Source organism: Melanotaenia boesemani, chromosome 10 (genome assembly GCF_017639745.1).
Source record: "Melanotaenia boesemani isolate fMelBoe1 chromosome 10, fMelBoe1.pri, whole genome shotgun sequence".
Lineage (NCBI taxonomy): Eukaryota > Metazoa > Chordata > Actinopteri > Atheriniformes > Melanotaeniidae > Melanotaenia > Melanotaenia boesemani.
In genome coordinates, this window is record NC_055691.1 from 25,198,453 (window position 1) to 25,260,829 (window position 62,377).

The 62,377-nt window shown below is 40.6% G+C and overlaps 1 protein-coding gene across 1 annotated transcript; it reads right to left on the reverse strand.

Annotated features, from left to right (window-relative positions):
• Positions 1–12,951: 12,951 nt before the first annotated feature.
• Positions 12,952–34,316, reverse strand: smad6b (SMAD family member 6b). The gene is made up of 4 exons (XM_041996740.1): positions 32,810–34,316; positions 30,196–30,252; positions 26,950–27,027; positions 12,952–13,919 (listed from the first exon to the last, which is right to left on the reverse strand). The coding sequence occupies exons 1-4, from the start codon at positions 33,591–33,593 to the stop codon at positions 13,378–13,380; spliced, it is 1,461 nt and encodes a 486-aa protein (XP_041852674.1). The 5' UTR covers positions 33,594–34,316; the 3' UTR covers positions 12,952–13,377.
• Positions 34,317–62,377: the final 28,061 nt, after the last annotated feature.

Consider the following 62,377-nt stretch of genomic DNA (forward strand, 5'->3'; position numbering starts at 1 on the left):
TAACATGGTGTAGGATCAGTAGCATTTTGGGATAAAAACAGCTTATTTTGATTACTGGTCACCTTACTGGTCATTTAACTGGTCAGCTATAGAAAAGATATGTGTAAAATGTGACAAGAAAGAATAATCACTGCCAAAATGGGGGGAAAAAAAGCTTAAAAACCTTGTATTTTTCTGTTATTTAAGGCCAAAAAGAGTGATTTTAAAATATTCTTATTTAAGGTGGGTTTTTTTTCTTGTTAGAAAACAAAGCATTTCTACACTAATTATTGTAGCTGCAGCAAACTAATTCATATTGCTTTAGGCAATGCAAAAATTCATGATGCCACAGTAGCAACATTTTAAAGTTTGCTACAAATTTGGAAGTCACAATTAGATTAAAATTTGTTTGTTGAAAACAAGATAAAAGCTGACTCATCAATGGGCCAAACAAGTATCATGCAGACTGGTTTGGTGTCACAGTGCTAAGAACTGTCAACAGGTTTGCATCTTTTAATAAGATGACATGTTAGAAACCTGTTGAGCTGCATGAAACTGACCTATCTAGATAGCCTTTTAATGCCTGTCCAAGTACACAGTATTAATAATGGGGAAATTAAAGGGTAAATTGTCCTGGCAGAATGACAGTCCTATCCATCCGACCTATCAAATGTGACAAAGGAAAAAAATCTCCTAACACGAAAGCAAATTAGTAGAGAACCTGATTTGATAATGGATTTCACCTGATGAATTTGTTAGTTTGACATGATATATTTGATAGTCAAACAGAAGACATTATTGTTTGTGCATGTGTCTTCTTGTTGCTGTAAAAAGGGTTTATTTTCCCTAATGTTTTCTTGTACTGAATGCTCTTTAGCCCAGCAGTTTATGTACAGTAGTAACAGAGTCATCTGCTGTCCAGATTCCTTTGTGTGTGTCCAGTTGCAGGCTCTACACTACACACCTTCAACACAGAACAAGGCCCAAACAGCAGTGCACATCTGGGGCCTGAGCTGGCTCCCAGCCACAACTCCCCCTGTGTACATTGTAGCTCACTGTAATTGTACATTTTCATACCAGCAGCCTGAGCTTGACGACTCATGCAGACATTCTTTGTTGAGTAAGGTCAAACAAGCTTACATGGAGCAAGTTTATATCTTGCCTCAGTGCAAATGCTGGATTGTGCAAAACTCATCTCCATCTTATCACTGTTATTTCTAATATGAACACATTTATACTAAATTGTATCTTATCTTGGTGTTGGTTGCGCTATTTCCCAGTTAAAGCATAAGAAAATTTGTAAATGCACAAACACTACAAGGGTTGTTAAAGGTCTATTGATCCCTCTGTCAGTTGTGAATTTTCTTAGCCTTTACAACTGTGGGAAGAAACTGCATATCAGGCCTCAGATCAGCATGATTATCTTTGTCGAGTGACTCGGCAAAGCTGTAATCATAAACAGAAGAATCAAAGTGCTGTGGTATGTCACAAGTGATGACGGAATGTCTATTTTTTTTATTTATTTATTTTTTCCCCAGGATAAGAGCACTCACAAACACAAGATGTTTTCCAGTTAACCCAACATCCTTTATCAGCCTGTACAACATAAACAACATTGGCTGCTTCATTACTGAGGATGTTTACCTGCACAATATACACATATGATAACACTCATTATGAAGAGTCGCCGTTTCCTTTTTTATGGCATGTGTCTGAGGGAAACATCATTGCTTAAAAGATAAATTATTTATATAAATATTAAATTATTCTGATAGGAAAATGCTGCATGGATCCTCTAGATGTATGAGGATTGTAGTATAGTGACATCTGCTGAGCTGATGTTAAGCTTCTATGACAAAAAATAGAAAAAAAAAACAAAAACAAAAACAGAGAGAAAAGCATCTCCATGGCCTGATCAACCACGTGTAAATTATTGGGTAACTATTACATCTGTAGTAACATGTTGTGTTAAAAATATTTTACATGTTAAAAGCCTCATAATTTTCCCCTTTATAACAAGATAATAAAACTCTCATGTGTTGCCTGAATGTGTCTTTCATGTTTCAGTTTTAAATAGCACAGAGGACCCTCGTGTTACTACTCCTTTTTAAGCCCTCGTTTTGGAGCTTCTCCATATTATAGGGGTATTTCCCTATCTTTAATCAAAAGTGTAATTGTTTGATTTGAGAGCAGGATTTCTTGTTTTTACGCTCAAATATCTTGCTCTCTCTCAAAACTCTGCTCTCACACACAATAAGTCCCTATTGCGCTCAAATATATCATTCTTCCTTTCAAAACTCTGCTCCTCTTTTCAAGTTTAGTGTTGCAGTTTCAGATCTCCTGCGCTCAAGCTTTCCCTCACACTCAGATGCATTCTCTGCTCTCTCAAAACTTATGCTCTTGGATATTTTTCCCGATTGCAGATTTACTCCATATCCAGATCAAAGCCATTTATCTTTGTAAACTCAAGGTTGCACTACTATCTGTAGCCAATAAAATGACAACAGGTAAGTACTACACATAACCTTTAAGCTTGACACTAACTTAGAACAGTCTTGAAGACACAAATAACTGAACCTTCGGTTAGTAGAATAATATATTAAAAGGCTGAATTTTATGCATTCCTAGCTGCTGACTCTTTGTTATGTAGCTATGATTTAGAAACTGGTTAAAATCTTTACTTGCCTGAAAACTAAGAGGCAAGTTAATGTAATGCGGGCAAGAGTAATGACAGTAATGCCCTTCAGGTCTTAGACAAAATAAAATCACAATGCTATTTTAAATGTTTTTTAAAGGTCAAATGTCGATTAAACGAATAGGAAAAAATAGAGAAAGAAAGTATCTAAAAAGTATGAGTAAATGCTTGAGTTCCTCCCCAGCAAAGCTTGAAAAACAGTCTACCTGCAGACAAGGCATCCAGTAAATACCAGTCAAACTGTAAGCATATTATATTTTCCTCGGCTGTGGTTATGTTCTGCTTTCTGGCAAAGTCACAGCAGTCTTCCCCCTCTCCCACAGACACAGAAGACACTGTGTCCCTATTATATGTAATTATATTAAATATATGGGGAATCTGAAAAATGAAGTGTTTTCATATCTACAGTATGTCTGCTCCTTAATAAGCTGCAATTAAGTTATTCAGTTTCATACCCACTGCCAGACACCTAAATAATCTCTTTTGTGCCCTGTAGAAGAGCCAATTCTGTCCCAGAGCCCACCCCCTTCATCTTCCTTTCTAACTGAACAAGGGTTGACAAGTTCTTGTCGTTCCTGGCCAGTTGGAGGGAGCCCCAACAAAAGAGCCCTTGTTTGAGACTTACCCCTGTCAGACTGCGCACTTTGATATTAAAAACTCTGCTGAGGGGGGTTGAAGGGCGAGGGGAGAGTTAGAGTAGGGAGGGTGGGTGGGAGCGGCCAGGGGAAAGATGAAAAGGATGAAAACAAACTCCTACTGTCTCCTAAGCCCATGTCTGTAGGTGTAACCTCATAATAGATTCACAAATATTTGTCCAGTCATAACAAAATAAAACAGCTCTTTGACTCCTCGTGTAGTACAGTAAGTCTGATCAGCCTCCACCAACATGTCTCCAGCTTGTCCTGCTATAACAACCACCTGCCTATTCCCTTGTATTCTCACACAGTGATCACACAGGGGGCCTCTCTTTAGATGTGAACTGGGCTCTCAAGCTGGAATGGAGCCATTGCCAGAGGGAAGAAATCCCCTGATACTGTACCTCACTGACTGAGGCCTTGCCAGTGAAATACTAGCAGATGCCTGGTTGTGCCCAAAAATGTGCACGTGCCAGCAAAAATAAACCAACACTGAGGACCAAATTTGCCCTCAGTTTAAACCTACACTTGAGAGTGAAAACTTGGCTTGTGTATTCAGAACTGTAGCTTGATTTCCTGGAGCACTCTGTTCACACCAGGGCATGATGGGACATAAAATACATTATATAGAAATATGAACTTCATTACATCCTTCTCAAACACATAACACAGACAGAGTCATGCTTCCTCCTTTGATTTGAAGCCCATTCAGGAATGAGAGGTAGCAGCATAGATGAATATATACACTTTGCAAGCAAATTTGACAAGCTACAGCATGTCAGCCATTCAGAAAGAATGCAGAAGCAAGTGTAATGAGGACTTTCTATTTCGTTCTGCTTGCACGCCGTCTGCTATTATCACAATTTTGAGTTGCCCTGAGGGCAGTGATTATAGTGTTTATATTAATTCCCTTGGATTGTTTCATTTTGTTCATACAGGCCAAAGGGGGGGGGAACCCTCGAGATATTAGAGGGATGCCAGGGGAGAAAGGAGACAGTACACAGATTAAACTGATCAGCCTAACAATCACTGGTTATTGAATCTCTGATGCACAAGGTCCTGCTATAGTGCTGATCTGGTTCCTGTGGCTGGGGGCTCATTCCTATTAGCATCTGCATGCCATGTTAATGGCTGTAAGAACATCATCAAACCTGTAGGCTTTGACAGGCTGCCGCCACTCATACCTGCAGCCACAGGCAAGGGGATGGGCGTTCACATAAATCTTCTGAGGAATCTGTGAGAACCACACCATTGTGCACAAGAGCAAGCTGCCAAGAGCAGCTAAAGATAACATACCTGTACCTGGCTTGAATACCCATATGTTTTTTGCTTTAACAGATAACAGCCAGAGAGATTATGGTGTAGAGGGAGGAATTACCAGAAAATACACTCTGGTATTTGATTTTTATGATCAATTACAAGACAGTTTGCTTGTTGCTGTGCTGATCCCGCAGAAAATGTGTAAATCCTGGAATATAAATTATAGATATTTGAATTTTTCTTCCATTGTTTTCTACGATATTCTTCTACTTTACTACAGTTGAAGTCTTTAACTGTAGTGAAGTAGTAATTTAACTAGTGTTTTATTTGTGTACAGTTTTTGTTTTATTTATTCCCATGTATTCATCTTCCCTGCTTGGAGAAGCAGTTTTTTATGCACAGTTTTATGCTTTTATCATTAGTCTTAATTGTCTCTTTTTATGTATGTTTGCTCCTGATTGATTTTTTTAAGCATTTTGAGTTACTTTTGTCTGAAAAGTGCAATAAAAATAAAGTTTGATTTGATTTGGATTTACCGTTAAAATTGAAATTTACCACTTTTTACATCATTTTATTGATTTGACAGCTATAGTTACTTTCTGCTATTGCATATTGGAAAATACATTAAAAATGGACTTGCATTCTATTCAAATATAGCTAGTGGTTTCCACTCAAAAACTGCAACCTGGTAAAAGGAAAATGTCCAAAATTCAAATTTATCTACTTTTAATGTGTATTTGTATATTTTATGTTTATTGTAATGACCTAGGAAGTTTCTTGTTGATGCCTACAGTTAAAGGTTTAATACATTTTCCTTCCACTCATATATTTACATTTGTTTATTTAAAAGTTTAAGAAGCCTTGAAGTAAGTTCTACTGAAATATTGAAAGATATAACACATCAGTGGTTGGGTATCATCCCTGACTCATCTAACCTCCAAATGCAGACTTTGTCACTTCTTTAACTTGACGTAATTGTCAAATCCTGAATACGCCATAAAATGTGGTGATTCTGTGTTCCTCCATGGAGTTATTTAAGTCCGACAGCAAAAGACAAACAACAACATAGATCGTGGATGACATTTTTGGGATTTTGTGAGGAGTAATGCATGCTCTGCAAATGACTGCAGCATCTTCAACAACATATATATATATTTATATATAACTTACTATAACTACTATATAACTTATAACTAATTAACTTACTGTACTTATAACATAACAGACGTAAGGATGATGTACTAGGAAACACATTTACTGATAAACCAAGAGCAAGATATCTGCCCTCTTTCATCATAGTTACCTGTTTCTCCATATCTCTCTCTTTTCTTCATTCGAAGCATTCAGTTAGGACTTAACCCTAACCCTGTGCTACAGTTCTTCTACTTCTTAAAAATTTTTGGCGGTTGGCAACAACGAATTGGTGCATTACTGCCACCAAGTGGTCTGGAGTGTGTACCAGAATGTTGGCTACATTTTCCCAATCCCATGCACTGACCTGTCATGTTGCCACACGCCCCATTTTAATAACCACTGGTCTAGAAGGTAGGCTCACTGAATCAGCTGTGTGCTGCATACTTCATGCTAGACTGTGTTTTGCTACTTGGTCAGCGATCTAATATTATTCAACGGCCACCAAGTCTCACAGTTTTGACCTTGTTTTCTATCTCGTGGATTTGTTCTTCAGCCTTGCACCTTGGTTATGTAATCTTTACCTTACCATTGACAACCTTTGCCTGCCTGTTTGACCCGACTCTCTTGCCTTGCCCTCAACCAAGTGATTGTTGGCCATCCTATCCTCAGCCATTCAAGCAGCTTATCTCAAACTTACTTCCACTTCTGTTGGATTGCTCCTCTTGTTAATTATTTTATGCCTCAACTGCAGAGTTGTTTTGACCAGACCCAGGAATCCAGTCTACACATTCTTCATTGTTGTAAAATACAACTCTTTAATCCTTTCAGGCTTTTGTGGTGAGTCCAAGATTCTCAGGCCATCACAGTTCATGCACAGAACCATGTAGCTTTTTAATTCTTAACATTTAGCATCTTTTTCACACACAAGAGATACATTGGGGGCTTTCATGGCTTCAGTGTCTCAGGAAACCTCAGTTGTCTCAAGAAATGTTTAGATTCAGCTTGTGGCTTGATTGGGATTAGTAGACCAGTTTCTTATGTAGTCGGCACAACTGGATACAACAGTGAATTCAATTACCACAGGGGTGGCCAACGTTGGTCCTCAATAGCCACAATCCTGCATGTTTTCCATGCATCCCTGCACCAACACACCTGACTCAAATTAAATGGATCCAACAGCCTATAAGGATCTGCACAATGACTCATTAGTTTAAGTCAGGTGTGTCGGTGCAGGGATGCATGTAAAACCTGCAGGATTGTGGCTCTCGAGGACCGACGTTGGCCACCCCTGAATTAGTACATCAATCTAGTCATGGAATAAGCACCAATAAGGGCCAATGTTTTTGTGAAATGAATGCTTTCACTTTCACTCATTTTATACTTTGGTATAAATATTCTAAGGAGTAAGAATGCAAAACTCAGCTTCCTTAAATGTTCTCTGTCTCTTCTGCCTGCTTCTCCACCTCTCCCCACTCTCTTACAGCGAGGTGCCGACAGAAGTTAGCATTCACAATCTTTCTTTTAAGGCTTTAACAGGAGCCAGATGAAAGACAGCAGCAGATTAAGATGTTAAACAGCTTCATATGGGATGGCATTGGATGAGTGAAGCAGATGGGGCTGGAGCACATTGGAAATGGAGATAAACAAAAGCCCAGGAATGTCAGATGGAGATCATGTTGCACAGCCCTCGAGGAATAAGACATGTTATTAACACTAGCTGCTTTCGTTTGGTTGGGAAGCCTCCAGGGAACACTTATGTTCTCAAGGGACCTCAGAAAACACAGAGCCAACTGAACATCCAATTCTCTGGCTAAGATTCTGTCTTTTGATAAGTTCTTATTTAAAATGTCTTAAAATCTTTTAAAAAATCAGTAAAAAATGAAAAAACAAAACAAAAAACTTCTGATGAATAGCTGCTGAAAGATGATGTGTTGCTGATCCATTGTATGGAGGAGATGAGCCAACAATTTCTGGCCAGAGGCCGCCTCATTTACTGCAGCTGTACTGGCAGGGTGATGAGTATTGAATGTAAAGTTACACTGTGATGGAGTTGCCAAGTCGGATATATATTTAAAGCAGCATAGTCATTATCAGTACTTCTTTTAAGATCCAAGACGATGTCAAAGCCTATAAAACGTTCACGCAGGGTAAATATTGATTAATTTTACTAATTTAATCTCTGACAAAAAGTGTCCAGCCAAAAGTCATAAAATGAAGAAACAATCCAGACAGCTCTGAACTTTAAACTGAATTTGTCTTATGACTTTATTTGCAGCAAAGAGAGCATCACTAAAATTTAATTAGTGATCAGCTTCTTCCTCAAGTTCCTCAAACAGGTCCAGTTCAAAGACAGTGAAATAAACACTATTGTTAAAATAATGGAAACCATTGTGTGTGACTGCACTGGTACTCATATCCCGCCTTCCATGAAAATCACAACAAAATGACTGAATAATCATAGAGGGGTTAGTATTGTTTAGCAAGGCTTTAACATTTAGATAAAATGTTGCAGCACAGCAGCCCAGTGGGCATAACAAGCAGCTAAGAACTGCAGTGGTTTCAATTCTCTGGAGTTACAAGAGTGCCAAATGAGACTGGAAAGAATCCTACTTTTTGTTTTCTTTGCTCCTTTGGATAACCAAGCTGATTATGAGTGCTGTGTAGGGAGCAGTTTCAGCTTAAACTCCTATTTTTTTCTGTCTGTGTGTGTTTTTTCTGTGTCAGTACTTGTGAATGATCTGTATAATATGTTCATTTTGACATAATAGTCTGAATGAACACATACACTCACACATTCCTGGCCCCTTGTTGGCACTCATACACTCTGCAGGTATGTCAGTGGGGAGACAGGCGGTGGTGTGTGCCCCAGGAATGTGAAACCTGACCTCTAGGCTGGAATTTGAGCTTCCTCACTCATCCTTACTCTTCTAGGTGATATACGCTCTCAGAGCTGGCCTCATGCTGCCCAGCAGACTGAAACTGCTACAGCAGGTCAAACAGTGGAAGAATAAGCTGAAACTCTGGCCTCAGCTTAATGAAAACATTAGATTGTTTTAAACTGACCAGCAAGATGAAGTGTTGTTGTTTGGAGTATAAGAGGGAAAGAAAGAATTTTTTTATTTGTCAGAATATCTCTCATGAAATACACCAAAATGAGTCCTCTGCTTTTAACCTGTCACTAGTTACACTAGGAGCAGAGGGCTGCTGTTTTTCCGACACCTGGCCTTGTTCAGAGGCCCACAGTGGTTCACCTCTGTCGCTAGCCTGGGAACTCATGCAACAAGTCGTGCAGGCCCAGCATCATCCGCTTCTCTTCTACTTCGCTGTTAAATCTCTAATAAGTCTCTTACAAAAAGCTCAGTCTATAAGATGTGACTTCTATGAAAAGCAAAACAGCAAAACAGAATCAGGTATCAGTGACATGGACATCTCAGATCCTGAGGAGAGTAAGAAGAAAAGCCCACATGGCCGAGGCTAACTGCCTCAGCAGCTCCAGCCACCCATTCAGCCCCAGTTCGCACAACCACAATTACTTCAAGCCAAACCTCAGGCTGAAAGCTTGGAAGGTAAAACAGTGTGACTGCATTTCCTGAGTCCACCCCATTTAAACTCACAATATGGAACATATTAGGAGGCCTGCAAAAAATGGGGATCGGGGGGGGGGTGTTGCAGTGTTCCTAGATTTTCTTCTTTTTTACGGCCACTTGGGAAAAAAAGAGAGAAACAATTTTCTAACAGGACAAACCAGGTCTGTGGAAAGAAGTTTTGTTGAGCTCTTGGTGAGATCAATGAGCATGGCATGCTTCAATATATAGGATTACCTTTCTTACCATGTGAGGCTGCTCAGTGAATGCATTTTGCATTACTTAGCAGAAAGTGTAAAGCTATTTGTGATTGGCTGTCCTATACAGTCACATTTCCAAAAACCCACAGGGAAGCACAGCCACAACCATAAAGGCATTGAAATATAAATCTGAGAATGGCTGCAGTGCTCGGCATTCATGTGCTGTTGCCTAATAGCTGAGGTAGAGGGCTTGGGAGGGATTTGATTATAACCCGTAAAGCAACTTTATTAGAGCCTAAATTATAGAAATTTCTGAGATTATATCACATAGAACACAGCAATCATTTTTTTTCTTCTCATCAGCCAAGCTCCTCTTGCAAAGACAAAACTGCCTCTAAAAGAAAAATGAAATATTAAAGATTGCGATTCAAGCAGTTTCTGCAGTGAACGAGGCCTTGTCTCTTGGCAAGGGTTTAAATGAAAGAGGAATTCTGATTTTAAGGGGGGGGGCATCCTAGTTTAGGTTAGAGAAAGCATGCAGTGTCACGCCTGTGTGCACTTAAGAAAGAAATGCTTGTTTTCAGTCAGGTTGAATGTGTTGCAGTAAAGATAGAGTGTGACTTCATTCTGTTTGACTTAGCCTATAAGTTCTCAGAGGCAGAATACAAACAAATGACGACTGACAACATCATTTAAAGTAAACCTTTAGATGTTACATTCACCAGCTAATATGCTGAACATGCTAATGCAGAGTTTAAAACACTTTAGGATACTTGCAACAATGAGGACCACAGTGTTCTGATGATTGAAGTTGGAAGGGCAGCAACAGGCGGGTGATAAATGCTGTCAGAACTGAGCCTAGGGGTGTGTGTTAGTGTGTGCATGCACTCACACTGTGGCATTCTTTTAACCTCTGTGGAAACTCACTAAAATAAATCCTTTTCGTACGTCAGAGAGGCCCCTGCGCACCCTGTAATTACCAAAGGGAGGGTGGGATCTGCAGAGAAGCATCAGGATGGGGCTGCTTTTGGCTTTTGAAAAACCACCTAAACGCTTACTCAATGGCCTATTCCAGGCTGGGTTAGAGGCCCACAGCACAGAAGCAGACTCACTGTTTGTCATTCAGGAGGTACAAACAAATATGTCCCTTTGAAAGCCAGATTTAGCAACAACTTTGAGTGTGAAATATATGGCCTGTGATGGCTATTTAGGTACAACACACCTGTGAGCCTATCCTAAAGCACAGACACATCAGTCACATTACATTTTGTCTGCTGTCTTAAATTTAGCCCAATAAAAATGGAAAAGTACCCAAAAGAATAAGCTTACCTTTCCCCATCTTGCACTGTGTGTTATCCCATAATCCCTTCTGAGAGCGTAGATCCCCTGTGCACTTGCATGAGCCAGCACGCCCAATAAGTGGCGAGCATGGCAGCTGCAAGGAGCCGTAATTAACACCCTCAGCCAAGGTGAGAGGACTTCCGTAGGCTGCCGTTCATGAGAGACAGAGAACAGGAAGAGTCTCGGGCACCCTGTGTAATCTCTCTTCTTTTCAAAAAGGTGCTATTACCTCACTGTGCTTTTACTGAGGCCAGATGTGCAGGATGGGTCATCAGTAGTAGCTGCAAGCTGTGTTGCTTCCACATCTGCCTGGCTCAGATGACCTACTAACTCTGTTTTGACTCAACTAGAGATTATTACTTCTCACATCTTGGTAGGTGATATCCTTGCAGATGTATTAAACAATCTTACTTATCAGACCTGCTTTGTTTCAAACTGTGAACATGAAGAATGAGAGCTGGAGGGAGGCTTTCAGGGAAGAACCTACAGTCTAAAGAATGTACTGAGGCTTTGGCAGGACAGAAGGCATAATAACAGGGTTTCAAAATTCGGGGCTTTAAAAAGCAGTTGCCCACACGCTGAATGAGCAGCGAAACACAAACATACGGAAACCCATACGAATCATACACAGAGCGATAAGTGTTCTTGGGAAAGGTAGTAACAGTTTAGCCCTCCCTTCGACATCCGTTTGCAATCAACACTACATCTACAGCTAAGTGTATCGTTAAGAGTGGAATAAAATGGAGGGAGTTTTTTGTATCCCGAGGGCAGCACACACTTAAACAAAACAAACCCAAAACAGTTGCTAATCAATACCATTCTTACACTTATGAAGCACACAAAGCTGCTTATATGGCTTTTCTACCTCTCTCCATCTTGACGAACGCTACAGTCGTCCTGCCACAAATATTCCAGCTCTGGAGCGGAGCAAAGTCGGCGCCTTCCCTGAGACGCAGCCACAGTGGATGTTGAATTGCCGCTTGGCCTTTCCCCAGCCCTCTCTAATTAAACCCCCCTCTCATACGCTCTGTGGTGGCTTGTGTAATCTGCTCACTATGAGTCTTAACTCCTCACAACCCCATATAATTGTGTGTCAGTTCCTCTCCAGTGGTGATGTGGCCCTTTTCCCATAACACAGACACAAAGGAGCTGGATAATGGCCCCCAATTGTAAGGAAGAGAGTGGAGGCAGAGACAGAGGCGGAGTGGAGCCACTCCTCTCCGCTGTTTGAACACTTCATAGTCTTGTCTCCAGACAGACAGTGGGCCTGAAGGAGGCTGTCTGAGCTTTTATGGAGGAGGTGAAAGACACAATCTAAGTGAAGTGTTTTTTGACTAAAAGTATAACAAACTGTCATTTAAAAAGAGAAGATTCTTTTCCTTCTGTCATTCACAAACTAAAAATCTAGCTCTGATGTCTGAAAGAGTTCTCTTAAAACACACACAGACATTTGTTCTTACAACTGCACAGTTCAGCAATCATCGGAATCAGAGTGTCACTGAAAGCCTCTATTGCTCAGTGCTGGCAGAGCTCTGTGCACCCCTCCTCTCACTACCATCACCGCCAACCTGACAACCCAACACCAGCAATTATGAAGGAAGCCAGCGAAACCACATCCAGTTTGGCTGCAGTTTTTAAGATTCCAGCGGGCTTATAAAACTTCCTGGTTTCTCTGCACACATTCCAGGATCACTGTGGCGGTTTCAGGGCACTGTATCCCTTCACAATTAGAACAAAGTCCATTGTGAGAAAAGCTGATCAATGATAATGTGCTGAACTAGGAACGCTTAAACGAGCAAGGCCTAACTGCTGAGACTGAGTAGTTTCCTAATTTCCTCCTATGCTGTCCTCTACCACCCTCCTCCTCTAGGCTCATTACTGGGGTTCCTCGGGACCTAAAGGACATCTGGATCAGCTAAGCTAGCTTTTTCTTTAAAATATAATAGTGAACTTGATTCTGAAAATTTCCTAAACATTAACGTCATCAGTCATCTGCAGGGTCTTTTAATTAACTCCTCAATGTCCACAGCCAATGCAGATATTACATCACACTTCACTTTGACCATTTGCTGCTGCTAAAAAACAATGGGATGCACAGAGCTAATAACACACACCAAACAGAATTATTATGCGAATACTTTATTATCAATGTGTGAATGGTGTTAGCTTTTTGTCTGGATATTAATAGTATATGAAAACTATACACCAAATCCAGGCCCACCCTAATTTTGCTGTATAATTTCTCAAGTTGGTATTGAAAGATCCTTATTATATATATATATATATATATATATATATATATATATATATATATATATATATATACATATATATACATATATATATATATATATATATATATATATATAAGCCAAAGTGCATTTTCCGTTATTTTTCCTCTCCATATACACATTGCACCATACATAAATAATTACATTGTAAAAATGACTCCGTATTTACAAGTATAATATATATTTTATATAATATATAAAACTTTATATTAAATCTAGGTAGATGATATTTGGGATATTTTATGGGGTCCATTTGTGTTATCTATGGTTGTTGAGGAGAATCTCCAGCCAGCAGGGGCAGGAGGTGATGAACTGTCTTGAATAACAGGGGCCCCAGCCCTTAGCAAAGCTGATGCGCACACTGTTGGGGTCATAGGGTCCATCCAGGAAGTCAGCCTCTGTGGTGTGCCTCAGGAGGCATGAGCGCTCATAGTCAAACACCTTGATAGAGTATCCTGGCATCACCTTACGCACAACCAGAGTTCTGCTGTTAGGCACATCCAGCGTTGGCGAGTTGACAAATATAGGGTGTTCGCTCCGGTTGTACGCCCAAACGCCATCCGGTTCTTTGCTGAGGAGAATCCCGTAGCCAATCTTTCCACGTGTGCGCTGAACGGTGCTGCTACGGTGATCCAGATTGAGCTGGCCCAGGCAGAATCCTGTGCCCTGAGGTAGATCATAGAAGATGCTGACAGAGTGCTCATACACTGTGTAGAGGCGACCCACACGGGTGCGGTGCTCCCAGTATGCCACATTACACCAGTGGATCTGCTTAGGGGCATCAGGTGACATGCTGGCATCTAGAAGAGACAGAGAAACAGCCATTAAATAAAACATAAACAAAAGTAAGCAGGGCTGGTAAAAAGGAAGGGTTGAGTTTTAAGGGATTAACTATGTCTTTTTATTGTTCAGAGCAGATGGCCATCCTATAAATACTAAAGGAGGCACTGTATTGAAATTTAAGCCTTGTATAAATACCACTGCATGCTCATCTGTCCAACACACACACACGCACACACACACACACAACTATACATATCCTGAGGGTGTAGTGAGGTCAATCCATCTAAAGACCTGCATTTCCTCTTTCTGTCTCAAGGGGGCACTGTAATGATTAAACAATGACCACCCATCAGAGCCGTTCACTGCTGCTCACTCATGCACATTAAAAACAGATCATGTTTACAAAAAAGAAATTAAAATTACACTCAGTGCTCCCACTGAACACTGAAACCAAACACTTTGTGGGTATAGCATGTAGGGGCTGGACTGAAAACTTAATTACAACTTTTTGAAAATTCTATTTTCAGCACATGCACATTTTTCATCAGTTCTTTTCTACCAGTGGAACAAAGCTGGCATCTTGTTTCCAAACATTTCTGCCCTGTAAATCAGCTTCTTAATTCCGTTTTCATGCCTGCAGTCTGTGAACTCTTCTCAGTGACAGCCCTCAGCACTCCAAAGTGAGTTACTACTCCCTAGGTACACTTCGATCTTCACCATACTGAAGACACACACACACACACACACACACACACACACACACACACACACACACACGCACACACACACATACAAACACACACACACAGTTGACTGTTCTCAGAAGCTCTTTCAGTCCACACTGCATAGATGTCCTACATTTGTGTTACACATAAACTCTGTGGTGAGAGGATAGAGGCTGGTGGATGAGGAAGAAAAAAAATTAAAAGCTCCATGATCTTACATCCGTCTCCTCACCCTGTACTTTTGGAGACTGAGGGAGCCCCTTTCTCCTCTTCCCTCGTCTTCCTCACATTCCACAGGAGTGGGGGTGACAGGACAAGGCTAGGCAGGGGGTCCTGCCCCCCCCATCTCCATCCAGCTCTTCCCCCTGCTGTGGGCCCAGGGACGGCATTCAGCTCCCTGACAACTTAGCACAAGCCCGTGACCCGCTGACCCCCCAGCCTTCATGCTATCAGCTCCCATTAACTCACACACAGAGTGATGCCATTATTTTGCTTCAGAGAGTCTATTGGCACAGAGAATTTAAAGCCTGGGCCTGTGGCCCCATTCCTTTCAGTCTCTCTGCTCTCAGGGCTTAATGACCGCCCGCCCCATTAACAAACGCCTTTAAGGTGGAGCATCATGGATCCACACACCAACAAAATGCCTTGCTCACCCTCCCACCCAACTAAACCTTTCTGCTGAGTGACCCACACTAGTAAAGTTTATACAAAGATTAGCAAAAACGTTGACCAGACTTGCACAGACAACGCGCCTGCTGGTTCAAGGCACTGTTAAGGAGGGGGAGGAAAGAATGACTGAGTGAGTTGGGATGTGTGGTGGTGGGGGAAGCTGCAGACAGGCTCTCTGTGTGTTTGCGCACACACTGATGGCTGAAATGACCCCCTCTCTACAGGGGCCCCAACATGCATGTGCCATTAGTGAATTCCACACTCCAGCTCCTCCAATCTGAGCTCAGTTTTTACTGCAGATCGGCTCAGCCACACAAAGGACTCAGCCCCAACTCGTTTATGGCCCTCTATTGTCTCAAATCAAATGGAGCCCACACATAAAGGTAAACTCACTTTGAAACTGCACACAGAAACACAAAAGACCAAACGTCTTATCCATTCTGAGTGAAAAGAATAAAGGGAAAAGCAATTTGGTCAACTGTATCTAGTTTTCACACATAGCCTAAAACAAAGATAGGCGGTAAGACAGCAAGGACCAGGAAGAGGAATAACCAGGACAAAGGTTAGAAATGTAATTTATGTTAAGCTTAATGGAAGACAATGACCACATCGAGAGCCAGGCCTTTTCCTGTTGCTCTGTTGTGTTTAGTGTCTACGTGTGCTCTCGTTGACATGGGTCTGTTTGGTCTTGTATGAAAATCAACCAGCATGTTTGTTATTTTTCCTGACTTTGTGCATTTTGACTTGGTAGGGGTGATGAATCAATGGCTCTGCGGACATATCTACATTTAACAGACTAAATTTAAAAAAGCAGCTCTAGAGCAATCATGCATCCTCTGAAGGTGCTTCACCTCATTTTACTCAGTAGCTCACATTACTACCACCATCAGGTTTGCCATTATCATGACCTTTTTTCTACAAAGTAGTGCAGTCTCATACACCAAGGCACTGTGTTCAGAAGTGCAGGCTTCGGAGCCATGTCTGGATCCTCTGAAAATCTAATCTAATTCAAGTGGGTAAAAGGCTTTAATTAGTAGTATTGGACCACAAAGTGAAGCACAAATTGGCCAGAGCAAAGCTCGGAGCAAACCTTAAAGTTCAGACATGAAACAGTGCAGTGAAGGCGTGCCTTCCTCACTCTGACCACAACATGGACACCCACCTCTCTTGACTCCATGTCAGACTTAAAGAGGGTCTGCTCAGGGCGGAGCAATGATGGCTGGGAGCAATTACTGGTGCTCTGCATCCATTTAACCCTGCCACCTTTTAACAGCTCCGTTTACCCATTAGAATAGTAGCGCATGTTATTATTGTTATTTTATTCTCAAAAGCCTCTCCTCTTAGTGTCAGTCTCACAGGCAGCTGACTCAATATGGATGCTACACTTCCTGTTCATGTGACCAGAGGCAATGATCTGAACTTAAGGGGGAGTTAATCAATCTGAATACCTTATGTAACCAAACTTGCTGTGCAAAAGATATAGAAATCTGCAGCTGGGATTTGATACATTAGGTAGAAGGTAAACAGGAAAAGCATGGCTTAAAGTAGCTAGTAGTGGTGTGCCAATATGAAAAGGCCATGCTCTGTCAAGCCAAAAAACAAGTACACTCATTCATTTCAGCGAGTAGAAAAAAAAATTGTGAACACCTGCATCAGCATCATAAAATCACATGAAAAACAAAGATTTAACAAACACTGAAATTTTGGAGTGCAAAGTCTAATTACAACAACATGCTAGCTACATGGATACAATTAGAACTTGTTGATTTTTCTCTTTCCTCATCACCTAATTGGAACAACTTTGGGTATCAAAAACAGGACATCAGATCTGTCAACAAACACAGATTGAACTTTGTTGAGCAGCAAAAACAGAGTAAAATATACACGCTTAATGTAAGTTATTATTTTTTGAGAAACATGAAAGAACGTGAAGACATGCAATAGTAAAAGAAGATAAACCGAAGCATAAAATTCTTGAGTTACAAGTAGAAGCTTGGAATGAAAATGCAACTGATGTCAATGATCAAAAGTATCAATAACAAAATATACCTACAAATACAAATGATTTGACATATGATTTCACAGAGAATATCTACATTATCTCACAGAAGTGAGTACACCATCGCATTTTTGCAAATATTTCATTATATCTGTTCATGGGACAACACTATAGAAATGAAACTTTGATATACAGGACACCAAACTATAAAAACTAAACTTTGATATTTTGTATGTCAAAGTTTAATTTCTATAGTGTTGTCCCATGAAAAGGTATAATAAATATTAGCAAAAATGTGAAGGGTGTACCCAATCCGTTTGAATGTCTTTTACAGCTTCAAATGTGACCAAAAAAAGAAGATCGCTGCAATGAGTTTTAGTACTTGAGGGGGAAGATGGATAATAACTGTTTAGAACACAAAAATGAGGGCTTAAAAGTGTCAGTGGCAATCCTTGATGATCATCCAGTAATGCTATAAAAGACATGAAAGCATGAAAAGCGGGGTTGCAGAAAAGAGCTGCCCCGGGGTAAACACAGCTCCGCAGCCTTGGAGTGAGATGAATGGGAGGCCGAGTGTCAGGGACAGGCAGACAAACAACAGCTTCCCCTCTGTGCTAACATCTCCCCACCGAGCTCCAGGGCCACCCCTATTACATTTCATCTTTCCTAATCCAGAGCTGGAAGAAGAGATGCACCCATTCCTTTAAAACTTCACTGAAGAGAGAGAGGGAGAGAAAATGTTGTTAGTCTTTTTACATGGAGCAGTTGACAAGAGGAGAGCAGCAGTCTCTCATCCTGTGCCAGGGATTAGAGTCTCCTCCAGCTATTAGACTCTACCAACTCAGTGAGAGGCTCTAGGCTTGGGGGTTGGCAGTGAGGTAGGGAGTTTGAGAACGATGTGCATGTGTAAAATATACTCATGTGGGTGTGAAAAGATTTCTTCATCCCTGGACTTGTTTTTCCATCCCTGCCCCCTCACACTCAACTCTACAACTTGTTGGATATAACTTTCTTTTCACCTTAACTAAGCATGAGGAGCTGAAGAAAAGCCTCAATCCTGTTCAGAGGATGGTATAGATTTAACTCAGAAGACAATGGCTCCCACACGCTGACTGTAACCCCTGAGCAGGCCACATTTAGGCTGGCGTCTGGACTATCACTGCCATCAAAGTCGACTTTATCAGACATGCTAACTGGAGCTGCTGTTACATGTCTATGGATTTTTCTCCCTGAGGTCTGGCCTTTCTCTTCTGAGAAAGAGCAAGAGATACAGAGACAGAGATACAGGCTAGGAGAAAACTCTGTGGGAGCCCAAGAAACTGAATCCATTCACCAAGGCTTTCTGATCACAATGGGAATGCTTTACATTGTCGGCCACTTCCTCCTCACTTTCCCTCTGTTTCTGTTTTGGGATGACCCCATGAGGGAGGAAAAGTGCTGTGCCCTAGATAGCAGATAACTAACAGAATCCATAAATTAAATCAATAAACAACAGAGGGTGTAAAAAGCACAGGAAGCTAAGGAAGCTAATATGGCGGAGCAGTCTGGGCGCATGAGTGAGGCTCTTGGTTTTAAGGAGAAGGCTATGTTTTTTTTATTTCAGTGAAGAAAATGTGCTCCTTATTTCCTCCTACGTTCCTCCAAAGCTCTGCAGTGTGTCAGAGACATAGAGCACAAGTGATAGTGGAGATCCAAGTGAGGCCTTCAAGAGTCTTTCAGGGCATGTAAAAGTTCTGTGAAAACTGTGTGGGTTATTTGTGAGTTTGTCATATCTACAGGCAGCCTCAAAAGCCAGGGGAGACTAATTGAGCATCGAATGCAAAACACTCAGTGAAAATCTTCCTGGGTAACTGTGCGCTTTCACCCCCTCATATAACCTATTTTTTTAGTGTATTTTGTGTGTATAAGTGTGTCTGTTTGCTAGTGTGTGAAGAAGGTTTGAGCCAAGTAGGCTGGAGCGTTTTTGGGTAGAGGAGACCCTGCACATTCCTGAACCCCTCCCCCTGCTGTGCCTCCTAACTTCCTACTCGTGTTGGGACTGAAGGGGGCGGGGGTGCAGCAAGTACGGTGCTTCATGTCTTGTCCATTTTTAACTTTTATCTGGTCAAAAAGCACAAGATACCAGTTTTGGCTGTAAAACGTACACATAAACTTTAAGCTTATTGGATCAGTTTTATTTTTCCTCATAGCAGATGTGATTTTCTTGGAGGAAAAGCAAGAACTGCTGCTTAAGAAAGGAACTGACTTTAGCTAGCCAATACGCACAGGCTGCACTGAAGGTTTGGTTTCAAATGAACAATAACAAGGAACTCTATTATTACGAGTTATATTAGTCTGACTAATTTAAGGCGAAAGGTAGGTATTTGGTTTCCACTGAGCTGGGAGGTGGTGCAGCTATGATGGACAGAGTTGCAGTTCAAACAATGGTTTTCTATTGATTGGCCCAGTAGATCAGAGTCTGTGAGAAGAATGTGTTCTGTCAGGATAATGTGGCACCAGAGTTTCTGTTTCAATCACAACACTTGCTTGACTGTAACCCACACTGCTCCACCGCGGGCACCCAGACACCAGCTCCCCAAACAAAGACAACTGTTTCCCCCCTTCTTCGACAAGTCAGCCTGTTTGCAACAAGCAAGACATTCATTAAAAATGCAGGAGTGAACATTTCCAATAATTCACAAAGTCCTTCCCTGTCAACATCTGCTAAAAATCTTGAAGCTAAAGGGAATGGCAGGATTTCATTAAGTAAATTATGTGTTGGCAGTCACAGACAGGGGAAGAGAGGGAAGCTACAGCCAGACCTCTAATCTAAACCGTACCCTGAAATGCGACAGCCTGACTGCACGTACTGAGCCACATCGCCAAGACTTTAGAAATGCACACAAATAACAGATAAGCAAAGCACAGATGACAAAAATGGATATAATTTCCCCTGGGGAACGCAATCAATGAGAGTTTTAACATAAACATGTTTACAACTTGTAACAACTGCTACTTGCAAAAACCTGATCGTAGAACACAATTTTCTTTCTGAAGTTGTATTTGAACACAAGTTTTAAAGTCAGATTTGAAAGGTTTTATCTGTCAGGAACAGGATCAAAGGCACCAAACTATGTCTATCTTACTTGGCCCCATGTTAGGACAAGGGAATGGAATGAAGTTAAGTTCCAGGAGATCACGTTTAAGATAAGGAAAGGGCCAAAAGAAATCAAATCCTTGGATCTCAACATACACGTGTAAAAAACTTAACCATGCCTTGACACACTGGGAGTTTATTGTTTACCAATCAACAGTAAGCTTCTATCCTTTCATCTAGCTGTAAAAGGCGAGCGTAGAGATGTCGAATGACATGGGCTTCTACAGTTGATCCATACACAGCAATCTGCAGGCTCAAAGAATGCACTGGCTATTCAGAGTTTTAAAAATACTGACAGCCATAGGTTCAGGCACAACTGTCAACGCTCCTCTAGGGAGGAAGGGAAAAAATCTTAAGTCTATTTTTGCCAACAATCAGACCACAGGCCTAAATCATAGCTGACCTAAATCATAGCTAGCCAAGGCCACTGGATTCATAATTGTGGATGAAACGCTTAGAAAATAAAAACTGCATCTCCTTCATTTGTCAATGCCAGGCGAAGCAATGTTAACACATTTACAGAGACCAGCTCAAATGGAGCATTGTTCTGTCTCTCAGCTTTGAGGGGAGGCACATGAAAATGCTAAACTAACACTTGGACATTCCATACATATTTAATGGCATTGCATGCTCTTTATTTGTTGCTGTAACCCTGTGCCCTGAGCTAAATGAATGGCTCTTTTGGTGGAGGAGGGTGCTGCTCTGTGGTGTGAGGGGAGTGAAGATGGCAACAGAAGCCCGCCCTGAACACACACCAAGATTAGCCAACTCAGGTTGTTTGCTGAGATAGAATATAGGGCACAAATTATAGCACACCTGAGCACACCTCCTGTTATTTCTACCAAATGCACTTTCTTTCTGTGTGGCAAGCCTGAAAATGAAACACAGCCCACCTTTTTTTTTAACTGGGCACAGTATTTCTGTAAATCAAATGACAAGTACAGCACTGTGAGGTAGGACTCACAGTCATGTATGAGGAATTATCTCTATCTGTGAGCCCTTCAGAAGTTAGTAAAACACCCAGCAGCACTGGCACCACACTGGCTTGCCAAGTGGAGATAGATAAATACTAAACTCAGCAGGCCAGTTTCTGTTGACATGTTAGGGGTTTTAGGCCTCTCCAAGGACTGCTTTAGATTAGCATGGCTTTCATTCTGCACATAGAGGTCACATTACCTCACCAGATCCAGGACCCGTCTTAATAGATTTGACTACAAAACGAATCAACATAAAAAAAAAAGAAAAAACGAAAAAACTGATCCTGCTCAATCTCTGAGACAACAACAAAAAAAAGTAAAAAATAAACAATCAAATGAAAAAAACATAAGAAGGCTATATTTGAAAAAAAAAACTTCATATAAATCTAAGGCTAAATATTAGCTTTGAGCATGTTCTGTAGCCCTCCTATCTCAAAACATTGGAAATTGTAAGATATTAATGTAATAGGAAGAAAATATAATTTCCCACAGAAGATAAATAACATGCACTGCAATCATATTGACAACAAATATTCAACAGTCCTCCATTAAAAGTAAAAAACAATGCTAACAAGTCCTTTGAGGATCCTCTGTGTCCCAACTCAAGCCAGAATAACTTGTAGCAGATTTGTGACACACAACAGTCTAACAATGCTGAGAAAGGGAAAATTAAAAATGGCCTTATCGCTCTTATCAATGGCTCTTTTTTTCTATGTGTATGTGTATTACGTAAGGGGAAACGGAAGTCAGCCTCCCAGGACAGGAACGGATACTTGAGACGAGGACTGTGGGTACGAGCCCTACGCCACCACAGAGAGAATAGAACACAAGACCCTTCAGGATGTGCAGTTTCAACCCTCTGCCCCCAGTTTAGAGTGGACTCTGCAAACTGGACATGACAAACGGGTGAGGAGAGCCCCTTCACATCCCCTGAGATGCTGACCTTCTCTTCAACATTCTTCAGTCTCCCCCCGCTGTCAAAGGGGCAATTCACTGCCCTTGCGCTGCTACAAAACCCAGGCAGCTTTTTAAAACAGGATGTTTGTCTGAGGCCTCCTTCCCCTCAAATAAACAATCCGCAAAACCTGATTTCGGGAGGCAGAGTGGAAGCACTCGAGTCACATTATTTCCACATCCCATATCCTGGAGCATTCGGGCTCCTGAGGGAGTGTGGGCGGCCAGGCGCTGGGAAGACTGGGCTGCGGTAGAAACCTGAGGCCGTACGCCAGGTTTCAGGGGGAGATGAGTTTCGGGCTATATCACTCAAAGGTCTGTAGGATGGAGGAAGGGGCTCAAAGGAGGTGAGGAGGGAGGTGTGCGTGGCTGACATAATGATGTAGCTGCAATAAACCGAGGCTCTGTCTGTGCATTGCATTGTCAGGGTACTTTTTGATTTATGCACTGCTGGAATTACAGACTGTGTACACTCAATATTCTGACAGAGCTGAAGGCTGAAAGTTATTTGTATTATTTGGATGAAAATGCCAACAATATGCCACTCAGGATTATACTTGAGCTCAGAAAAGAAAAAAGAAAATAACATCAATAAAATATTGAGGATGATCTAATATGAAGAATATAACATTTCACATAAAATAGGAGGTGCAATATATTCCATATCTTTTTACATTTGATGTGGAGAGTGGATAGGCTATTCAGTTAGATCGTAGTTTACGAGGAATCACAAGCTTTCAAAGTCAGATCAACAAGTGTGGGTCCAGTCTAATCTGCTTTAATAAAGAGAAGCATTACATGCTTTAATTGGACTGTCTAATTATTCCATGCATGTCTATTGTGTCTGACAGACACAGGGAATGGTTAGATGCTTAGTGATCACCTCTTCCTGACACAGACAGGCAAGTGTGATTAGTATTGACTGCACAACTTAATTTGCTTAACTCCAGCGTGTAAATGCATGCATCTCGATTTATATGAACACTGAGGATGAAAAATAGTCTCAAAGACTATAAACAAAAGCATTAAAGATGCTTATTCGCAGTCTCAGCCCCTGTGCAGTGTAGTACACCGTAAATTCTCAGAGCAATTTATTGTGTGACTCATCTGAAGCCCTTCCCATTTATCTACTGACTGTCACTTTCTGCCTGGAAGAATTAGTCAATACCTGAGTGGACCTGACACAGAGACCGCCTGCAGACGAGACATCCAGAGAAACAACGGTTTTCCACTGAAATCATGCAGCAACAGTAAAGCAATGCTTCACTACTGTGAGAGAACCCCATCTAGTTGCCGATGCCCTCTTTCCTCCAGTAAGTGCAACAGCACTGTGTTTTATCCATGTGTACAGACTTTAAATCTTTCCACTTCTCCTTTCCAACTTCCCATCATTCACAGGAAGGGGAAGTAAGGAGGAAAATGAAAAAAAAAAACAAAAAAACAGTGAGTCATATAACCCTGAATGTCCTTTGGTCACTTGACCCAACAAATCTGAGGGAGCCCATCCATTCACACCTGTGATCTCAGCTCACACCAGCATGATCGTGTACACAAAGTGTTACACTGACAAATTCCACTGGGTTGATTGAGGACACAGCCTCTAGTGGCTGATAAATGTAAGCTGACTGCAGCTATGGTGTCACAACTAGGGGGAAGTTCAGCATCACTGCACATGAATATTGGAAAGCTGGTAGCCACTACATGGAGAGTTGCTTACCTTGACAACACATATGACTGAACACTTTATGTAACAGTGCAAAACATCTCAGCTTGCATCCTTTTAGTCACTGTGACAGCTGGACAGCAGCAGTGACAATCATAAGGAGACCCTGATGTCAGGGACAATGTAACTGACATTGAGCCAGTGTGTAGAAACACCCCCTCAGACAGTCATACAGGAAGCAATGAGACTTGCTTCAAAGAGCTTCATTCTGATGTCTGCAAGTCATGGCCCGGGCTGTGAGGAAAGGGCCGTGCAGGCAGACTGGGAGGGTGGCACCCGCAAAACCACATTCCCTCACACACTACAGTATACTATATCTAGGGTACAGAGCTGAAAGCTGGGCCCACTCATGATATCAAGTGACATCAGAGAGAGCCTGGTGGGGTTAACATTGTGACACAGCCACGCTTTAAATAAATCACTGGAAATTATCCAAATGTCTGTGACCCTACAGGATCTGGGAATGATTAATATTACACAAGACAAACAGTAGTGTGCATATGAGGAAGCTTTTAAAGAATGCCCAACTAAGAAACTTTTGGCTTGTTCAATAACTGGGATCAAATAAATATATCTACACTACAACCAGCTGACATCACCTTCAAATAGTATACTAATTCAATGGCAGATTGCATATTAACAAAGTACTCAGAAGCTTATATTTAAATTCCACTGAATATAGTGTGAAAAGTAGTAGAGCAAGCTCATCTAGCACACCAACCAGTTTTGATCTGTTTTGTTGCCGTTGTGTGATGCAGAAGAATGCTCAGTGGGTATTTCTGTAGCCTAGGGCTGCAAACTGTGGTTGATTATTTGACTACACCCCACCCAGGTAATGCCCCCCAGACTTGCTTTTAAGAGGTTTACTTGTACATGCATGATGGGTGGAGTCTGGATCCCATACAACTCTGGTTACACACAGACACTCTCTACCTAAGCAGAAAGGGGATTCGTGGAAAGTCATCTTCAGGTCAGCAGCATGTTCGACATGGGATAATGTGACAATATGCGTGACAGACCTTTATGTTAAAGTTGAACTACACTGTATGACTAAGTTTAATTACAGAATATTCTTTGCTTGATTATATACAGTATAATACTAACAAATGCTGACGTGTACTTAACTCATATTCATTCTCTTAGTTCTAAACCAAAAACCACCATGCAGTCCAAATCTAACATCAGAGAGAAACTGGCAACACAAATGAGGTCAGAGTATGAAAAACACCCCTTGGAGCATTGGTAATTCTCCTTTTCAAGTCCAAAGGCAGAGCGATCTGGCCCAGGGTGTACAAACAGCAGTATAGTTGGAAGAAACCAAAGCCATGTCTAGATCCTGCCTCACCAGAGTCTCTGAGGAATTGTGGTGCGCGCTCTGACAAGCCCCTCATTTGTTGACTCAGGGAGTGTCGCCGGGCCATGCTGAGGTGGTGACAGCCTGTGTGTACTGGGGAGGAGGGGGCCTTTGCTGACTGAATACTTTGCTGCCAGGTAGCCATTTCAACTTCTCAGTATCCAGATCTCTGAGCCATGGCAGACCCTTTTAACAGGAAATACGGTCCCTGCATGTCCTAAAGTACGGGCTCTGAGTCCCAATCCACATGATACTGTGCATGCTGAATGCAACTCCAGCATGTAGGTGGAGCCATGCTCACTAAATACCATGAGAAACACATGCTTCATCTCAAATCAGAGGACAGGAGAGTTTTCATTTGCCTCTGTGGTGTGGACCCATTCATAGGAACAACTCCATTTCTGTGCACCCGCCCCTCTCTGTAGCCCACTCTCAGCCAGGATAGATAGAGTTGTGCATGTGAGTGTCTACACACATGCGTATGAGAACTATGCATGCGAGTGTGTGTGTCTGTTTCTGAGCAAGCGGGGATCTTATTACAGTTTGATCCCACTCAAATATTTCTGAAAAAAAAAAAAAAAAAAAAACAGAAGAGGGGAGACCATTTCTAAAGCCAATGCACACGCCCCATTGAACCTCTGCACTGCTCACAATGAAACCTTTATCTTTCAAGCTTGGACGGTTAGTAATGCTTCTTAACACAAAAGAAAAAGGTACTGCTTAAAATTATTTCCACTCAACTTCTACACAGAGAGCAGTACCAAATTTATTAGCTTCTGTTTTTTCATGCAATACTTCATTTGACCATTTCAAAGCAATTAAACAGGACAGAATGCAACATTCAAAGCTCTGTGATTTATTACAGTAAGCATGCTGTGACTCATAGGTGGAGTCACTCAGATTTAAAGCTATGTACTTGGTCATGTAAATATCAACTGTGCCAAAGCATGAGCAACTGTATGCAAACACATCAGCATGGAATACACATTTATCACTTATTTTTACAAATGAAAAGTGACTCTTACTCAAAAAAGCTGTTTTAAGCTCATCTTTGAAATCCAGTAAAAATTATTTCTAAATTATTTTAACCACATGGCTCTCCCCATCGTTAAGATTGCATTAGCAAGAAACAGCACAAATGGTAATGCTACTTATGTGTGCTTACTGGTCAAACATACTTATCCAAGGTCAAGATGTAAACTCATCGTAACTTTACTATCTGATACACATCACATAAAAAACATTCATCCATTTTTATATACTTTGTCCAGCCATGCAGAAAACATTTTACCATTCAAAACTATCTGGTACTTGTAAAACAAATGCCACCTCCTCTTACAATGTTTAAAGTTCTCTACCTCATGTTCTTGTTTAACAAATTACTGCAGTATTTACAGACCGGCTCCTCTGGGTTCATAACCTTACAGTAATCATTAATCTCCAACATCAGTTCAAAACATTTCAGGACTCCTTATTTGGAGGCCAATGACTGCTGTAAAAACACACCCACCTGAAAATTCCCCTGGTGTGATGTTTGGTGAGCTGGCTGCCTCAGTTTCAGTGTATGACAAGGTGGAGTCTGACAGATCTGTGGTGGATAAAACAGAAATTAACTCCTCTACTAACAACGGCAAAGGTTACAGGTCAATCTTCCACAAAACATGGCGGCAACCCCAGTGCTCTTCTATATCCAACATACTACTACTACTACTACTACTACTACTACTACTAATAATAATAATAATAATAATAATAATAATAATAATAATAATTAAAGCCGCAAGCGGCATCCATCGGGTCCGAGCTGCTTGGACCCCGCCACCCGATGTTGCCATGACAACAGGTGGTGTAACGCGTTAAGGACCCAACAAGTATGAATCCTGTCAAGTTTGGTGCAGTTCCCATTTATTCCTGTGGAGATGTAAGCAAACCGTGTTTCATGGCGAGAAGGCATTTTCCGTCGGTTGCCACGGTAACAGGCTTTCTCCTATTAGAAAGATTTTAATAGCGTTTGGTCCCCAACTTTTCAGCAAGCTTCCCACCAAGTGTGGAGTCAGTTGCACGAATCCCCTCAGAGTAGTTTGTTCAAATGGCAATGAAATCCAAGATGGCGGGCACCCCGTTGCCATGGCAACAGGTGTTTGATTGAATACGTTGCTGGACTTGGGGTGTGACAGGTATGAATACTGTCAAGTTTGGTGCAGATCCCATCTATTTCTATGGAGATATGAGCAAACCGTGTTTCATGGCGAGAAGGCTTTTTCCGTCGGTTGCCACGGTTACAGGCTTTTTCCTATTAGAGAGATTTGAATAGCGTTTGGTCCCCAACTTGTCAGGAACGTTCTCACCAAGTTTGGAGTCGGTGGCCTGAATCCCCTCAGACTAGTTCGTTCAAATGGCAGTGAAATCCAAGATGGCGGGCACCCCGTTGCCATGGCAACAGGTGTTCGATTGACCTCTTTGCTGGACTTGGGGTGTCACAGGTATGAGTCCTGTGAACTTTGGTGCAGATCCCGTGTATTTCTATGGAGATATTAGCAAACCGTGTTTCATGGCGAGGTCATTTTCCGTCGGTTGCCACGGTAACACGCTTTCTGCTATTAGAAAGATTTGAATAGCGTTTGGTCCCCAACTTGTCAGGAAGCTTCCCACCAAGTTTGGAGTCGGTCGCACGAATCCCCTCAGACTAGTTCGTTCAAATGGCAGTGAAATCCAAAATGGCGGGCATGTCGTTGCCATGGCAACAGGTGTTCGATTGACTTCATTGCTGGACTTGGGGTGTCACACGTATGAATACTGTCAAGTTTGGTGCAGATCCGATGTATTTCTATGGAGATATGAGCAAACCGTGTTTCATGGCGAGAAGGCGTTTTTGCGTCGGTTGCCACGGTGACACGTTTCCTGCTATTAGAAAGATTTGAATAATTTTTGCTCCCCAACTTGTCAGGAAGGTTCCCACCAAGTTTGGAGTCAGTCGCACGAATCCCCTCAGACTAGTTCTTTCAAATACGATGTGTGTAAAGTGCAAAAAATGGCAAAAAAATGGCCGCACACACCAAGATGGCGGGCGCCACGTTGCCATGGCAACAGGTCTTTGATTGACTTTTTTGGTCGTCTCGGGGTGTTACACATGTGTGCCGAGTTTCGTCTTCCTACGTTGAAGTAGACTTTTGGGACCCCATTCTTTTGGGCATTTTTTTGGTCTCTAGGTGGTGCTGTTGAGCAATTTTTGCATTGAAGTGTATGCGGACCTTTGAATATCGAAATTTGCTCGGGGCTTGATGTGTGTGCAAAATTTCACAACTTTTCATGGGTGTTTAGGGGGTGAAATTTGGCTTTTAGGCGCTTAGAAGGAGAATAAACATTTCAACCACAATAGGGCCTTGCCATACTTTGTATGGCTCGGACCCTAATAATAATGCCACACTGGGCTCCATCCCATAGTGCCCATACTATAACAAAGCAACCTCACTGGCAGGCTTTAACAGGTGACATCCTGGTACATACAACTGCAAACAAAGTTTTTTAACCCACAAGCTGAATGAAATTCTTGACATGCCAATACAAATACATAAAATAAACTGTTTATTTATATATGTATTAAAGTAAACTCTTAGTGAAAGCTCAATACAGTGTATCTGAGTCATTTTGAGAAATAATGACAATAAAAGAGTATATTTACGCAACCTCCAATCATCGATCATTAGATCAAGTATAGTGATTTGCAGGCTTAAATGTATGCTTTGACAAATTTTCATGGTAGCAGTTTATTTCAAATAAATCATGTTCACAGTAACCTGTGAACATGATCGATCCCTACAACGGGATGGACCCACTTCCAGGTTTGACTGGTTGTGGTAGATGGTGTTCTTCTTTGAGTGCAGGGTTTGTCCTTCTTACACCAGACATGCCTCTGATCCATGGGTCTAAACTGTTTCAGTTTAATGTTAACGCTCTATAAAACATACCCTAGAGCTCCATCATCATCATTTTTTGCATTTTAAAGCTCTTTTTGTGAGATGGAGTTCTTTTAACTTTGGAGAAAGCGCCATTTTCCATGTTTGCTACTTAGCTAAAACACTTGCATAGGTGGAATTTCTATTTGTATTACAGCTGAACCAACTAAATGTCTTTTACGTTGTCAAAAATATAAGTGTATTTTAAAACAATTCATTAATCTTACATATTAACACATTAATAAACAGAAAATAATAAAAAAAATAAATAAATAAAAAGAGGCTGACTAGTTGTCGTGGAACTCATTGACCATTCTGTATCTACATTATGTAAATTAACTCACACAAATGCAGTTAACAGAAATTTCCCATCAGACAAAGTTTCATGGGAAAACAGTGACTGTGCAAGGTTGAGTAATTTTGACCACACCTATGCCGCCCACACCGTACTGTCTGAATTGGATCTGGCCAGTATGTTGGCATCACGCAACATCTGGCCCACCTTTCATCTCAACGTTAAAAAAAAGTGCCAGTCACAAAGACAAGTTATGGTCATCAAAACTCTCATTTCTAAATACATTATTTATGCCTGAAAATCTAAAACGGGGCAGACACACTATTCCCCCTACAGCCTCTCTTTGACTTCAACTACTAAAAATCTATTTCACAGGTACTGCTTCCTTGTTACAGTCACCCCTGAGAAGGAAAAACACTACTAGCAAAATCCAAGATTGATAACTAAAGATCACATAGAAAGCATGCTTGAGCTGCCACAGTTTGTCTGTATATTTATCACTTACCCAGTGGCTTGTGGTCTTCATTAGGGGAAAGCCTTGAATATGGGGGTGGAGGTGACTCTGTAACACAGAACAGTAACGTCAATAACCAAGTTAAAGCATTGAGAGCAGTAGACCAGAGTATGTGCTTTCTTTAAGATCTTCAGAAAATGCCAGTTACTTGTAAACATAATCTGAATTAAATCTAAGTCTAAAGATGTCTGACTTCAACAGACTGATATGATGTAATAAAGCAAGCTGACTTATAAAGGTGAAAGCTTCTGACACTGGTGCATATGTTCAGTGATGTGTAACAATAAGATGCCTTGTAGTGTACACACACAAAATGCTGCATATGCATCAAATACTGCTAATTAAATTAAATTCTGTGTTGTCATGGTCAAAGTCTTTCATAAAAGCAGAAAGCAGGGGCAAGCATCCACAACTTAATTCAAGCCACAAGAAAAGACTTTGGTACATAACACGCTTGTGTTCACACTTATAGTTTTGTGTCTGTGCTACAAATTCAAACAGTTTTATTGACAAGCCAGTTAAAAGGCTAGTAAAGCTAACAGCAAACATGTTTCATTTATTGCTGTTATTTTACCACATATTTAACAGAAACAACAGTTAACCATAACCACACTTTAACCCTAACTTTTAGTTAGTATAAGAAGAGTAAATCTGTTTTTTAACACCACTGCATTCAAAGACCTCAACTTTATCTAATAAAAAGAGAAGAACAGAAGAAAATAACTTGCACAAGAGGGAAGGCACAAAGGAAAGAAAACTTTGTGAGCACACTGTGACCTCGCCTACAGGGAAAATGGGAAGGAGAAAAGCATAATAGCAGCGGGTCCTTTAAGAGTGGCGGCAGTAATTGCCAGGATCTGAACTCAGTCACTCAGATACACAGCTAGTCAGTCTGGCGCCAGTAGTATGCAAACTGTATATTATCACCACTCCTTCACCTAAATAGCATGAGGGGACCTCCTCGGGACAAAAGGGCTTTTAAAGTGCAACTTGAAACTGATCTCATTTGAAAAGTATAATGCCTTGCAAACTGAAAGGGAAAAGTTTATCTCCACTTCAAGCTGAGCTCCCTGCCTGACATTACCTTCTGTTTTATTCCTTAAAACTAGAGTAGCTCTCTATTATCAGATCATTTCACAGTTAAGACTTTGAACTGTGCCTTACAAAGGAATAAAGTACATTTAAATCAAAATCAGCTGCATGAAATGGGTGACATTCTTATTGATATTTTACATTCCCATTTACAAACACTGTCAAAACTGCAATTAAGGTCTTGATTCAAAAGCCCCTCTTCCTGAATAGCGTCAAAGAAATACCAGCTCTATCGGGCCACGCATGAGCGCATGTGAGGTATGCCTACTACAAGCCTTAGTCCCAATATGGGGTATGTGCCTCTCTCTCTCTCCTTGCAATCCATCTACGTGGTTTCAGTGGAAAGGAAACTCGCCCAGCGTGGTTTCACATCCACATAAGCAGATGGAACAAATGTCACACCTACTATTAAATGCATTCTATTAATTCCAGTAAACACAACAGGTTATTAGTAGGTTTTTAGATTATATAATCAGTTCTATTGATTTGGACAGTTTGCTATGAGAAAAAGGCCAAAGCTGCATTAGTTCCCCACATTCACTCAATATGAATTATGATATTGTTGGACTTATGACTACAAAATGCTTGTCACAGCCAGTTGGCTCTAGTAAATGTGGATGTTATGGAAAATCCATCTCCTGTGCCAGTGAAGAGATAGAAATACTGATGCTTGCATCTTTACACATGATACCATGCGTTGTCATCGGGTCAGCGAGTTTGAGTGGCCCAGCGTTTAAGGTTTTCCAAATCACACGCCTACCCCTTGCCAAAATTTAATCTAATATAGGTCAGGGAGGCTCTGTCTTAAGAGATCTCACACCAGCTAAATAGACATGGAAGTAAGTTCAAATCTCTGAGTGAGTCTAAACAATCACGCACATGTCATATACTGTAGGCAATAACTCAAAACAGAGGTATGAAGTGAAAACAGCTGCTCTGAAAATCACACTGAAGCCACTGACATGTCAGACCCACTAAAGCAGTCGGGTACTGTATATTATCAGGTAATACACTGAAGTGCTTTATGGACAGCAGTGCAAACAAACACTAGGTCAGCCTGAGCGATGCTCTGGGATGACACAAAGTTCAAATACTTTCTGGGTCTTCAAAAGTGTCAAAGGTGTCAAACTCATCAGGCTGAGCCAATAGTTTGCACATTTTAAGAGTTTCTTTGCAAATATACTGAAGCTTTTAATAAATGTGAGAACAAAATGCCTTGGATCTATGAAAATTTTTATTGTTAATGTTGCAGGGAAGAAGATTTTATTTGTTTCTGTGTATGAAAGTATGACAAACAAAACTAAATACATAACATTACATGGTGGGAAAAGATTTTAGAGCAAATTTCAAGTTTCTGATTTGTAGTGTCATCTCTTTATCCGAAATCCGTATTGCTCGTGTATAACTGTAGGATTAAATGTTTGTTTACTGAGCAGAAGTAAACATTTCGACTGAAACAGCAGCTCAAGAAAAGTGAGTTTGAGAGCCAAGGTAGTGTGGTGGATGGCCTTACCTGGCCCACAGAGCCGGCTGTAGTGATAGGGGTTACAGCATACTGATGGACTGTCAAGGGTCCCAAAGCTCTTACACTCACAGAGCGGTTTGAGCTGGGCCGTGTGCTGGAGGTCAGACCAGCGGTACACTTTACACACAAGCAGCTGTGGGGATGCCACATGTCCGCCAATCCTCAACTCTGTCCTGGAAATCATAACACAGTCGCTCGGCATCCCTCCTCTGGACTCCACTGCCTCCAGTAAGGTATCCAGCGCCTTTTCCTTCAGCCTTTTTAAAAGGGAGTATGTGGCTGATTTCAGTTCCTGCTCTAACACCGTACGTGGCATCGTCTCCTGCGCCTCAGGAGAACTGCTGTCTCCTGGTCCAAGGCTCCTCAGCATGAAGTGACACGATCCTGGATCACTGGTACCCTGAGCCGTCTCTGGACCCCTAAGTTCTGAGTGGTCCCGGTCTTTAAATAAGCAGCACGTCACTGTCCTGCACTCACTGTCCTGTATGGAGCGGGGGCTCCCCTGGACGCATACAGCACCCCCATCTTGGTCCGACGTGACCCCCAAGCCGCTGCTTTCCACGGGGCACACACCCCCTACGTTCCCTACAAGAGACCCGCTCGGGGTCATCGGTCTGAACTCCGTTTTGGGAATTTTCTCTGGGTTGCTGCAGAACAGATCGCCCCTACATCCCTCACTAGTTTTGCCATTTCCATCTTCCCCTTCTTTATCTGGGATCAAACGACTTCTCCAGAGTCGTCGCACAAGACCTGAGCGTTTCGTCCTGAACATACGACAACTTGAATATCTAGAAGGGGTTTTTATTCTTGTACGGGTATACTACAGATACTTCTAAGGTCTTTGCAAAACATCAATGAGGGTGAAATGCCGTGCAAAGCATGCACAGCCAAACGATGAGCACTGGTGGCAAAACCGCAACATTAGACTAAAGGCTATTTTGTTGCATCTATAACAACAAAACCCCGCAAAAAATGCGCTGCAGCATTACGACCGATATGCATGCATTCATCCGATTATACTGTAAATAATCAAGCGGGTGGAACTGTGGCTTTCTTATCCAGGATCACTGCGGAATGGACTGTTTATCTGTTTGTCACGAACGAAAAAAACAAGTAGAATACATGATAACATAACATAATATGCTCAGTAACATAATCCAAGCCAGTAGCCTTTAACCCAAGATGGTCAGCCCGAAACAGTTCTCGACTTTTAACAACCTCAGATCTACTTTCTATACCGGCACGTAGAGCATGAGGTAGTCTACTTCAATGCGATTTAATCCCAAAAAAAATGCACCAGAAGTCAGGATCCTTGCTGTCTTCTCGAGAAGTCAGTGCACTTCTTTCTCGTTAAATCCCAGCAAACATCCATGCGAGCTGAAACTACTCGAAGGGGATCAATCCGGACTGAAAAGCGCTCCTGCGTCTCTGCTCAGATCTAAACCAAACTGCAGCCCAGATCCCTTTCTTTCTCCGTTTCTCGCTCTTTTTCTTTTTCTCCCCCCGTCCTCCTCACGCACACACACAAACGCACACACACACACGCACACACACACGAGGGGCCCCCGAGGAGAGCGGTGGAGCCATTGGCTGACTACCATCATGTGCTAGTCTAGACACTTTGGCGGCTGTGAGCTGCACTGATTGTTGCGCAAACAAGGTTTCAAGTTTCTTAACTCTTAAAGGCGAAACACTCACCTCTCGTTTTTAAGTCAAAGTTACTGAAACTTATTTACATCCACGCTGTATTCAGAATATGTCTGTTGTATAGAGGGAGAAATAGAAGATTAAAAAAAATTTTTTTTACTATTATTTCTTAACATTCCATTTCTTTTCATTTTAAAAAATAATGATTATTTTGTTTAGTTTTAAAAACAGTTTACGAGGGAATGAACACTTGTCAGATCTAATATGCTCTAGGGGGAGTCAGAAGAATGGAAAATAAGCAGATATAAGCCATAAAAAGTGACATACAGTCAGCCATCATCCATCCTGCATTATGCCTATTTATATACACACATGCTAAAACAACATTATAATCAAAGTGACCCTAGCAGTTATATAAGATAAGTGAGTGGAAGTTTGTGCCCTAGATGTAATTTTAACTTAGTGACTTCTTTAAGAATAAAAGTCATAGGTTTCACTGAAAGAAAGAAGTATGGTATTAAAATAGCATTACTGTAGTATTATTATGATGGCACATGTTGTAATAGCTGTAGTTCGTAGGAATGGGAGCATCATAATCATACTAATACATGCTAAATAAAGTGATCATGAATCAAAATTAGTTTTTAAATAGGTTTGCTTTCAGTAATGACACCTGACACAACTTTTAAAATAATGTATTTCAGGTGGGGGCTTATTATGTGTCTGCACCCCACTTTCAAATCAGGTATAACATTCTGGAGAGACAGAAGATGATTTTAGCATGTATTTTCTTATGTTCTGTTACGTTTTGCCCACCAAGCTGCATTTAGGACCAATACCTAATTAAAATGGAGTGGTTGTGCCTTACTGGCTAAAAAAACAAAACAAAAACAAACAAACAAACAAAAAAAAAAAACAGACATCTTTGTAAAGTTTTTGCTGTTCTTTGTTATTTCATACAGACCAAACGGCGGGTGTTTCATCTTTAAAACAATGTGTGGTTTTTCACAGCAAGCTAGCATCACAGAAACAGCTGATTAAAGGCATTGCCATGTTTAAGATCAGCAGTTTCCATGATATAGAGTCTACATCACACACACAAACCATTTTAAGCAGTGGATCAACTTACCATACAGCTTCTGTACTTCCAGCCCATCCTGCCCTCCTTGAAACAAACTGTGTGAAAAAGGCTAGTGAGTCTTAAAAAAGCAAACTTATACCAAAAGCAATGTTTGAAATAAAATAAAGTGGAAAACATACTAGGGCAAATGGGATATGGCAAATAAACTTGGGTTACTTGTGTCACACCACTGTCGTGCCTCGCAGCCTTCAAATACTGACGCTAAATCATTTCAAACTTTTGTCTTTTCTGCTCTGCAATGTTTTGCTTTTGCTTCACTTGGCTGACAAATGTGCTGAGACAGTTTTACATTAAAGTAATATTGCTGTAATCAATTTATTGAAATGTGTTTCGCAGTGATGCTTGTCTGCCAGCACATGGCATGAATCTGCTTGCAACAATTTACTAGACATACTTTCTGCAACCTCCCAAGGTAACTGAATGCTTGAAATGTGCCATACTGGGGGAAAAAAATAAGTGACAGAACAGAGTTTATTCATGATAGCATAATACACCATGCATTTAAGCTCGAAAGGCATACAAATATATCTAGCTGTGAGGCACTATTCAGTTCAATCCAATAAACCATAAAGATTACAATTTTACAACAGCTGGCATAAAGTAGTGATTATCATTAGCATTAAGCAAAAAAGTTGTTGACAGAAATGGAATAAAAAAAACTATGAGCATGTAACAATATTAAAACAGTAAATATAGACAAAAAAAAAAAGAAAAACAATGTGTATAAGAATTACAGGAAAGTATTACTCCTATGTGCATCTTATTAAAAATGTGGAAAAGGAAGGACCCTTCCACAGTTCCTGAGATATCTTATCTCAGGAATCAGGAATATCTTATATGAGATCTTATGGTTCTAACAACTGCTGGCCACTGCAGTTGTCAAAAAAGATGTCCCCTTAGAAACAGTGCCATTGGATGGTTTTCAGATACTTTCAAGTTTTCCACTTTTTAAATTATTTAGGCCCTTTTACACCACAATGCTGAGACAGTAAAACACAAAAAGTTTAGTTGTGTTCTGGCCTTTACACAGTAATAAAGTTTGGGGTGGATAAAATTGGAAAGATTTGGCTACAGCCTCCGGGGTGGAATTTTCTCACATGCAAGGCGAATCCCGTCAGTGTGAACTGAAAGTGGAATTTTTTTGGTCTTTAACGTCTTTCACGTCATCTTGCACTCAGACCCTGCTTAACCCATGAAAAGCACAACAACAATGGCGGACCTCTGTGTTATGTTTGTGCTGCTACATCTTTATAATTTTTTGGTCTGTTGAAGAAAACCTGTGTCTGTTATGCTGTCAGTGGGACACATTGTGGTACATGTGCCAGATAACTAGCAGTTGATGTGTAATGCTTCTGTTCTGTTGTGTTGTTTTTTTTGTTTTTTTTTTTATTTTTTTCAAAAACTGCAAAGAAAAAATATTTGCGTTTTATGTGGAAACATTGTCGTGTAAACAGGGCTTAAACTTAAAAAGTAAATTCAAGATTTTTTTTCTTCAAAATGCTCCACAATCAGTCCTGGAAATCCTGGTTGGTGTAGCACAATACTGATGGTTGTATGTCTGCTGGATTTTCTTGTCTCTACAGAGGAATTAATATTGGACAAATACCTGACTGGCTAAGGACTTTTGCCCACGATTTTTCAGTTTGGTAAGGTATCGAGATCTAGGGTGTATTTGACTGCTTCCAAACTCATTCCATTGTGGAATTAGCCCACTGGGATTTGATGGAACTTCAAAAGCTGCAGAAAAACAATTTCTTTCCAGATATGTGCCTCATCATAATCTTGTCTAGTAAGACAACTTTCTTGAACCCAATGTCTTGGTTATCACACCGATATACAACAACTAAGAGACCTTTTATAGCGATATGTCCATTCACTTACATATATATGGTACGTCTAATGGATTCTATGAGGCACAGGTGGGCTCAAGAAAAGCTACAGAGGAATAATAAAAACCACTGACATCTCTGTTGTGTCATAACACACCTGAAGATTCCTCTAGCTCTACCTCTGTCAATCCTGTGACCTCACATCCGCTCTAACTGGTCCCTACAGGCTCTATCGGTTACTCACATATTGCAGCTTGTCAACTAGCAGCTTGTATTAAAATTTGAAGACGTGCATAAATAGCTCTTCAAACAAATGCAAAATACGCGAGACAGCCATGATAAACGCATGTTTAAAAGCAAGTATGCAGCATTGTTGACCTTAGATGTACTATTAGAAATGTTTGAAAAGGTGCAAAACTTTACAAATTTGGTGCTGCAGTGTCAAACTTTTATCTATCCTTACATACCTGCCATCAGCTATTGGCACAAAACTTACATTACAGTACTCCGCCTTCTAAAAGTAAAAAGGTCTAATATGTTGTCACAGAAATCAGGAGGAAAAAACACATCCAAAGTTTAATAAATTTGATCCAAAAGCTTAGGAGTAAAAGCTATTTGGAATTAAAAAAAAAAAGCTTTGTGAAAAACTTGGTAATGTGCCAAAGATATTTCTTCGTCTAAAGCCTTTCTCTAATATTACTCCTATAAATCTGTTATTTTTATAATAGTAACAACAGTTTTTTTGAAATGCACTTAGATATTTAAAACAAACTTGTCATGTTATTTAATTTTTTTTTACCCACGGTGTAATGAACCATGGATAGACTGAAGGTGATTTATCAAATATGAATCGCAAAGGATATTCTAAAACACACAATAACAAACTTAGCAGCTTTTATTAGGACATCTCTGGTGCTCTCAGAGTTGTGCCAGTGGAGACAACAGCAGCAGCAGCAGAGTGTGCCAGTGTCTGTACTGGAATCATGTTTCCCTGGCAGGCTTGGGACTTTTGGGGCAGAGGGAGGTTACTGAGGGTGAGCATGGAGGCCCTTATGCCTGCACTGCGTTAGACGCACCTGTTGCAAATACATTCCCCTTTGTAACTCAATCACATGTCAGACAAGGAAAAGAAAACTGTTATTACAGAGAATCGCTTCATTTAAATCATGCAATTTTCAATTAACTCGAAGATAAACTATGCTGACTTGTAAGTCAATGAGGCCATCTGCTCTGCTGTCCTCACTGCTGGAACTGATTCATGGAAACAAATGTTAGACAACATGAGAGACATACAGACATTTTGCATTAGATGCTTTGAATTTGGTATAGCATAAATTTCATGCTGATGTTTTAGTAGGCCCGTCAAAGGATCTTTATTCAGTGAATTGTCAATATATCATGTGCACATTTAAACAGAACCAAACCCTAACTGCTATAAAAACGTATCTCTCACATTTTCCCTTTTTTCAGGTTAGGCTTTTCTGGCACTTTTCACCTTTGCATATGAAACATTATCGGACAAACCAGGTCTACAGAAACAAACTTTTGTGATGGTTATTTTAATGAGGTGCTTTGAAAGCAAGGATATCAGGATAACAAGATTGTAAAGCTTGATCCATCAGAGCAAGTAATTAACATACAGCAGCTGCATGAGGACCGAAGTGCAATATGAGGATGTGATCAAATGTGTCAATTAATTATCAGAGTTCTATGAAATAGAAACGTATCTGGAAAAAATATGTATACTTGCAAGTAATTACAGTGGAAAAAAAATAGTTGATGATACATCTTACTAAAAAAAAGAAAGTAAGAAATTTAACTTTGCCTGTATATGAAGCTTGAACTGCTTAAAAAAAACAGATGAGCTAACAAAGCAAAGTGATCTGTGACCTGTGTCTCATTAAAAAAGACTGGACGATGTCATTAAAAAATGCTAATCTAACAGCTAATCTAGTAGCTTTTCGTAATCTGTACACACTGACTGAGGCTGAAGTCATATTTTAATGCACATTTATTAACAGAAAAACTGTGACTACTGAGCCCGTTGTCAGTGATGGCTATACATCATCAAATTAAAATGGCCATTGTTTCAGCAGCCCTATTGATTTTCTTCCTGACTAGTATTCAGTGGCTTTTTGTGTTGCACTTTCCTGACTGACAATGCTAACAGAGTCTGAGCAAAACAAAAGTATCTATTTTTAAAAGTAAAGAAACATTTCAAATGATCTTTGCATGTTTACAAATCTTAGTGGGGTTGTATTATTATGTAAATGTGGAACTTATTCAGAGTTGCAATGAAAGACCAAATGTGTTTCAAAATGTAACACAAAATAAAAAAGTATAACATGCAGATTTATGATTTATGCTTAATATCTACTTACTCTAATTTATGTAAACTGAACTGGAAGCTTGATGTTTGTTTGGAAGCTTGTTTCCTTCAGTGTTGTTAAACTGTAGTTACATCAAGAATAATAAATTATATAGCAAAGGTGTAAATGCTGCAGAACATGAGATCTTGCTATACTTAAAATTACTTTTGACAATGCATTTAAATTCCACTGTCACCAAAATGACAGAACTTTCAATCCAAGCATTTGCTAAAATAGTTGGTTTCCCAGAAATATTGCTGTGGCAGCCCTCTAGGCATGTACCCTTGTGCTACACGATAGCTACATTCTCCAGCATTACAGTACAAAGAAAGCCACTATGACTAATACGCAGATAAATCTGTGGCTTTTTTATGGCTTTAAATGGAACATTTACCAGCCATACAGATTTGCAATTGGTTTCTTTAGTAGAGGATCCATTTTTTTAAAAATGCTATTCAAAAGTAACTAAAAACATCTGGGTCTTTTTTCTAAAATTGAGACATCAAAGTTTGAGCATTTGAACCTTTCATTGTATAGTCATGTCCTAGCCCTGCTCCACTAATGCATGCTGCATGTGTGAAAGTGTGTAAGGAAAGACTTCTTCAAAGAGTAAGAGGTAACTGAGTACGACGATCTAAAACAGGGCACAGCTGTTCACACAGGCCTGTCCCTTGGCCTGCCCCTCTCCCTGTAAAGGCCCTGGCTCATGCACCCCTGGAGACCTCTGGGTAATCATGCAGTGGTCACACCAGCCAAACTTCAACTACTGACGTTTCACACAAGGTGGTCAAACAACCACATAGCAGATATATATATATATATAATATATAAACTAAATATCTACACACCCAATCGTAAAAGCATGTCCATAAACAGCACATTTGTTGTGTTATGTTGTAATACAATGCAGTACTATAGATTAGACCCACAAAGCTCCAAAGAGATGGCATCCAGCATTTAGACAAACCAATCTTCTGAAGATGTTGATAATATGTTTAATCCCCATTAGAGAGGTGATTTAATTTCTGTAACTAATAATATTAAAGCTAGTTGAACTGAGGTCATGCTTTAGAGTCATTAACATTAGTTAGTTGTGACACGGTGCCAAAGCTGGTTCAGGTGTAAAAATGGTGTCAAAAACTAGGAGAAAGGCTTCAAAATCCCCACGAAACCGCTGTAGTACATACTACAAGGCTGTGTGTGTGTGGGGGGGGGGGCAGAAGAAGCAGATAATGATATATCCGCTTGTGCCCGCTGTTCATGGTACAGCAGCGCAATAAAAGCAGTGCATTTTGGTGCAAAAGCTGTACACAAGCCAGGACTGTCTGGAGCACCAGAACACAGTTGGTCACCAACGCCATTATTGTTGTTGTGTTTGGCGCGTGTTCATAATATTGACCTCATATCCTCTAGTTGTGCGGTTAGGCTGTGCTCACAGGCCCACAGACGGTAGAGGTTTCAAACCTATCCACCTTGGTACCTGGTTTCAGACATGATCGGTTTCATGGAGGCTAATCCCTGGTTTCGTGGGTATGAAAGGGCGGATTGCTGAAATACTTTTGCAGTTTTACTGCAATTTGGCGTTGTAGGGACGGCCCCTTTGCATCTTTGGCTGCAAGAACCTGTATGGAGGAGAACATAGACAGTCCAGGAGATTATCCGTTACCATGAAATATGGATGAACACAGTATTTGAAAGTTGTCCTACTCCTTGACTGATCAACATTACTGTGTATGTCTTCTGCAGAATCCAGTAATATTAGGACTGCTGGCTTGATACTCAGTAGGCCCCTGAACACATGCAATTTCTAACGATATTTCCAGGATATTAATAATGTAACAAAACTGATATAGCTTAATGTCACATGAAGGGAAATATAGGTCTCAATAATGCGTAACAACCAAATACATATATTTAAATATTAAATATAATTTGACGAGTATTTATGTAATTAAGGTTTTATGGAAAATGTATTCAACGCTCTGACTCCTCAACTATAACTCACCATATTTGTAAACGGCTAACCTTGTTGTACTACAATAAATTCCTGCTTTGTAAAAATTGTAAGATCAGTGTTTCAACTTTAAAAAAGAGAATAAATCAAGCTACCAACCAATGAAGCAACATATATAATCATTTCTGTACACAAACATAAAAAACAGATTAATTCCAAACGTTACAAAGCTTACCTACTGCCTGTTTTTCCACAAAGTACTGAAATGTTTTTTTTTCTTTTTTGTTTCATTAAAATAGAAGGGGGAAAAAACGGAACAGCCAAGGGGAAAGAAATATAGTTAAATCTTTAATTGGAGGCAATTTGATTCATTTAGCTGCAGTGGAGACAAAGAGTCCAGGAAGACAGTGCCTGAGGCACTGTTTTTGTCATCTTCTTTTTGTATCAGTCAGAGTAATTCCTGTCCTTGGGGGCTGGCTGTCAGTAGCAAGGCTCCATGAGCACATTCTTTCTGATCCAGGCCATTATCAGTCCATTCAACAGCACTGGAGCCTGCTTACGTGGGCCTCTCTCTGTTCTGACCTTCTGGGTGCTTGCCTAGGCCTGACTCAACAGTCCCACTAATCCACACCTCACAGACTACAAACACAAACTTAGCATAAAGTCTGAGAATAGTCAGAATCAAGTGGCTCCATAACATGATTAGTACATAACGCTTTCATAGTCTTACTTCCTCATGCACACAAACGTACATATATGCACGCAATAAATGCAATACTTAAAGAGATCATAAAAATAATAACACCCTGTGGTGCTCATAATCAAAAGCTTGGAGGTGAAATTGTCAGGACTGAATTTGTTAATTCTATTTCGTCATGTTCCTTTTTTGGCTACTTTTGTGACTCAGAGATCCTACTGTGCATGGTGGTGGCGCTAATGGGAGATTCTACTCACCTGCTGCTGTTTGGCTCACCCAGTCAGCAGGCCACTTGTCACCAGATTGTTGCCTTACCTAGTGGTACAACACCGGCCATTCGGAGATTTTTTAGTTTTGTGTGCAGTCAATGACTCCTAACGTTCCCGTTTTGTCTTGTTAACTTACCTTTAGAGAAGAGTTCCGTTTTCTGATCTGGAAGACCCACCGCAAGCCGTTGTTTGGCCCGCTGCACCGCCACCACCTCTGCCTCAGTTTTTGTTACTCCTCCAAAGACTCTGGATTTCCTAAATAAAGCTTTGTTACCGCTTTACTGAATCTGCTGTCTGCTCCTTCCTGGTTCTGGCCTGTCTTCCTGCAAACCCTAACAGAAATTGCTTTGTGAAATTGACAACATGCAATGGAAAACATCTATTATTTTCTCAAATGCAAAGCTTCAATCTATACTTTGTCTATTTCTTTTAACTTTTACTAAACAGACATGAGAGGAAATAATTTTCACTGGCCAACCTCATTGTATTTAGAAATATGACAAATCTATCGTGTAATAACACACTCAAAAAAGCTTGAAAAGTCAAAGAAAGATTACGTTTCGAATGTACAAGCAGCATTATTCTGTAAGTGTCTATGGTCAGCAGATTCATTTGTGCCTGGTGAGGGTGTCAACATTGGGTATAAAAGAACCATAGCTCCAACTACAACTGAATCTTTCCAGTGGAGGATGGTTCATAACTCCTTATTTGTGCTAAACTCTTTTAGAGAATAAGCAACAAGTTAAAAAGCCTTATTCTTTATACAAAATTTCAAAGACCTTCCCCTTGTCCATGACATAGATATAAAAAATGTGTTTTGGAAGACATAGTGCCGTTATGAACAGACATATAATACCATCAAAGTAACATGTTTTTCTGATGGGTAAATTGTTATTTAATTAGGAAAGTAACAGACCTCGTTCTGTGTTTTCTTGACTGGCCTACTTGAAGATCTGTCTCCCATTGAAAGCACATTATGCATCATGAAGAGAAGAATCACAAAATAGCCACGGACCAACTGAAATCTTGTATTCAACATGAAGACACACACGTACTCCTCTTGCACAACTTCAACAATTAATAATCTCAGTTCACAAACAATTAAAAACTGTGACAACAAGCAAAAGTGGGGTAGCAATGGCAGACAGACCTCTATCCCAACTAACATTTCTATACGCACGTTGAATGTTATTATTTACGTCCGGTAATCCCGCGCATGCGCACTACCCTGGAGGGCAAAAAGCTCTGCTTTCGTGATGACCAAAACATTGTAGTGTACAAGTATATCGTCATTTTGACCAAATTTGTTCACATAATGAAAACTATAGATTTAGGTATTACTAATTTAGATCATCTTTGTGCAGATGATCGCGAAAGGTACAGTGCAAAGCTAACTGTATTTAGCGAAAAGCTTACAGACCCATTTAAAATAGTTGACGATCTATGGGTTGACAGTCCTCAGAAATGACCGCCAGTTCAGTATGGCGATATCTACAACTACCTCATTAACACGCCAGGAATTTATACAGCAGAGGCAATGAAGGCATGCAAGTCACTAGATGGCTATAACTTCTTTGTGTCTGGACATGTGGGGCAGATATTGTACCACAGCAATGAACACATGAACGTAGTGTGTTTCTTAAAGTGTGCCGTAATGCCATCGCAGAAGATAACCGACAAGAAACGGAAGCATCAGGTGTGGATCTGCTTGGAAAAATTAAAAGGCTACGTAGTGTCTGCCCACTGCACATGCAAAGCAGAGTAAGAATTCATATCCAGTCGCATTCTCCTCATGGCTGTTTTCCACTGCTTTCTGCGTTTTACATCCGCTGGAAACCTATTAAATTTGACATGACTGTCCTTCTTTCGTCTATTTGTGCAGCCTACAGCGCTACACGTGTTAACTATACTGATTTAATAATATTTCAGGGCGAGATTTAGATTTAGCGTAACTTGCTGTCAACTTCACGTCTTCTGACAGTGGAGGGCACCGGCTTTTTTGCCCTCCAACTGGAAACTGGGTCAAAGAGCAAGTGGGCGTGACGTCACTTGTCAACGTGCCTATACATTTAACTTTGTCAGTGAAAACTGAGAACAATTTCCTTTATGCGTGTGTCTTTTAAATAAAGGCTCAAGCCAATTAACAAATTCCACATCTAAGTTTTTATTGCAGTTTAGAAAACTTAGATCTGTAATTATTCTGTAAATAAACACAACTTTTAGCGAATGAGGGTTGTACTCCCAAGGTGGTTCATTTTATTTATTTATTTATTTTTTTTTGTATACAAATTATAAACACATCTTAGAGCAAAGGTAACAAACTCTGTGGAAGCCATGCCCTTTCCAGACCGCCTCCCTTCTTATTATTGTTTTTAAATGTCCCCATTTGGCAGGATATGTTTATGTCTAAATGGATCATAATCTAAGTGGTATTACAGGTTCTTCTGTATGGGACCACCTTGCCCTGAAGGTTCAAGATATCCACAAGGGGTTCTCCTGTCACAAACTGCCTTCAACAAGCTCACACTTAACAGCACATTCATTGACGCATATTTAACTGTAGCCAATTTTAAAATTATGTTTTATGTTATTTGCCAACTTGACTGCAATTATAAAATAGTGACTACCACAAAAGTGTTACTGGCTGCATATTTTTACTCAGTTCATTTGAACTGTCTAAATGTGACTAACGCATTCATAAATTTTGTTGTTGGCCATCCACACAAGTAGCAGAAAAGTAAAAATACTGTTTCAGAAGAAAGATGCTGAAGCCAAAACCAGCTGGCAGTGGGTGAATTTTTACACATCAGGTGGATATCATATACCCACACTGGCATAATATTCACACTGCAGAGTTTTTATTCTCTCCATCCACATTAGTCATATTTTATTATTTCCAAGCTTAACAAAAAGGTGAGCTTTGAGAATAACAAATTTTAATCCTGGCTGAATACAAGGGTTTCAATTTATGTCACATTCTCTCATTCTCTAGTATGTTTTTAGACTGCTCTGTACCAACAGTGGTAGTTTTCAGCATGAAGTCGGGAGGTGGCCGGAGAAGTGCTACAGAGAGAGAGAGGGCCCTTAGTGTAAACCACTAAACTTTTTAATGTTTCCCGAATGCTAGTAAATCTAACCCTTCTAAAATCCACAGTAAAACATTATGCCAAGAATGACATCATATGTGTGCAGACACATTTTATGATTTTTGCCCAGACCAGGGCAGGGCAGGGAGTCGCCAAACTGAATGGCTTGGACTAGTTTGGAGAGTTGAATCATTTCCTGAAGATCAAACTGTTGAACATGGAGGTGGGAGATAACAGCTGACGTTTTGCCACTAAATATTAGTTTGTTCATGACTCTGATTCGTTTAATCAAATAGCATGTTACAAAATTATCATAAATGCAAAGGACATCATATCACTCTATGAACAGATTGTTTTGTTCAAATGAGAGTCCCAAAGCCAATTATTTAATGTACAAAACAGGAAAAAACAAACAATTCTAAGAAGCTAGAAAATATTCATCTCCACTGTCATCTTTGTAATAATGGCACCTACCACTCCCCACCTTTGATGCTCAGAGGCCTCTGTGTATGTTTTAACTTGAAAAATGACTGACATGTTCTCTTAGATGGTGCAATATGAGAAGTATTTCCTGTTCTGTCATGACCAGGGATAATAGTGTTATTATTGTTCTCTGTGAGTCTCCCTTCCATTTCCCTTTTCAAGGATGCTCATTAGAAGACCAACTAGCTAATCTGGTGTTGGGGTCCTGATAACTGCTTTGCTTGGCGTCACTCTAGTAAATTGCCGTGACTCCTTGCTAAAAGCCAGTAGTTGATAGCAGTATCAGGAGACAGGCTGCTTTGGGGAGACAGAGTGTCCGGCTCCAAATGACCTCCTAAAATAGACAAGCCTCAAGACCAGGGGCCAGGGGCAACTACAGCCGCAATGGAGCTCAGACAAGGCCAGTTCAGGAAGAACATGTCATCAGAGCCATTGCTGCTAATGGCATACAGATAGAGGCGGCAGACACTGAGTGACCCCAACCCTCAGTGTTTGGTTCTTCTACTGAACAGAGCCTTGTCACACCACAGACAGGTCAGACATGAAGCCGCCTGTACAGAGTGGGAGCCACTCACTACCACAGAGCTGATAGTGATTATGGTCAATTCACTATCACTAAAGAATGGAGGGCCTGTTCTCTTTTCGAGTTGTGGTCAGAGGACAAGCACACCATGTAAACTTCAGACTTAACTGTTAACCTTAGCTGTATATCTACAGACAGTTCATGTATGCTAGGTTATCCACATGTAGCTCAAATATTTTGATAAGCTTGTTGACAATAACAAAATTGGGACAGCAACTATGTTAAAGGAACACACTGTTTGCATGTACTGTCTCTTGTACAGCTCTGTGACAGCATATTCTACAACTGATGATTCATTAATGTACATATGCACACATTCTTCTTTATACTGGTACCATGCTGGTTTATGTTCTTCCTGATGACTTCCATTTTTAAGACTCACTTGTTTGCCAGTATACTGGAGGTCTAATTACTATCCCATATGCCATTCTTTTTATTACTGCGTCCCATGTAAAGTAAATCGATAAGAGGAGAACAGTAGGCTTTGACAGATGAAAACTGTGCAGCTCCAGGGTGTCCTAGCTGGACTTGTACAGGTGTCACATACCAATTTTCAAACAACTTGAGCTGATGCTAAAGCCAGTTCAGATCTGGTACAAATTTAGAACCTTCTAAAAGCTGGTTTGTATCTCTATCACAATGTTTACATGGAGCACTTTTAATCCGATCGAACTTCCATTCAGAATAAAAATACGTCATGTAAACATGTCAGCTGATCCGATTGGCCTCGATCGAAACGAATTTTCAATCCAATCAAGAGGGGTGGTTTAAACCTTTTAACAGTCGGATCAGCAGGAAGAATTAACCATGTGTACACTCATTCTGATCAATTGTGGTGTATGAACGCGCATGTTTGAACCACGTGGGGGTTATGTGACATGATAAGTTTCAGGGAAGATGGTGGCAGCAAAACAAAACAGGACGTTTTTGTTAGAAACTGAATGAGGTAAGGATTATTGTCCATTTCGGCATTCAAAAGGTTTCAAAAAATAAAACAAAACAAAAAAAAAAACACTTCTTCCCAACTACTAGGCACTGCGCATGTCAAAAGCGTTAGCACTGTATTAAATCCGTCCATCTTGTAAATACAATTGATCGGATCACTTTATCTAGCGCCCATGTAAACATGTCAGCAGGAATCTCCGATCAGATTGATTTCAATTGAATATATTAAATATTTGTCCATGTAACCATAGCTACAGAGAGCCATCACAGATCTACATCAATACATCAATTTAAATGTCTGTTCCAACACTGTAAAAATAGTTTGGAGCTCCCTCCGGTGTATTCTGAATTTCTGCAGAAGAGCACAGTGCAGGGAACATTTGCCTACTCCAAGGGCTACTTATGTTTTTAATTTTTCTTGGAAATTGATGTTATCATAATAATACCTGTCAGTGCTAATAAATGCTTTTGCAAACAACACAGAGTGTTTGTAAACACATTTTGCAATGTCAACTAGTTTCTGTGTAAGTGCAAATATGGTTAATAACCACCGCTGGAAATAATTATTGTGAACATTGCTCTTTGCAGTGCAAAGGGTCTAAGACATTAGCTCTGAGCCAGCACTGGAACTCATGCTAAAGGGATGAGAGTGAGGCAGGAAGACAGGAAGTCAGTGAATGCTCCTATAAATCCTCAAAGCTCTAAAAGAAAAACCTGCTTTTGAGACTACCAGCAGATTTTTAAATTCCTGATTTATCCGTAGCTCTGCTACACATTACAGAAGAGTCAAATGTAACATTCAATGTCAAATGACAAACAGTATTCTGGATCTATACTTTTAGATCTAGAACTCTGACCATTGCCTGAGTATGATCCTTAAGTGACAAACCACAGAAAGCTGAAAACAGCAGATTACATGTGTGGTGGGCCTAGAAGGTTCAGACAAAAGGTTCCCTTCTAGAATTTCATTGAAGTCTGTCCATAGATATGAATAACACTGTGTCACATGAACAGTTTTAAACAGGTTTCTGTTGAACCAGCAGCAGTTAATTTGTTCTGATCAGCTTGTTGTCGTCACAGTGTTTGCACTGCTGTTGCTTAGAGAGATGTGTCTCCATATGTCCATTCTGACAGGCTTTGCTGATGCTGCCAACAAATTAAAATCAATTTGTCTTTTTTCTTTATTGCCCACAGCAGCCAGTGAAAAATTGACTCTCTTAAGAGGTAACACAGTGTTCATGTGGGGCAAAGTCCAGGGCATGAGTAATAGAGCTCTGCTCTATATGCTAATGCTACGTAATACTAATACAGGCTGCATTAAGTTAGCCAGATACCAGGATACCAGGATGATATCATGTTTGCTAAAAGGAGAGACAGTCGATGAAAAATGGATGATAGCACAAAATACCATCTTTATAATGCTCCGCATCTCAGACATAGCTGTGTGCTGGGGAGAAGGAGCAGTGGTCATTAGGACTCTTAAAGGGTAACGGCTCCTAACTCTGATTTACTTGATCTCTCATCTTGGAGGAAACCATGGATCGCCTGCCAGTCTGGCGCTTACAACCTCCCTGTGTGACCTCAGCTAGTGAACTTGCTTAGTACTCACAATAGGTGGCCCACTGTGGCTCATGTCCCTAGTGCTTCAGTAAATGTGGGTTTGAACATGGGAAGGAAATCCTGGTAGAGAGCATGGCCGGAAAGAGTGTGGTCTTTTTAGTTCACTGGTCTATCCTTAGAGGTCAAACAGACATTTTCCCCATGGGAGCCCCCATATTCTCTTTGCTGCCTCCCTCTCCTACTCAAAGACATTCCTGTCTTTGAACCCATGGTTCCCAACCTGGGGGTGCCTGAGGCTTTGATTGCACTGAGGTTGTGAGGCTCTCAAAATAAGACTTGCATATGTTGATAAAGATCATATTAAACTATCTACTGGATCATCAAGCATCAAACAAAATTGATATACACAGGTACACAGTTTTTGTCAATGTGATAAATGCTTGTGCAATTCATGAATTTCAATCAAAACTTTACAAATAATCCTGCAATGTTTTGTTTTGGTTTTTTTTTCTAAAGAGGCAGAACTTTCAAAGAAGCTGGTATAGGGTATGGACCAAACATGTGTGAAGTCTCAAAAACTAAGACAGACCTGGAAAAAATGAAAAGGGGAGAAAACAATATCTGCTGCAGATAAAAAAGCCTGATGACACACTTATTTAGTCATCATCTGAACATGCTTCAAGCAAAATTTCATTTATTGGCTTGCCATCACGTATTTATGTTTCCAGCTTTGAGAATGTGTTCCATCTTCACTGTGGGATCAACCTGCTCATCTTCAAACTAATTTGGTGGTAAAGAACTATTTCCTGTTGAACAAGAACACTGTTGCACACCATCTGTTGTGCCCAAACTAACAAAACACTCAGTTACAATGATTACTCTTATTCTCCCATTTAGCAGTCTATACCTGGTGGCCTGTGAAAGACTACCACAAGTATCACACCTGACATATCATCCTTGGTCAGAGGCATGCTGATCAATGAAAGCAATTATTATTATAATTTTATATTATTATATATAATTCTCTTAATAGAAGAAACAGTGATGCTTACTCTTAAAAGGGACCTGATTCTTCTTGTGAGTGCACACATAAAATGGCATTTTATAGATATGAGTAAGGGACTTTAAGAAAAAAGGCTGAGAACCACTGCTCTAAACCTTGCCTTCTCGAGAGTGCAAATCCATCAACATCTCTATACCTTCCCTCTGTGCAGGCTTTCACTTATTCATTTATCACATAGCCAGTGTTTTTGCCAAAAATGAGACAAACAGGAAGAAAAACTGTTATTATGAGCTCTCCTCGGATAGATTTTCCCCAAGAGGATGTCCTTTGAGAGAAGCATGAAAATAAATGTTCTATGGTGAAAATATATAATCCCAGTCAGTAATCAGACACACAAATAAGTGAAAAGCAAACATTAGAAGCAATGTAACTAGAGAAGAGTAACTAGAGAAGAGTCTCTGGAAAGACCTTAAGAACCAGAATGAAATTTGGGAATAATGATTGAACAGCATGATATGTAAAAGGGACAAACTTTGTAGTGTGCTCTTTTTTTCCCCAATGATGAGCAGCAACAAACTTTTCATTGCAATGGTCTCCTTGAGGCCAAAAGAGGAGCCACAAACCAAGGGTTTTCCCAAAGTGGCACCTACTTGAGGGGCACTAGTGTTTGTGTTACAGTGTCTCTCTGTCCTATAAACAATGTGTCTCTTGTGACAGTGAATCAGACATGGACTGTCGGCTAGCCTCTCCGGCATCAGGCCTGCTTGCCAGAGATTGGTTCGGGGACTGCTGCAGAGCCATGCCATTTGTCATGCTGTATATTTACAGGCTGTGTCAGCACAGGGCGGGTGGAGCGAGACGTCTCCACTCTGTGCCTGACTCCATGGACGCCAGGCTCAGAACCTCCCCTCATTCATCTGTTTACTTTCTAAATAGGCCTCTGTTTGGACTTACATCAGTGGGGAGAGAATATCTAAGAAAACGAGGAAGGAAATCTGTGGAAAACAAAGGAAAGGGAAAGAAACTCTCTGTGATAGAGACTGCCCCTCGCTGTTCCTGATTACGGCAGAGTTTCAGAGTGCTTGGCGCCATCAAAATCAGCCATCCAGGCCGCCGGGCAGGCCAGACAGCAGAAAGGAAGACTGGTAGTGACGCTTGCAAATACTGAGAAAAGGACTATTAGGGAGCTTGTTCAGTGTTTATGTATTTTAGGTGGCTGTTTTTCATTTTGCGAAGCAAGAGAAGAATGAAAGAGACTTCCCGCAGTTACTTAACTTATTTTCTGCAGAATTAAGCAATATGATATGTTTGATGTACTGCATACTGAACAACTTTTATCCTGCACGTTAATGTTTATTATGTATAATTACTTTTTAGAACCATATCACTACAGATATAAAGTTTTAATATTTCTCAAGCTTGGCTAATAACACATGGAGCATGTCAATCTCCATTACTAAGGCAGGTTTTTCATAAGTATTCAGTTACCTACAAAATGATCTTATATCAGACACATACTGTATACTGTAACTTTCCAGATCAGTTCAGAGAGGATGCAGTTTTAGTTGGCAATTGAACAAAAATGTTCCTATTATGGAAAAAAGAATAAATGCAGCAACCACTGACAGTTTTCCAAAGTCAAATGCATTTTACTAATATAGTTTGTATAGCATTACAGTGTAACTTTAAAAGAAAAAAAGAAAATTTGAAATACATCTTGTGAATATCCACTCATGCATTTCTGTGTGTTGGTACTCAACCAGCCTCATCAACATGGCCCAGGACCACCCTATGACTCTGACACTGGTTCAACCATACTCGCATACCCCTATACCCCAACCATATTGGACTGTTTCAAGACTCCAAAAATGTTCCAGAGACATTTCAGAATGGTGAATGTGGGAAAGTAAAATGTCTACATCATTCACTCCACGTTTTCTTGCGGATATTTTCCACCAGACATGAAGTACAGTCACTGTAAAATTTGCAGGTGAGACAATGTGCAAACTTAGCTGCAAATGTCCAGCAACATTTACTGTCAACACAGCAAACTTTGTAAGTCTTCTACACCTCTTGTCTTGCGATTCCATCTGTAAGAGCACATCTCAAGCAGAACAAATGCATTTCCACCTTGAACCAAAATATGTATAAACATTACTCTTAAAATCTCAAACAGGGTTTGATATTAAACAAACCTAGGCAATAAAGCTAGCTTGTCATAGATTAAGACTTGTAACCTAACTAGACATTAGCATTTACCTGCCCATTAGCTGCGTGCAAACTAAGTCAAATGGAAGGATCATATTATTTGTATGTATTTTCAGCTGAGTGAGAAGGTTTCTGATTGTCTTTTCCTGACCTCTTCCTCCTCTGTTTCACTTGGATGTGTTACATCTGCTGCTTTCACAAAGTAGCTCTATTTAGCTCCACAGAGTGTGTTTCCACCTGTTTCCACCATGTAGAGAACAGAATCCAGAGACCGAGTGGAATACAGCACAGCAAAGATGAAACTTTAATAGTTAAGCAGAGGATAAGAGGCACAGGTGATGAGATGACATGTTACTCCAGCTGACAACAACTTGTCATATTACTGTAAATTCAATAAAAACTTCTGAACATTTGTAAAGCCAACTAAAACAGAAGCACCACTGTGTTACAGGACCTTCTAATTTATATGAAGCACTGCGTTTTCTTGTTCTACTTTAAAAATCATATTTTGGCAGAACTAACTGATAATGTATCTCCTTTCATGAAGCACATTGTCCATGTTTCTATATATATTGTAGATGCAGAAAGCAGATGAAGTTCTGAGTGAAGCTAAGTGAGGCAAAGATATAAGGAAACATCTAAAACCTTATTTAAACTCCTTTATGTATGCATATAGGTACTTTCCTGTCAAACGTTACTTCCTACATACTCCTATGTAGGCAACCATGCCTTTGCATTAGTATGGTTGGTTGGCAATACATCTATAATAGGGCAGTACAGAGTTCAGAGCTCAATCCTTAGCTCAGATGTCAGTTTTAATAAGCTGTTTTCCACCAAAATTTTACATTTTATTTTTATTACCTGGAATTAATTTACCAGGGTAGAATAATTCCTGGTAATCTGCATGGCTTACATTTTGACCACACTGAGAGGTTCTGGAAAATGTATTCTTATGTGATATTGGTGGTACAATGGTTGGAACTGCTTCAGCTGTTGTGGTCTTTCAGCTTCTTTAATCTTGTTTCAGTTTCTTTAGCTTTTTGTGGATTTGTGTCTGTGTCTACAGTCAGCTCTGCCAGCTTGTCAGATTTTCTTTCATAAACATGTTTTAAGTTGCCAACGCGGAAGTCAACCTCGTTGTCATCCTCACTGAAAACATTCAAAAGAGCCTAGAGCTCTAGAGCTTGTCGTCCATCCACTTTGTATAGCTCCATTATTCAAATTACCTAAACACAGAGTTAACTTTGTACAAGTAAAAAACATGTTTGCAGCCTCACACCTGCATACACGCAGAATAGTGGACCACTGCAAGCATTTTCGACCAATCAAAATTCTATAATACACAGCCCCGCATCTCAACAATTCTGGGCAATGTGAAAAGGCTTACCCTCTTCTAGGTACTTTTGTTTCAGTTTATGGGAGGGGAAGTGTTTTTCACCCAGGTAATGCCTATGGAAATGCACCAAGATTTTTTTCAAATGAAAAAAGTTCCTGTATTGAAAAAAGGGCTAATAGCATTATAGCAAACATGGCGATAGTGGAGGAAACCATGATAGTGTACAAAGACATAAAAAGTGGAAGCACAGTGAACAGCAGTGAATTTAAATGAATTAATGCAAAATGCTAAAGGAAAAGTATACTGATGATTTCAACTATGAAAGTAAGAACCAGATTATTAAAACCAGATTGTCCATTTAATGGCAAATGTATTATTTCAACATTTTTGTTGACCTATTTCACATTACTGTAAAGCAGCTTCAGTAAGATTTTAAGCCTCTATGTACTATAAAAAGTATACTTACTTATTTGTAAGTCAAATGTTATGTTTTGTCAAATTACATGCAAAAGAAATGGCTTAGAGCTTGTTTTGTAGCAAATTTCTGATTTTCCACTGTTGAAACTCAGTATCATATAAACAGAATGGTAATCATTAAAACATAATATTATCAAAAACATTTTGGGATTAGGGATCAAGGAAATTCATTAATATCCTTAAACAGGCTAATACTGTGTGCTTATCACACTTGTGTTTATTCAAAGCAGCACAGCTTCTGCCTCTTGTGTCGCCACAGAGACTATATCTAATCTCGACTGAAAAGAACAAGAACACCAAAAAACAACAGGACCGGCTGGGACTGAAGCAAGAGTGAAGAGAAAATCAGCAGTAAAGATTTGAAACAGGAAAAGTGTGGCGTCAGTACAGGCGGGAGATAAGAGTGCAGCGCTCCATACACAAACACAGGGTCTCTGTGGCTGAGTGACTCCCAGCTCTCCGGGCGCCCTCACAGTAGCTGTCCTCTCCCCCCAGGCTGGCTCCGGACTGCAGTCCGTCTCCCAGCCCTGCACACAGCAGATCCAAAGGCCTGATACACACTCAGTGACTCCAAGGGTTTTAAGGGGATTTGTGAGAGTCCAAAGAAATCAAGGGGCCCTTCAAACAAGCAACTCTAGAAAAAACTGGGGGAAGACTATCCCATGGTGGATTTCAACCACCCCCTTTAATTTAATATCATTACAGCTCAACTCCTGGGTAACTAATTAAAAACAAGTCCTTTATTTAACCTCATTATGTTTCCTTCTCTGTCTAGCTGAGGGAGGTATTCATTAAAATGAGTGCAAGTCCAAGTTGAAAAAACTGGCCCATGCTTCTTAAATAAAGTTGTATTGACTGAAGTTGTTTGCCATGTGATTTACAGTTTCAGCCATGAAAAATGAGCATCTTATAAGTAGCATTACAAATAATGATTACACTGCCGTCACAAAGAACTGCTGTATTTACATACAGAAGCAAGATCACATACTCCTTTTCGTCCCCACAAAACCACTATCTGTTGCAAGCATGCTTCAAATCCTATTATCGGAAAATCCTGAATCAAATATCCTCCCCTGTGAATCTCACAGGGCCATCATTCAGCAGACTTGTGCGTGTTATGACAGAGGTAGAGAGAGAAAAGACAAACAGCCAGATGAGCTTCTGCATGAGACAGAATATGCTAAAAGAGTAACTCAACTAAACTCCATCTTGTGCAATAAGATCAGTCTCAATTAACTTTGCTTGTGAAAAGAGTTTTACTAATTTTCTCACAGTTGGGAGACAGAGTAGAGTCTCCATCTCCACCAGAGCTACAGTCAAACAGCTACAGGTTCCAGGCTCGACATGGCAAAGTTCATACCCGACGGACATTGTGAGTATGGATGAGAAGCGAGGAAAACTTTGGGAACAGGGTTAAAGGCTGGGAATCCTAGCTGTGTTAATAAAAGTAGCCTGTGGGGCACTGTTTTTCCAGGCGCTCTCTGTGATGTTTGAATGTGAACTCAAACAAGCCTTCATTATGTGACCACAGCCATGGAGCCCCTGGCGCTGAGAGAGAGGCCCTGCCACTGACAGCCACGGCCTGCTGGCGGATGCCGACGCCTTTCCCTCAGCTATGTCTCTTTCTCTCCATTCACTTGTCCTGCCTCTGATCCTTTTCTTCACACTACTGTTAGCCTCTAATCCTGGACTCCCCCTCTCTTTCTTCTTTTGAGCAATCCTTCTACCTCTCTCTCTCTCACTCTTATTCCTCCTACACCACAGGTTCTCTGATTTCTTCTTTTCCATGCATTTTTCCAATCATCCTCCATGAAGGAGAGCTTTTAAAATGACCCTTGCAGGAACTGGATGCCTCTAATCCACCATCTTTGTCAGTGTGTAGAAATAGGTATGAATGTAAGTTGTTACCATACAGTGACAGCTGCCAGACATATGTGGGTATTTTCCCCTGGAGGAACGTCATCATGTTTGGTGGTCCACACAAAGCTGACCCCTAAATGAAATAACTGCAACTGATTTGTCAAAACATACACTCGTCCATCATAGTTAGGAGCAGTGCATTGTATCTCAAATTGACACTTATGAAAACATCCATTATCGCTTAAACACAACATTATCGTTGGCCTGGTGTGCCGCTGCAGATGTTGTTTCATGAGTAGCTTGGAGCCGAGTGCTGCACAGCATCCAAAATCTTCTTTATTTCTTTCTGTTAGTCCATTTTCCCAAGCTATAACATTACAGAACGTTCCTTCAAACTGTCCTGTTCTGTGTCTTTCAACTTAAAATAAGCCCCACAAAACCAAGAGTGGAACAAGTAAGTGTTAAAAGAATGAAATACCAAGTAAACTGGTTAAATAAGAGAAAGAAAGGTACAAGACAAAGGAGGTAAAGATCTGTAATTAGAACCATCTTTTCTCACAGTTATTGCAGCCCAGTGTTTCCTAAACCAGTGGTAAAAAATAAGCCCTCTTTCTCTCTTTAGTCTCATCCAAGGACACCCGCTGTGCCACTCTGGCTACATCTCCAGACAGAAATGATTTAGTGGACTGGCAATATTAAACTTCTGGGAAGTCAAAAAGGCCAGAGATATGAAGGGGCAAGGTTTGGAGAACACAGCACAGCATGATGCTAGAGAAACATAAGACAGTGATGAATCCAGCTTGTGTACTTTTACTGGAACAGCTTTGATTATATTTAATCACATTCTATCCAGTTCTTTTCTTAAAAATTTAAATGATATAAACTGAAAATTCCCAAAATTTCATTCTGTGTTACTTTGCAACTGAAATCTGTGGTTGGATCCAGGATTTTTCTCCTTTTCTCCACTTATTTTTTTAGTTTGACTTCAAATTGCAAATAAAAGGAGCAACCTCCTCGGAGACATGAACCAGTAGCAGAGGAGGTGCGACCTCCTCAGGTGCAGAAACCAGTGGTGGAAGAGGAGTGACCTTTTTGGGTGCATGAACCAGAGGAGGAACAACCTCGACGGAGATGTGAATCATAGGTGACGGAGGAGCATCCTAACCCGGGAGCCCCTCGGAGATAGGAAGCTCAGGAGGAGTGTCCTGACCTGGGACCTGGGAGACAGGAGGTGAAGGCGTGGACCAGGGCTGGTAGAGCCAAGCAGGATGTGACTGAGTTGGGGGTTGATGGACCGGTTGCTGGAGGTTTGGACGCTGATATCAGGAACATGGATGGACTTGGAACTGATATACAGAGGACAACTAATAATTGAACCAGCTTAATAAGAAGCAACAAGCACAGGACAAACAAGGGTGTGACTCAACAATTAGACAAGAAACCAAAACGCAGAAGACTCAAGGACAAAAGAAACGAAGGAACAGAAATATCCTAGAGACAAAGACTATAAAGTAACCAATGATAACCCAAAAGACTGGACCTTATACTCCAGATAGCTCCACGATGACACAGTAATTCACTACCAAAGAAATGCTAATGTGACTCATCTTTTAATAGTTGTCAATTATTCATGGGATAAACATGTTTCATTTAATTTTTAACACATTGAAAAAAATTAATCTCCCAAAAGTAGCTGAATATGACATTTTATTATGACTGAATGTTATTATCATGACTAAAATTAGGTTCTCGCCTATCTCCATTATGGACACAAAGATAAGCAACAAAAAAGTGCTTAATTCATAGCTATGCTGCAGCTGTGACATCTCCTGCAGAAAGAGGCTTGATTGACATGGAAACACTAAACACTCTCTTGGAATCCCAAACGCATGTTTAATCAAGTGGTGTTGATAACTCTGCATATTCTGCCACTAAAAAACCTAGGAGTATCAGTGTCGAAGAACTCCCACTATGATGGGTCTTTGGTTGGACTTTTATGGTGGGGGGTGTAGCTATCATCTCCCATGGTGTGCACTTGGGATAGGTCAGCAGAAGCAGGGGGTTAGAAGCAGTCCAGACTCTGGGCAATTTTAAGTCAATACTACTGAACTGTTTGTCCTGTGGAGAGGTTGGCTGTCCTCGCTTCCCTATGACCTCTGACTCCTGGTGTCTTGACTTCAGAACTGCTTTGCCTTTTTGTTGGACTGGCTGTCTCATTCTCTAACATCATCATGGTTTGCTTTTTCATTTATATATAGATTGTCAGCAAAGTGATAAGTTAAAAGCTGGATTGAGGATTTAACATATCTCATTCATATCTCATATACCATTGATCCTAAGTATAGACCTTAACTGTCTCCAGTGCCATACTGATTTTAGTATTTTCTCCAAAACTGCACAATCTTAGCAGGCCACCATATCACTGAGAACCATCCGAGCCACCTCACCACCAGGTGGGGATCAGTTGACAGCTCCGCCCCTCTCTTCACCAGACTGTCCAAGACATGTAGCTGCAAGTCTGATGATACAACTACAAAGTCAGTCATTGAACTGCAGCCTAGAGTGTCCTGGTGCCAAGTGCACATGTGGACACTCTTATGCTTGAACATGGTGCTCATTATGGACAATCCATGATGAGCACAGAAGTCAAATAACAAAACACCACCCGGATTCAGATCAGGGGGCTGTTCCTCCCAATCACTCTCCACCAGGTCACACTGTCATCACCCACATGCGCATTGAATTCCTCCTGCAGAAAGTGGGAGTCCAACACTCTAACACTCCATCCAAGGACTCCAAAAAGAGTGGGTGCTCTGAACTGCTGTTTGGTGCATAAGCACAGACAACAGCCAGGACCTGTCCCCCCACCTAAAGGCAGAGGGGGGCTACCCTCTCTGCCACCTGAGTAAACCTCAATATACAACTCCAAGTGGGGGGACAATGACTATGCTCCCACCAGCTTTGCACCTATCATCGGGAGCAAATGAGATGAAAAAGAAGAGCTTAGCGCATCAAGACACGTCCCTCAGCAGTCTAAGACTATGGCAGCATAACTAAGGAATAGCTAACCACCCCCAACTATAAGATTTTTTTTTATAAAGGAAGGTTTCAATCCTGATCTCAGAGGTAGAAAGAGTGTCTGCCTCCCAACCCAAACTGGGAGCTGGTTCCATAAGAGAGGGGCCTGATAGCTGAAGGCTCTGCCTCCCATTGTACTCTTAGAGATTCTGGGAACCACAGGTAAATCTGCAGTCTGAGAGCCGGGCTCCAGACTGTGACCAAATGGTTGCATTTTGCGACTAAAATGTGAGACAGTGCGAGTGAATTTTTCATCTACTTGTGCAATGGCGACCAATAAATTTGCCTGTCTTTTTCTTGTAGTAGTTATAACTGAATTTATTTTGTTGTTAACAAACTTCTGCTCCCTTCTTCAGCCCAGTAGTTCAAAGTAATGCTCAAATTAGCTGGTTTGCCAACTGTGTGTGTGAGGTGGGACGAACAACCACTGTGATTGGCTTGTGTGTGAAAAGTGGCGGGTCTTGGGGAGTTGTCGAACAAATTCTCAGGTTTCACCTAACGACGAGGAGTATCAGTTCTTACTTTCACCCTAAACCTAGTGCTACAGACAAGCCAAATGTTGAAAATAAGTCCGACTCAGAATGCGAGGAGACGGTCGTGGCAACAAAAACCAGGAAATTCTGTTTTTGCGATGACTGGCTGTGTAAGTTCACCCAGCTGAGGTATTTTAAGGATAAGAATTCAATAAACTGCAAATTCTGCTGTCAATACCCACAACATGCGGCAAACACAAAGTTTGCTGATAAAACTGGCACCACAAAACTAAAACATGACTCTTTGATTAAACACAGTTAGTGCCAGTCTTCTCTGTAGAACATCCTACATCTTGTTCAGATTATGCTTGCACTTTCAGTGTCCTCTGCTATGCGCAAGAGAGAATTCTCCTCTCAGAAGAGAATCAAGTCTGATGTCAGGGGGTCTCTACATGTTGACGCTGTTGAGGACCTAATTAGAATAAGTATGGAGGGACCAAGCACTGATGACTTTGATGCCACGAAGGCTGTACAAATGTGGCTCAGTCAAGCTCAGCTTACAAGATGACCAAATTACAAAGACTGGCCTACACAGGCACCTTATCAATCTACAAGGGTGGGTCTGTTCTAGTGAGTGGAGGGAGTGTAGGCACAAGTTCTATGTCTATGTAAGATGTTTTTTTATGTTGTGTCAACTGCTGCACAATAAAATGTGAATTGTAAACATTGTAATTTCTGAATTTATTGTTCAAGTAATTATCCCTAATACAGTAAAAATGAGAGGAAATGTGAATATTGGCTTTGCAAGGCAATTTCAGTGTGCGCCTCTAAATTTTCTGCTCGCGCTACTAAAAATTTAAGTTAGAGGCCACTGTGCTCCTGGTAAAAAAAAAAAAAGTTAGGCTGGAGCCCTGGAGAGCAAAGTTCTCTGTTGGGAATATTTGGAACTATGAGATCTTTGATATACAATGGAGCTTGGTCATGGAGAGCTTTATATGCAGAGAGAAGAATTTTAAATTATATCCTAGATTTAACAGGGAGCCAATGAAGAAAAGCTACAGCTGGACAAATATGATCTCTCCTGCTAGTTTTCATCAGAACCCTCTCTGCAGTATTTTAGATTACCTGGAGACTTTTTAGACCATATTTGGGACAGACCAATAACAACTGATAACTGAGTCCTGGAGACATGTTTGCCATGGGTGACCATTTGAGGGGCATAAAGGCCCCCGAGAACATAGCTCCCAGGCTCTTCAGGAAATGCAATCCCCTCTGCCTCGGTTAGGATTCAGCTCCGGAGCAGGGGGTCAATGTAGAATTCATATTTCTTTTTAATTTGCATTTTCCATCCTCCCAATTTTAACTGATTTGGGATTGCACACGATAAATATGAAGATCTCTTAAATAAAATGCTGAACCAAACTATGAAGACTTTTTTTTTTTTTTTTTTTTTTTTGAGGATGCTGGGGTGCAGAGCTAGGTTTGTTGGGCCTGCAGGGTTGGACTGAACTGGGAAACTGTCACCAATTGATTTGTACTCCTGTCTCCTCTGTGCAGACTGTTGTTGGGAGCAGGTCTGCCAACCCTTTCTTTGCAGAGCCGGGCAGATTTGAGTGGTGCCGCAGCCCAGTGGCTGGGCTGTGCAGTGAATACAGTCTGCACAGATAAACAGTGCCTTGTTTAGCCATTTCTTTGCCGCTGCTGAGCCAGCTGATAACAGAGGCGGGAGGGCAGACGGCCCATGGCGGCATTGGACAAGGCCTGGGGAGGCAGACACTCTGGCAACAGCAAACTCCTTTCCCACATCCCTCACTCTCCCATAGCCTGGTTAATCTCACCTCTCTTTTTGTCTCCTTTCACAGAACAGTACTGGGCCAGTTAATTGCCAAGAGAGCGAAAACTATCTGTCAGCATTGTGAGCAGCATAAATGAAGAAAGATTAACATTTAAGAGAAACTGCCCAACTGTGTTAATAAATACCAACACAGTTGGTACATACATTTACTATATTTTTCTCAAACAAAAATATTTGCTCATTTTATGAAAAACCAACCAAGTTTTACTGTTTGATGGTTTCCAACCAACCAGTCTGAATAGCAAATGTAATTGCATGCAGTTTGAACACTGCGGACCTCAGTTTAGTCGTCTGAAAACAAAGTTACTGTGTAGATAGGTCAACAATGGGCCCACATAACAGAGAAGAGAGACAGAAGTTGAACTGCTCCCCCCTCAACACCACAAGCTGTCGTCTCATTGTCTTGGCCCATCACCAGGCGCTGGAGTAATTGCAGCAGTGTGGCATTGTGGGGAATACTTTGCATTCCTACTTTCACAAGAAAATGTTCCCTCCCTCATAGAGCAACCTGCCAAAGATAAAACATGTCTCAAACAGTATTGCTTCTATTATGGGGCTGAGACAATCCATTTGTGTGTCTCTTTATTAGGATTAGAACAATTGAAGAAATTCTCAAGTCATAATGAATTCGAGTGTACTGAAAGGGGGATGAGATGATGCATCTTTGTGTGCGTCTTTAGGTGGTAAAGATAGCAGTGGGACT

Bases quoted from the DNA above. Each gene is read 5' to 3' on its own strand.
- smad6b (XM_041996740.1), bottom strand. From the start codon at position 33,593: ATGTTCAGGACGAAACGCTCAGGTCTTGTGCGACGACTCTGGAGAAGT. The intron at 30,253-32,809 runs GTAAGGCCATCC...TCTGTGTTACAG, and splicing joins CAGCCGGCTCTGTGGGCCAG to AGTCACCTCCACCCCCATAT. The intron at 27,028-30,195 runs GTAAGTGATAAA...TATCCACCACAG, and splicing joins TGAAGACCACAAGCCACTGG to ATCTGTCAGACTCCACCTTG.